Source organism: Pocillopora verrucosa, chromosome 3 (genome assembly GCF_036669915.1).
Source record: "Pocillopora verrucosa isolate sample1 chromosome 3, ASM3666991v2, whole genome shotgun sequence".
NCBI lineage: Eukaryota > Metazoa > Cnidaria > Anthozoa > Scleractinia > Pocilloporidae > Pocillopora > Pocillopora verrucosa.
This window is the reverse complement of record NC_089314.1, coordinates 9984308-10037164: the sequence shown is the minus strand read 5'-3', so window position 1 is coordinate 10037164 and position 52857 is coordinate 9984308. Positions and strand designations below refer to the sequence as shown.

Genomic DNA, 52857 nt, shown 5'->3' with positions numbered 1-52857 from the left:
GAAGAACAGTATGGGATCATTCTTAGAGCTGTTAAACAACTTTTCAGATTATGGAGGTAAATGTTATCACAGGGAAATGCAGGATTTTCAAAAAGGGTTTTGCAAAGCATCATGTAACAGGATTTTAGTCATACCTCTTCTCTAAGGGATTGAAACCGTAGAGTAAAAGTGGATTGTTTAGGAGATCTTCTCAGTGAGGGACAAGCACCATAGGGCACCTGTTTGCTCAGAAGTTTATCATTTCAACAGAGATAGAGATTGTAATCACTTCATAATAACTGATATTTCATTAGTGAACTAGCATCATGCTCTATTTACCCTCAATTGATTCTTCAAGGAAGGAATTTTTATAGTTCTTATTTCACCATATTGAATCTATTGCCATGTTTGACTTGTCATGAGTAATGGGTAAAGAAAAGATGATGAAGTAAAACATTAAGTTAAAAATTTATGATGTTAATTATAAAAATAATTATTCCAGGAGTGTGCATTGGATATGAGATGAGAGATAGCCAACATGGTCCATAGGGCTGAGTTGGGTATAATTGCCTCATATCTGACAAGTGGTGAGTGGTATAAGTATTTTAAAAAACACCCAAAAATATCGATAAATCTTCCCAACCTTATTTTGTAAACTTTTTTTGATGTGTACACTTACTAGAGCATGGTGTAATGGCTCATAACCCATGATGGCTAAGCCAATGAAAACTCTTGAATTGCATTATCCAAAGATCCAGTTCTTAATAATGATGATTACAATGATGATGATGATGATGGTGGTGATGATGATGATGATGGTGGTGGTGATGATGATGATGATGATGGTGGTGGTGATGATGATGATGATGGTTGTGATGATGATGATGATTATTATAATTATTAGGATTTAAGTTCGTTTAACCCCACCAGTTTGCCATCTATAGCCAGGTGTCATCTCTGGAGGTGTCAGGCAAAAAATTAATATTTTACTCACACTTACCCACAGCTGTAATCATTTTCATGATCATGATGATGTCATCTATTCACTCAAAACTGTTGATAACACTATAATCCCCAAAATAACTCATATCCAGGTTTTTTTCCACAGGAAACAAACACAAAACAGAGTTTGTTGTGACTGTATCCTATGTTGAGATTTACATGGAGGAGTTGAGAGATTTACTCGATATGGATACATCCAGCAAAGATATTCATGTCAGAGAGGACGAGAAGGGAAATACAGGTACTGCTATGATACAATCGGCAGAAGGCTTACTGCCGTAGTGTTGTTGAGTTTTGTTGTACCAAATTTCGTGCACGAAGCGAAAGAGTTAGCTGTTATATATCCCAAACTTAATCATCTGCTTTAACGAAGAAAGGAAACACCCGTCCGGTACCTTAAAAAGTCAGTAAGAACTTAAAGTAAAGCCGAAAAATTGCCTAAAGAGCGGGAAAACGTGAGAGACCAAATCGCGAGTGGTTTGGATAATTGCATCTGATTGGTTGAAAGAGTGACGTGAATTTTATGGACCAATCATAGACTGAGGTAGAGTCAAAACAAACCAATTTCGGATTATTTTCCTCACTCAAATGAAAATTGCTCTCTGTAAGTGATCTTGCTGCAAGTCACTGGAAAGGAGGCTGAGTATAAAAGCATTCTTATAAATTTCTGGCTGCTGTGCCAAAAAAAATCTCGTTTCTCCATCTCAAAAAATTTGAAGCTTTTTGTCTTCGATTATCGAAATAGAAAAATACCATTGGAACTCAAAGTAAAAACAGGCAATTTCCAAAAGCGCGGGAAAACGCGGGTGTCCAAATCACGGTTAGTGTTAGTTTCGCATCTTATTGGTTTAGGGAATGGCGCGAGATTTCTAGACCAATCGCAGAGCGAAATAAAGCAAAGCCAGAGCAATACCGAATTACTCTTGACTCGCAAATGAAAATGGCTCTATCAGGTACAGAATTTTTCCTCTCTTGTTTCAGTTATTGTAGGAGCCACTGAACAGCCAGTGAACACAGCAGATGAAGTTATGAGCTGCCTGGACTCAGGATCAGCTGGGCGGCAAGTGGGCACCACGAATATGAATGAACGCTCCAGCCGATCACATACGATTTTCACTCTATATGTTGGTAAAAGAAAAGTCTAAAAACGACATTGACTTTTACGTAGATGTCCAGTTCTAAGTATTAAGCAGCGAAGAGGGCGAAGTGGCAAGTTGAAAAATTGGCAATTTCAACTTAGCAATCTTATTCGTTCGGAACGAGGTTGCGTTAGCGATAGATTTTGATTGAAGGAGGAAAGCCCAAATCAGGTGTATAGCCCACTTTTCAATGGAAAGATGCATAAACAAAGACACAAGGATCTCCTCTCTAGCTTGGGTAGCTGGTCTTTTAATGAACGTTTTAGGTTGACAAGCGATGCACTTGCAAAACCGAGTAGCGGAGCCGCGAAAAGTTTTGGACGTTTGTTACTTAGGTTATTCCATATCCCTCCATTGCTTCATCATGTAATGAGCTCTTGCTTTTACACGCGAGTATTTTGACAAAAATACCTCAAATTACTACTTTTTTGAGCTTAATATGGATTTAAAGATTAGTTATTGACATTAAGAGTTAAATTTATGAGATTATGACGTTAATTTTTTCACATTCACAAATTACTTGTTATTCGTATCCTCATTCTTGCGTCCTTTGATTTCTTGAAAAAAAGAGCAAAAACCTCTGGCTGAAGATGAGCATGTGGACAGTGAGAAAAAGAGCGACATGGGTAAGAAATTTAGTATGTATGTATATATGTCTTGACAGGTGTTTCAATAAAAGCTAGTCACCAGACCTCTCACCACCGTCTGTTTAGCCTCGAGAAGCCTCATGGCCTCTTTTCGGACCCAGTCCCCTATTACAACATCGGCAACTGCTTATAGAGAAAGTTATTATAACCCATGTCTTGGTATTTTTTTGTTTCCTTGTTTGCGTGTGTGTTTTTTTTCGATCGTATTTCCGTTTTAAGCAATCTTTACTAGCTTGGTAAAATGATAAAACTGCGCTTTCTTTAGCCTATCTCCACTCTTTTGTTAATAGATAGCTGGGCACTGAAGACTAATCATTGACTTCTCTTAATTATTTGTCAGACTTCACGGATTACAAGTATGCCAAGTTCCACTTCGTTGATCTTGCTGGTTCAGAGAGAGCTCATCGAACAGGAAACGTCGGTGAAAGGTTCAAGGAGTCTGTGTACATTAACAGTGGTTTGTTAGCGCTGGGAAATGTGATTAGTGCTCTGGCGGACTCCAAAAAGAAGGTATGCGAAGAAACGTATTATGATACTAGAAAGGTGTATTCATGCAAGACATGGAGGCCTATTGACTCGGTACCAGTTCAAAATACGCATGGTTTTCTTGTTACTTAAAGCTTCTGTCTTTTTCGTTAAATCTATGTCATCTACATGACGAATACAGGTAATAAGTAATGTTTTGACCTTGTGGATGAGATAATGTCACAAATTCACGGGTTAACTGCAACTATTAAAGTAATTAATGATCATAATTTAGCCTTTCAACGTCAAGTCGTGCTTAGTGCATCGTCCAGTGAGTCTTCTTCATTGAGTCGCTCCTTTGCAAGCCGCGATGCTTGCTCTCAGTTACAATACCCTTAATTCTGGCTCCTTTAAAGTCCATCTGAGATTAACTTTTTAGATATTAGTGTTTTGTCTCAGAATCGCGGTGCCAATCCAGTACCATCCTATTCTTGCAAGGAAAACTCTTAAGTTCTATTCTTTGACCAGTTCAAAAGGCTCGTTGCTGTCAAACTGTTTTTCGTAGACAGTAAGTCTGTAAGAATTCAGAATTTGACCTGCATAACTTACATGACCGGAAGTGAACCTTCAACTTTACCTTGCTACATTTTCTGATTGCCATTTTAGGTCCTCCATGTTCCATACAGGGACAGTAAGGTAACAAGACTGCTAAAAGATTCCTTGGGAGGCAATTCCAGAACATTGATGATAACGTGTCTCAGTCCTTGTGCAACAGACTTTGCGGAAAATTTGAATTCTTTAAAGTATGCCACGAGGGTGAGTATGTTGGACCTTAGTTTAAAGCGAAAGAAAAGGAAACTAAGGCAAGACTAAGTCTAAACTAAGACTTATGGGTACGTCAGGTAAAGCGAAGATTGCCGCACACAATATTCCCTTCTTTTTAGGCTAGAAACATCCGCAACAAGCCAGTGGTTAATCGTGATCCACAGAATACAAGACTGGCAGAAATGCAAAGCGAGATACAGGTAAAGTGATCTTATATCAGTGTGTGTGTTGGTGAATTTGATTCACTTGAATTTTAAGAAAATACCCCAAAATATTCTATTGCGAACTCAAAGACCATGTTGGGTTATTTAACGTAACCTACATTAAATGAAGACACAAAAAGCGCTCGCTCTCAGACTTCACTTATTTGTAATGGCACCAAGGGAAGAAGCCTTTGTCAGCCAGATAGTGCCAGCTAAAAGTACAATTATATTTGACAAAAGTCAGTTTTCGTTTGTCGTTAGGTGTTACTGTGCCTCCTGCCCCCTGTCCGTCCCTCTATCCCAAAGTTTGAACCTTAAAATTACACCTGTGTGTTTCTCTCGCGTTAATCGTGGCACTTCACTCTTTTTGTCTTTTGATGTAGGCTCTCCGTGAAGAACTTCAACGGCGCCGTGGTTCATCTTTTGGGTCTGCCGGTACAGGAGAAGATGCCGAGCGAATCAAGTCGCTAGAAGATGAATTAGAAAGGTAAGGAACTACGAAAAATAATTTGCCAAATATTGCTGCATTTCAATTTTTTAAAATCCTATTTGTGCACTAAATTAGATTTGACATCACTTCCCCTCCTAGCATGATGTGAGGTATTTCGATATAATCGTGGAGCCAATGAAAAAGAGTTTTTTTTTTTCCTCTTTTAGATCTCGTGGAGCGTGTGACACATATAAACAGCTTCTTTCCGATGCTTTAAATCAATTAAAAGCTCTGCATAAGGCCGGCGTGATGTCAAATAATCAGTGTAGCCAGTTTGACCGGTTGCTTAAAGCTGTAGAGCAGATCAGGTCGAGACCAATCTGGACTCCAAACACCAGTCGTCAACAACAAGCCGACTTGATAGAGCAGCTTAAGAAAGAACTTAACAAGGTAATGGTGACGATTTTGAAGTTTTCAGGATAGACAAAGTTACGCAAATGAAGCAGTAAAATTAAGTTTATCGCCTCCCAATCGGCCTTGCCATTTCCCCGTCTAAACCACGAATCCCTTTCCTTCATAGTACAAGGAAGATTTGTCAAGTGATGAAGAAATATTCGCGGAGAAATCAAAGGAGATCGAATTTTTAAGGGAGCATGCGCATAAACTCGAGGAAGAGAAACTTAAACTCAACAACCAACTGCAAGAAGCGCAGAATCGCTTGAAAAAACATGAAGATCAACTATTCCAGCAACAACTCCAGCTTAATCAACTCCTTCTTAACCAAGGGGGTCATCAAGGTACGATTGAAGTAATTTTTTTTCTGCTTTTTTAGCAAAATTGTGCGACCAGATTAGATTATCCTTCTATAAAATTTAATTCTGTTTACTGGGCTTATATGTTGTTCTTTTAGAAGACAAAATGGTCTTCTCCAGTCCTCGAGGAACACGTATTCATACTGCGCCATTAGTTGAAGATGGGACGGCGTCTATGAATGATAGAGAAGTTCACAGCAGCCCGCCTGTGGTAAGCCTTAACGAGCTACACTGTGTGTTGAGATAAAAAAAAATCCCGAGGGAAGAGATCAGCAGTAGTGGGGCGCGGAGATTGTTTTTAATCCAATTTTTTTTTTCCGGAAAGAGGTCTCCAAGTATCACTCCTACTCCCCTTGCCTGTCATACTTTAAGTCTGCGTGCCGTATTGCCTTAAGAAAGAGAGCCATACACTCAAGAAAGTTAAAGGCCTTTACATTTCTTACTCTTCTTGCCTTAGGTTCTAAGAAGGAAATTTGATTGCTTCTGTTTCGTGTCTAGTTCATAGTTGACAGAGTCATACAAGATTTCAGAGCACGCAGTCAGTTGCTAGTCAGCCAACACGAGGAGGAAGACGAGGTTGTATGCACCTTGTCTGACAGCAGTGAAAGTGCAGACGAGGTGGATGAAGAACCTTCAAGGTACAAAAAATTCACCCAGAGGGAAGCGAAGGCTAAGTGTAGATTTGTGTGATTTATTTTTAGTAACGTACTAATTGACCGGGATCTTTTTGTGCTAACCAACCTCATCCTGTTTACATCAAAATTGAGAGAGACATGCTCGCCTCAGAACATGCACAAGAAAGTTCGTTCTGACTCTATTTACTTGCTTTTTCTAACATTGGTCGGCATATTTGTTTTTAAATCGTAGAATAATATTTATTTATTCTCAGGGAATTGGGCAGGACTTGGAATATGAAAAGAGAAAGCTCGAAAATACCACGGGTACCTGAGACTGTTCCTAAACAATCAAAGACTTTAAAGATCTTGGGTAACGGTAAGGTGAATGGTTTAAAAACGCTTTGTGCACTTATATTCTTTTTACAAAACATTGTCATGTAAACAAACAAAATACTTTTCCATAGATTTGCACCTCTACCTCCACACATTCTTGCTTTAGATGGTATATGCGTTTGCTGTAATAAACTTGTTCGTGAAATCGTTTGCGTTAGGTCTCTACAAAAGATTTGGCAGAATCGAAGGGTAGAGGGTCAAGACCTGACTCAGCGGAACATAATGAAGTTGAAGCATTGCGATCGAGTACTCAAGTTATCGGAAACGAAGTGAAACAATCAGAGTTAAGACTCCACTCCGCCCAGCAAAAACTGAGAGATTTAACTATTAATATAAGGTACCGTTGCTCAAAGTTGATCTTCCCCATTCCTCACATTCACGTTTTCTTCGTTTCCCTCCTTCCCCCTTCCTACTTTTCCATCAACCATCCCTTCCCCAGCTTCTCTCTCCTCCTTCTCCTTTTCTTCGTCTTCCTTGTCCTCTTCCCCATCACCCCTCCTCATCCCCCCACTTCGTTTATTTCAGCGTCTTCAACCGCCCCTCTCTTGCTGCTCTTTATCCTTCTTGTTTTCCTCTTTTTCCGTGTCATCCTCCTCCTTTACTTCATCATCCTCTCTCTCCCTCTCAATCTCCTCCCTTCCCCTCTTTCTTTTTTTTTCCCAATCTTTCTATTCCTTCCCTTTCTTTCCATCGTTGTCCTTCTCCTCGGTAGCCAGCGCACGTTTTATATCAAAACCTTTATATCCTTCTCCTTATTGAAAGAAATTAGCTGTATAGTTGCCTCTTGCCTCTTTTGTTTAATGTGTGATGTTTTGATTATAAATGTTTAGGCAAAAAGAGGAGTTGATCAAGGAACTAGCCAAGAGTGATAGGGAAGCCAAGGACACAAAGAAGCAGTACTCCGAGAAAATAAAGTCCATGAAACAGGAGTTGGAAAAAGCCAAAAAAGAGTTGGAAGAAAGTAAGAAAACTCTGGAAGAATACGAATCTAAAACTAATCACGAAGTCGCGGAGAAACAAAAAGTCGAAACCGAGTATAAGAAAAAGTTGCAGGCGGTGGAGGCCAAGCTTCAGGCTTTGAAACGAAAGCAAAAGGTAAGACTTATGTTTTGGACGTTTAAGCTGCTACAAGTATTCTATGTTATACTTGGCACTTCTTCGTTCTTTCCCACCGTAAAGACACAGAAGAGAGCTTATCTTGTTTTGCCTACTCGTAAGATGAAATGTCTGAGAATGGCTCTCGTCTCCTTCGGTAAACAGCTGGAACATTCGAGATAGCAGCACTGGAACCTGGACCGCCTTGAAGACCAAGGCAGCGCATTAGGCCGCTGCGTCCATAGCGTTCTCTCTCTTACCCATCTTTTTGTAGCTTGGTATCGGTTCTTTTCGATGTGATCATTCGTAAGGTTTTGAACAGAACTTTTTTGAACAGTTGGTCTCGCAAGTGCGTCAGTTGTATCATGCATGGGTCTGCATTTGGAAATTTCTTGTCAAAAAGATAACCTTTTTACTTTTCATTTTCTTTAAATATTCCATAGGACAATGAAAAAATAAGCGCCCTGCACGAAGAGAGGGAAAAGAAAGTTCAGGAACTCGAGGTGCACATTGACAGGATGAGAAATCAACAGGATCAGCTCCAGAAGAAGCTTAAAGAAGAGGCTGACAGGAAAATAAAAATGGAGAGAGAAATGCAGAAACAACAGCACAAGATCAAGGAACTTGAAGATAATATGAGCCAGCAGCAGAAGATACTTAAAAGGAAAACAGAAGAGGTGGCAGCCGCTAAGCGGCGACTTAGAAGTGTTGGTAAACAAGGATCTGAAGAAAAGGAGAGGTACGAATCTTCCTAGATACGGTATTGCAGAGAAAGGTTCATTGGGTTAGGAGTTCCCTTCTGAACGAGCACTGGCCAGCTTTTCTTTCACTAATTTCTATTAGGCAAAGCCCCAGACAGGCCACATTTTAATGTACTACTAAAGAACGAGCGAGATCTCAGAGCTCTTTAACCGTTGCGGTGGTTACTCTTGAATTTTACCCTAAACCGAAAAAATAATGATACCCCTAGGACGTCTACTGTTCTTTTTACAGCGATGAACAAGCAAAATTAGAGCAACGCCGTCAATGGTTGGATAATGAAGTCGAAAAAATTTTAAGGAGAAAGGAGGCCATGGAAGCTTTAGCAGAGGAGCTGAAGAAAAGAGAAGCCATCCTACTAAACAAAGAAGCCATGCTGGCCGAGAAAAGTGAACTGGAAATGAAGAAACTACGCTCTAGCCAGATACTTACCAAGGTAAGAAAAAAAACACATTTTAACTTTTATATTTTCTTTAAGGAGACACTTCCTTGTTCAAACTATTAAGTCACAGAGAAGAGAAATAGTTTAGTGAATTAAACCACTTCATTAACCCTTTACACCCTAACATCAGTATGCATATTCTCCATACTGTTTTCCATACATTTCCAAAGAGGCTGACAAGGAGAATTTGTTTAACAATCAAGAGCTGCTTTAGCTGGTGATCACCTCCTCTATTCTCATGACTTTCGTGTTTGATTCAGGGCTGATATTGTGAGGAGAAATTAGATGCTAGTCACTCTTAGGGGCTAAAGGGTTCAACTCGAATAAACGTGTGGACTCCGACACCTTCTTAATGATGAAATCATTTTCATTTGAATCCTCTAGGATATTCTTCGACTATCTACCCAACTTGGAGAAGTTGATAAACAGATCCAACAAAAAGGGAAAAATGTGGACGGTAGGATTCTTTGTTAAAATCCTGAATTACTGGTTTATACGAAATATCACCTTGAGCTACTTCACCAGAGAATCATCGAACTACTTTTATCTTAAAAGTCGATTGACGTCTCTGTCGTGACAGAAAAGACAGAAATGCCGGAAAGGTCAAGATCCTTTTTATTTAACTTGGACAATCTGTTTCATCACACAGAATACCACTTGGATTCTTTAAGTTTTCCATGCATGGCTTTATTCTAGTGTACAATTGTTGTTATTCGTTTGCTCGATTTCCTCACTATTATCACTGATTGCGGAAATAAAGCAAGAACTTGTACCGTTCAACATATGCCAAGGTTAGGATTTTAACAGCTAAGCGGACTGGGATCAGACACTTAAATTTACTAAGAGTGTGACAACCTTTTAATAATTTGAATTATCACAGAACGCCTATAATCATTTTACCATAATTTGTTTTCTAGAAACTGACGCTTCAAGTCAAAGTAAGAGCAATGAAAGTGCAAAAACTTTGGAGAGAACAAAAGATGAACTTCTAAAACAACGTGAACTTTTAGAGCAGAAACTACAGGAAGGCTCCTTGTTAGATCCTAAGGAAGAAAGGAGGTAAAATGTACATATTTTAACCCCCTAACTCTCAGAATCGTTATCGATGCACCGTAAAGCTGACAGGTGACGAGAGTTAATAATGACTGACAATAGGTTCATGTAATGAAGATCAATCGATCGTTTTAACAGCAACCAAAGTAATTTTTTATCATACCGAGGTTTTTTGGTTAAAGCAAGACCAAACACTATTGAGATATGCTTCTGTTCTGTCCAGGCTTATTGAACTAGACGAAGGTATCGACGCGCTAGAAGCTGCGATCGAGTTTAAAAACGATGGAATTGCTACCCAACAAAAAGAATTGGACAGTGGTAAACTTCTTACAGACAAAGACCGAGAAGGACTGATGAACAAGCTGAGTAACCTCTCACAAAGGGAAGCCACCGCCCTGTTGTCAAAATACTTTGAGAAAGTTGTCGAGTTGCGGGGAAGTGAGAAGAAACTGGAACTACATTGCAGCGATTTGGAGGTAAGTATAAATGAATCAGCGATGGGGTAACGTATGAAAGGCAGTCTGATGATAATTCGTCTTCCTCTTCGGAGAAAAATGAATACATAATCAGCAAAAGGATAGAACAGCGAAAACTGGCTCTCCCTCCGTGAGAATGTTTTGCTTCCATCTGAGATTAAATTTTGTAGATTACTTTGCAACATGAGTATGTTACTTACCATTTTTTTACATTGAATTTCGTCAGGTTCGTATAACCGAGCAAGAACGGATCATAGGTGAACTGGGTCGAGGATTGCAGCAGGCTGGAATAAAAGGAGACCGAAGACTTGTGGAACATCAAAAGAAATACGAACAGAGGATACAGTTCTTAATGAACAAACTTCGTGATGCTGAGTTAAATGAGACACCAGATGAGAGAATAAGGTACCTTATTGAAAAACGTAACAACAATCCGGGTCATATTTAATTTAGTTTGAAATGCAGAATTCAAGTCACCCTTTTTCGCTGGTATACCGTGTAGTTGTTTTTGTTGTAGTTTAATATTTGTGTTTGGTTTTGTCGCATTTCTTTGAAAGGAATAATGTTAGCATAGTATTGAAGTGTAATTCAGCCAAGAGTGATGTCTACCATAGCTCACGTAGAAAAATACTGTATGTAGATAAAAGGTTATGTCCTGTCTTAAGGGTGAAATGAAGATCTGCAGTCGTACGGACACAAAGAAAATGATACAATTGTAACAGCATGTAAACTAAACCAAATATTTCTCTTTTATCGCAGTGAACTTGAAAATAGAGCCCAACAGTTGGAGAAAGATCTGTATTACTACAAGAAAACAAGCCGCGACCTGAAAAAGAAACTGCGAGAGAAGATGGTGTCTGGAATGGGTACCAGTGTTGAATCGGATGTTTTTATGGCCAGTAGTGAACTGGAAGCTCAGCATAAAAGTACAGATGTCTACACCAAGCAATTAGCGACAGACGTTTCCCGTATGAAGGTAAATATTCCCCTGGTGATTTTGTAAGAATGACTGTTGGCTTCCTTTATGGCCTGCATTTTGGGTTGGGTGTCTTGTTTTCCTCTTTGGCTATGTAATTCCTTGGTTACTCTCTAACATTTTTTTAATTTTTTGCCGTTGGTTAGTTAGCTTATTGTCCACTGACTGACTGACAAATAAAATGACTGTTTTACTCACTGACTGACAGACTGACTTTGTGCCTGATTGACTGTTTGACTTACTGAGTAAATGACTGACTGATTGACTGACAGACTGGATTGTTGACTGATCGACTTGCTCGCTGACTGTCTCAATAACTGAATAATAAGGGTAAGTCTTTAAATAAACTATGGTGCTGCGTTGGTGGGGCGTATTACAATATAATTTGGTTTCATCAATTGAGTTTATAATGTGAATTGTCCACCGTAAAGAGTTTCTAAAGCTGAGGTTCCAGCTTCAACCTTTCGTCAGAGCAAATCCGCGCTCTAAAAGGGTCTAACATTCGAACATCGGCTTTAGGTTCTCTGAACGGTGGCCAATTCACATCTTCAACTCATCTGATAAAACCAAATTATCTTGTCTCAATAAGTAACTGATTGACTGTTTGAATTAATGACTGACTTATTGAATGATTGGTTGACTAAATGACTGACTGACTCACGGACCAACGTACGGACAAACTGAACTTCAAATTCATTGATTGATTGATTGATATCTTCCATTTTGTTATCTATTACCTTAAAGCATTCTCTCGCCGAAAAGGGAATGGGAGTTCCTTCTCAAGCTTCTACTCCTGTTAGGGTTTCTCGTAAAGAGCTTCGACAGCTGAGGTACTTTTAACTAAAGTAACGAGCCAAGTTTGATGGCCTAGTGTCTCTGCTTAGTACTTTGGTTGTCACATAACGCTAAAGAATAATGATAATAATAATAATAATGATTTAATAAAGACTCTCTACACGATGTGAAGAGGGCCAAGAAAGGACGATGAGGCGAACCGTTTTTTCGCTGTAAAATTAAACAATAGAGAACAACGGTAGTAATGAGTTTTTCATGTATTTACTTGTCGATAGAGAGGCTGATTTGTGTGCCTAGATTGGAATAGTTGTCCAAGTGATTCTCTGATTTTACTCTCACCTCAGTTCACAGGAAGTGTCAATGCGTAGATCTCAGTCTTCTGTGGCCAGCACGGTCCCCGAATTGCCAGGTCTCTTTGACAAACACAGCCTTGTGGAAGAATCTGCCGACGACTTAGTACAAGGTGTGTGAACGACAGTTCAATATCTCCCCCGTGGTTTTCATTTCTCGTCATATGTCATATTTTTAAAGGATATAATATGTGATGATAATTTACTGAAAGACCAATTTAAATAATATGCCATTTTTTCCCTCAGATTCAATTGAACAAAACAAGAATCCCTGGGCTTAAATCTACATTTTTACCAACGTGAGAAAGGAAGATGTAAGGAATTGAGACCATGGATGAATTTGATGTGTTAATATAGATTAGTTTTCCATGGTCTATGTGACATTGCAACCCACTATTAATTTCCGCGTGATTCTATTGGCTACTTTACATCGCGTGGTGCAAAATCACTGGACCGGGAAGAAGCCAGCTCTAGTGTTTTACTTTTTAATCTTTATTACTTTACCCGGAAGAAAACCAATTGGTTTAGTAGAGTAATCGTGGTAGTGATATTAAAAAGCAGATCTCAAATTCTGCTCCAGAAAGTACAAAATGTCAAGAAAATTTATTGTCATCGCGCGGTATGACACGTAATGGGAGGATTATAAATCAAATAAGCCACCTTCTGGCTTGCTGGTATGTCGGCTGTGATGTCCTTTGCTGAGAGACTGTCCTCAAAATTTCACATTTTCCCTCGAAGCTTCGCTTACCCGCCAGAAAATTCGTTTTTCGGACAATTACCCAGTCGTGGAAGTTAGCCATCGACACACCAGCTACCGGAAGGAGTTTATTTACTTAATTTTTGTTTCAGTAAACTCTTCCCCATGTATTTTGTTGTTTACAACAGTGGGTCGACTCTGTAAAGAATGTGTTGTGGAGCTAAAATGCCACTTTATTGTTACATACATTCGTCGTGAAAACAGACTAAGGGTGAAAGCTTGAAGTGTGTCAGTATTTATTTATTTGTTGATTACTAATGCGTTCTTGTGGGTAAGTCGTTTTAGTAACAATCGTTCCATCAGCTTTTGTGCGTTTGTTTATTTTTACAGCACAAGCTACTTTTTAGAAGCATGTTAAATAAAGAGCCTGACGGCCGTAACGGACAAACGGGACAGCATAGCTGTATTTTACTTCCTCTCCTTTTATTTCTTTGAACTGTAGAACAATTCTGTAAAAAAGACATGGGTATAATACAAAGTTGTATAAAATCATACGTTGTAATTATAAAGTTGAATGTCTACTTTTCATCTTAATCATGTTTACTTCTGAACAGTTCATATAATGAAACAGTTTTCTACCCTTGTTCAAAGCGAAGATACTATGGTACGTATTTTTAATGGAACCATTTTATTTATTGGTGTGGTAGGCGTCATGGTCTTGAAACATGTGTTGACTGGGCCAAAAATGTCAGTAAAAATGATGTTCCACATGGCGGGGGGACGTTCTTACTGAGTGTGTTGCAAGTTTTATGACAGAGTTATGTACGGTTGTAGAATCACCTATACTCCAAGTAGACCGAGAGAGTTCTCCTGGGAAAGATACAGAAAGATCTCTCATTTGCGACAATTTTATGTAATTTTGTTTTTGCTCCACAACTGAAAGTTCAATTCTTGCCGTTTATGTCAACGTAAACTTGTTTCTGATGATCATTTTCTTCTCTCTTTTCCCTTCGCATGTATTTGCTATGAGACCCGCACATAATTAGTTGAGGTACAAATATTGCACCCAATTGAAACGAAAGGTATTAGTGAAACGTATGTGCTACGTTTGGACAACATTTTACTCACTTATCCATTTGAACTCTTAACTTCACTGGGTTGGGCGTAGTCCTTATATTATCAGGATAAGAATAGCCTTAATGCTCTTTCTGCACGTCACTCATTTCCCAGGCTATATTTTGACTTGTCATAAGACTTAAATTAAAATTTTGTTTTAGTATAATCTATCAATACGGCCATAGCAGATATTGAAGTTTTAATTTTTTTCGCCTTCGTTGGTGTGCTACTAACTTCGGTACCCCTACGAGTGCTGAGTGACAAGGGATGCCTATTTGCCCAATGATTTCGCCAGTTTTGTGGTGGTATAATCTAAAGCCACATCATCTATTGATACTCAAAGCGTCGAATTCTCTGTTCTATCAGAGGTATTGTTATTTGATTCGGAATTCCCACCAGCCGAAAGGGATAGATCTTCCACTGCCAATAGCTGACTTCTACGAAGATACACCGACTGTTCATCAAAGGGTAACATCTCATTTGCATACTCAAAGCTCAGGTTACAAAAGCTCGCTCTTCGAATCGAAACATCGTGATGAGGTTCAGTGAATTGCACCTCGTTTGGGCGCATGCTCTTATGTCTCCTGTACAACTGCAACCACTTTATGTGAATGTCGTTTTCTTCTCCCTTGCGCACACTAAAGATCATGCGCGTCAAAGACTTTCCCATGGGACCCAGGTGACGTCCGAATTTAACCAGCACAAATATGATGAGCATCTCGGATATCAAAGAAATTATACTGAACCCAATTACACCGAGAAGAAGCAGAAATAACCCAATAAATTTCTCGGGACCAAGTTCTTTCACTGGTTTCGTGGTACATTCCTTCTTGTTGAACCAGTAATCTAAAATAGCTTGAATACTGCCATTCTCTTGGTTCTTTAACACTGACAAAGTTGCTTCCTCTATCCATGGTGAACCTTTTGGGAAAACAAAACCATAGCCAAAGTTGTAGAAGTTTTCCCCAGCGAGGCTGTATCTGCAGTTCGCATCATTGTTTCCAGCTTGCTTCAAAGACAAGTAGTCACCCACAAGTCCATCCAGCTCGCTGAGATAGAAAATATTGCGATCAGCAATTAGTAGAACTAAGTAAATTCTTTACTGACGATCAGCTTATTTCAAATCATAATTAGTGATGAACTACCTGCTTCTCTGCCTGTCAAACTGTCTTACTGGCTTACTGTCTGACCGACCGATCAACTGATTGGCTGACCCCTGACTGACTTACTGACTGATTGCAGAAATAATTGAATGAATTAATGATCAAGTTCTAACTGATTAGCAAACAAACTCATGGACCGCACGACAAGCTGCATTACTGATTGACTAAATGGCTGCGGATCAATTTACGGACTGACTCACTGTCTTGTTTAATTGAGTAACTGCTCATTGGCTGTGTGGCGGACTCATTGATTGTGCGTGTGTTATTTGTCAAACTACCACGATGTGAAGTTGTCTGGTTTTGAATATCCAGCCCTCGGATCTAAAAGTTCAAGAAACATGACTGCATACGAAGATTATAATTTACTTAAAACATACTCGTTTGTAAGCTGCTGTATCCCTGCCTGAAAACCATCCACCAGATGTATTTTTAAGTTAACGTGGTAAATCTTCCTGAAAAAGTCTTTGACGTGATTTTTGAAGTATGCTTCCTCGTTACTCCCGCGTGTGACTCCGAGTTTAAAACCATCCGGTGGGTAAAGAGACTTCTCGGTGAGCTATTGAAATGAGACGAGAATAACATTAGACGACAGAGGTGGACTGAAACGTCTTTGGAACTAGTGCTTTGGATTGAAATCCTTCCTTAGCCTTTTTTTTGTAGAAAATAAAAACGATGTAGAAAAAATTACGTCCGTAGCTCTTTTTTCAGAGCATCTGTAGCTCAACTGATTGGGACTCGAATTTTACATACGTCATCAAATTCCTTTTTTTCGGTTCTTTTTGGTGACAAATGCTTCGCGTCTTTCTTAAGGCTAAGATTAGTTTTTGCAATAACTCAATCGATGTTAACTGAAGGCAAATTCCATAGGATGTTTACAGACCTAAATCCCTCGCGCCCTCTCACAACAAGATCGTGGTTTAAACTCGCTCGCTTTTGGGAAAACTAATTCATCAGTTCAGTCTGTCATAAACTTGGGTAATAGCGATGGTTATTTTTAACGCAAGCTGAAATTACAGTATTCGTAATGTCAGAGTAGCTGCATTTTGCTGCACATAAAAATTGAAAAGTAGTCGAATGCTTTTCGATAGGGCGTAAGTTAGTAGAACCAATGTGATCAGGACAGTCAAGGAGCCAACGAGAGTACAATTGGAATAACGGCAACCGGCTTTAAACGGGAATCATGTCGTTTGGTGTCTAACGTCGGGAATGAATAGTAACTAAAATGCAATCTGAGTTTGATTAAGTTTTAAATACCTTTTTTCTTCTGATCGGTGGAGATAGTGAGGCAAGCTTCCTGAACCAATTAGAGGTCGTGTTCTAGCAAACACATTACAATTCTTGATGCTTTTCATACTCAATTGAACAAGGTTCGATAAACGGCACTTACCTTGGCATCTTTTACACCACTGATGGGCAGTTTGTATGGATCATCAAGTAAGAAGGCCATGAGGTTTGCACAGTAGGTATTCACCATGATCAAGGCCAGTAACGCATAAACCGCGGAAACGGTACGAGCGCTGTTGCTGCGTGGAGTCTTTTCCGCACCAATGTCCTTACTAAATGCCACGCCCCAAACATAACTCATGGCGTCTGGAAAGAAAGTCTTAGCACAGTTAATGATATCAACCCGATAGCGTTAGCATGATCGTCCGGGTGAAGGCTCATCTAAAAGAATTCGTTTACGGTGACGGTGACGGTGACTTGGGTTTCGACAAACCAATCTAAGTGGAAGTCATCATTAGGGGAAAGGTACTTTATTCTGACTTAGACACCTGACCTTGAGATGACTCCTGCTTCGGTTGTCTGAAAGTCGGTCATCACTAACAAAAACCGTCCTCTTCAGGAGTGCACTCATCCAGAGGAGAGAAAAGTCCCTTATGCTGTGTATAAAGCTTCTAGGACCTGAGTCATCATAAGTCGGGTTGGACCCGAGTCATCATTCTTTTAAGTTGAAAAATCATTTTAGAGTGTACGAATCGTCAACAAAGATGTCCCAGGCTAGGGTTACCGGGCGATAAATGCCTTATCTTTTTCTTCCCATTCCCATCCCTTGCTAAAAACCATATGGATTTGCTTTGCTTCTTACCTAAAAGTGTAAAAGCATCTTCGTCACTGTCCTTGAGGAGGACATAATATCCTTTTGGACTCTTCCTGTCAAGCCACCAAACTACAAACAGGATCACGTTACATGTCACCAGGATAGCGATCCAAAGCTCATATCGGAACGGTTCCAGCCAAGAGTACCAGATGCTTACTGATAGAGAAAAGAGTAGAAGTATTTAAATTACATTTTTTTAAAGATTTCCACAATTAAGTTTCTTTGCAAAAAAAAAAAAAAAAAAAAAGATGACAAAAAATAAAAAATAAAAAAGTACACTATCTGAAAGTATTCTCACTTACTCCTAACAATGTCATACTGGATACTGTGTTACATCAGGACCAATTGAGTCCCGACTTATATCGGCACTGATCTGATTTTAAATCGAGCCTGGACACTTTCTTGCAAGTAAGCAAACCCGGTTACATTGCAAAATAACCTTATACCTTGTTCCTTGTAGGAGCGATCTTTCCTGACCAAAATGTTCATTGCTGATGCAATGCTAGGGTATGCAAATTCCACTACCCTTGATCTTTCAAAGTTTCCGGCCACATCGAGAGCTAGATCCGCTTTGCCAGAGATAATTTCATTTATAATTCCATTCCAGGTGCTGTTCACGGGTTCGAACTTCCCGTATCGCCCATCTGGATTGAAGTAAATTTCCGTATCAAACCCGAGGTCTCTTCTTAGAAACTTCAAAAAGTCTATAGACGCTCCATAGCAGCAAAGAAGTTGCTTAGCCGTCTGCGTAGAATTTTGGACACTTAAGTACTTATAGCAAGGTAAAGTTCTTCCAACGCATGATTTGCGGCTCATCGTCAACGCTGGATCTTTTGAGACCACGAGAGGGGGCCACTCGACGACAGGCACCCGCAGGACGGGGTGCTTAGGATGTAGTAGTGGAAAGAGGGTGTTATCATTGTGGTTTGCAATGGGCTCTAATGCGAGTCCAGTTGTTGTACCAAGTCCAACATGTTGCCAATGTTTCCTGCTATCGAGATCCTCCCTTAAATTCCAGATGTCAAAGGCTGAATGGTGTCGTTCTGATAAATCGTGAGCTCTGAAAAGCTTGCTGCTACCTCTTATGTAAGTATCCTTTAAACGGCTAAAGAAGGAACAAAAAGTACAGGATGAAAGAGGGCTAATTAAAGAGAAGAACGACCGATCTATCCCCCTGACGAATGATTAACCAGGATAGATGAATAAATAAACTTTCGAACAAAAGATCAAATCAACGACTGGGTAAACTTCTGATACACTAGAGTTTGGGTTATTGTTGTACATTGTCGAGGTAAAGTGTTCAGTTTAAGATGGAAAAAAATTGAACTGCCTGGCATTGAAGTGATTCATCTAGCTTTCTGTACGTACCATACATAAATCTTTCAAACGAAAGTGACCTCTAATAATTTGACAAGACAAGTACTGCCACATCTCTGTGAGAACCGCTCACAGAGACGTGGTCCTACTCAGCTGCACTTTGGAGACAGTATTCTTTTGCAAACTCATCAATGAAGCTATCCGTCCCTTATCCCACTCATCTACTTCCCTTAGTTCAGTGCTTCCTTCCTGAGAAGCGACCCTATCTCTCTCTCAGCGCTAAACTGTATCCGCACAATGAATGAGTGAAATGAAACAACCAAAAAAAGAGAAACTTTACAAGTTCTAAGATGGATCATTGACTTACATCATAGCCGTTCTCCGCAGAAATTTGTATTTCTCTGAAGTGTTCAGGACCTGTTTTCGCTCATTGTTTATTGTCCTCACTGAAATTTTAAAAGCACTTTCGAACATGACAAAAGAATCGTACAATGCTTTTACGTACAACTCATAGTCATGTCCAACCTCAGGTAATTTGCAGCTGATCTGAATCAGTCCAGTTGGAATCGAACTTATGTTCTGTACACCGTACGTGGTAGGCCTAGTAACGAGCCATACGCTACTATTCTCAATGGCTTGCAACTTTTGAATCGTCCAAAACATATTGTCGTTGCTCTTTTCACGAACGTGCCCGATAATTACATCCGATTTGGCTGACATAACGCGCAGAAGTCCCGTTGTTATTTCTTGAAGACTTTCGTCTCCTTGAATCCATAATGAGGTTAATACACGCCATTTCTTTCCCTGAGCTAAGCGCTTGAGAGCGTCAGCAAATACATGCCCCTCATACGTGGCTGATGTCACCAAACTGAGGGTCCTCCAGCCCATTTTCTCCATAATTTTCACCATTACTTGTGCATATTCCATTATTGATGGCGCTGCAACTCTTGTGAATCCGCCAGAACTTTCCTTTTGAAAATAACAGACCAACAATCAAAGCAAAGAAACAAACGAACAAACAAACAAACGAAAGACGATTTCCATAGATGCACTTTTACATTTTTTCAAGTTTCAATCCTTGCATACCTTTTACATCCCCAGCCATTCTAATTCCCGTTGACTTTCTTTCCATAAAGTTGGTTATTTTCTTTCTTACCATACCTATATTTTCGGTGTTGTTCTCGTTTAAGGTGATTTTTACGTGGAAGACAGAGATTCAATACGTGAAAAAGCAGCTGCTAACATACACCGTGTTTTCAATTACTGAATACCTTTTAGATCATTTACTTATATTTCTTAGCGTAATATTATTATTTCAGAGTCATGTTCAAAGAAAGTTTACGAAAGCCGTTGCTCTTCAGCAGCTCTCTAAATGTAGGAATAGGATAGCATAAAGGGGGTACCTTGGGATAATACAGAACGTTTCCTCCATATTGTACAAAGGGGGAAGCGATTCCATTCTAGAGTGGAAAACGCTTTTGGTCATGTCAAAGTGATGGGGTTTAGTTTTGCTTCTGATGCGTTGAAAGTGTTGCCTTTAAATTATTACCGCAAAGGGGGACCGGAAACATTTCTCAGGCTTGTTCGCAGTGAAATCGAGGCAAACTATTTCGAACATCAAAGTTTTTCTTCAAGCTTAACAGCCACAGTCGGATAACTATTTGCTCTAAAGAACAGATATACATATAAGCATATCAGCCGGAGTGATTTACAATTAAATTGCTCTAGTGCCACAAATAAAATCTATGAAAATTGTTAATAAAATGTCTTGATTACCGATATGAATCAGTAAAATGAAGGCCTGGGGTATGTTTTCTGAAGAACCACAATGGAACACACTGCTGTCTCTACATGAATATGGCCGTTCATTAAATAACTACAAGGGAGCTACTTAGATAGCACACAACCATTTGAAACAAGCGTCTATATATGAGGAAAGTCAACGATGAGCTTCCAATATAGAAAAAAAACAACAATTATTGTTGAATAACTGTAAATTCTAAACTGCTCGTCACCAGACAGGAATGGAATGGTTTATTCATATTTTATCATTTTTGTAAAGGATTTCCTTAACTTATGCCAACCGCCTGTCGTTCGTTTACTAGCTTAATATGTCTGATCTCTGTTTGAATTGTGCTTATCTTTTATCGCCAGCTATTTCTTCATGAAAGCTTTCATTCGTGATACAATAATGACAGCTTTGTTACCTTTATGGTGCAAAACTGACTTTAGAATAGATGAATTTTTCCCAAAATTCATAATCTTAAAAAATGTTAATGAAAAGCCAAGCAATATTTTGAAACATGTAATATCTAAATTTTAGATTACTTTCCCACTGAATTATTAGGTTTCAAATGTTTAAATATATGAAAGAATATTTTCTTTAGCCTTTTGAAAATGAATATGAAAATTTAATTCAACGTATTTTTAGTCTAATTAACCCTAGATAGATGGCGAAATTACTTCGAGCCGCAGATGTTTTTTGTCGGAAATTTCCTCTTTTTTTTTTTTGTCATTCAAAAGTGACTATCCTTCGGATTTTCGCATTGAATGGTAGATTAACTAAGTTATATAACTGATAGTTTCCGTAAAACGAAAAAATGAAAGGAAAAGGAGAATTCTTTTTAGGCCTTTTCTCGAGATTTTATGAGGTAGCTTTTCAAGACGATTGCAGGGGGCACTAAGATCTTGTCGGCTTTAAAATGGGCAGGCGCTAACACACGTTGACGATATCACATTAGACATAAACATTAGTATAAATATTCATTCCTTGCCAGTATTCCTAGTGGTTCAATTCATTTATTAAGCCAAGTTGATATCTGATAACACAATATTTTTGAATTTTTTTCAATCGCATCTACCCGAACAATTTTTTTCAAGCATGTTTATTTTTTTTATTAACGATGAAATTTAAATAAAACGATTGTATTTATTTTGTAAATATCATCCAAAAGTGTGAAAGCAGCAGTATCCAAATATTGATTAAGTTCCTAGCGTTCGTTACGCGCTCTTTTGCTGATGAGCGAAAAAGAGCTTCCGCGAGGGACGAGATTCTGAGATGAATTTCTAAATTCCTTTTGACCCAAATGTGATGTTAACTTGGCTGGTTATATGGATGAAAGGTAGATAAATTAAAAAAGAAACAAACTGCTAACAGATTTTTTCCAAATTATAAAGCTTTTATATCCTATGTAATGGAAAAAATTCCAAAAATTGAAATTCGCTGACATCAGTGGAGAGATTGAAAAATCGCTTGAGATTACCACTTAACGGGCGTCAAAGGTGAGTTTAGTTGAAACAAAGAAGCTAGACAGATGAATTTTTAATTTACCTGTGTGATGGGAAATGCCCTTCTGCTCTGTAGTAGCCCAATTGATGGAAACACGGAACTCTCCAAAAGCGAGGAATAAAGTAGTCCATCTTTTGTTACATTGACGAAGATTACGCCTTGGGAGTCAGAAGTGATGTTTGAAATCTTGGGAAACAAACCACTCAAACCATATTCGAGGGGAAAGACATCGGTTAAATTAGGCCTTGAAAAATGCATCTCCAACAAGAACTCATTAGGAGTCACATTACCAGTTACAACTTTTCTTGATCGGAACATTTGTTCGGCCGACTTGAAGACATATTCCTGGAAGATGTCATCCATGTCAAAGAACACCGCAATGTTGACATCCAGCTTTTCTACAGCAGTACCGAAACGAGTGAGAAAATTCAGGGTGTTAAATAACATTAGTTGCCTCAGAAAAATCCTTCCAGCCATATTCTTGATTGAAAGGAAGACCGGTGTTATTTGGTACTAACTACGACAAACATTCGAGTCCATATTGTGCCATTGGCTTAAGCCAATTTTCAGCGGATGATGCCTATTTCCAATGCATATGTTATTTTCGTTCTTTTCACGTGAGTCGTCTTACCCCAGGTGTTTAGCAAGATCCGGCAACTCACATGCGGCCTGCGAAGCATAACAAAAAATATCACAAGAAACTTTTCCAGCATCTAATAACATCAGCATTAGGATAGTGTGTGATTGGATGACATCACACATTATTTTACATTACTAAACACACATTCGGAAAGTCAAATGACAGGTTGTAATTATGTAAAAAACAGAGGACCTGTTATAGCCATAACACCTCATCTTTATTTTCCTAAACTGCTAAGTTGAGAGACGAAATCCCTGGTTTGGAAGAACTGCAGCGGATTTTAGACAATTAAGCTTTCAGGAAAGTTTTGCCTTCTGTCATCAAACCGCATAAGTAAATCGCTGTCATTTCCGCTGAAGTGCGATATAATGTCAGCAAAATTTATTAATGTGCTGATTTGATTGGTTGATATATATGAAAAGCAATAATGCACGGAATTATCGCAAGAACAACAGCTGTACCTGTTTGAAGCGGAGTAAAACCAAATTTCAAATTTTAACGACTAGGATACAAAATCAACTTACGCCTGTGAATCTGTGATTAAACAAAAATTTCTACGAATTGCGAGAGCTTAAATCTACATTATTAATCTCCATGCTGTTCTGTAAGCAATAAAAATTCAAGATCTCCAATGAAGACAATTTTCAATATAGCCAAGTTTTTTCCGGTTGCTTTTAAAAATTCATGACATTTTAAATTTCTCATTTGTCAGACATGCGTTCTTGGCAGGTGACCATTCAAAGACAGAATTTCTTTGCAAACTCAGAAATAGCTGCCTTTCAAACAACTTTTTTTAGCATATTTGATCAGCGCTTAAACCTGATATCCTGTCTCTTTTCGACTCAGCAATTGAAGTTTTTTCAGCAGCATGTCATTAACACCTCTGTTTGCAATAAACTAACTTTAAATTCATTTCTTCCTTCGGAATCATACTGCGATCGATAACTTTGTCATTTACGGCCGAAAAAAAAGAAACTGTGAAAAAAAAAATGATGAACATCCGCTGGGTTTCACCTCAAAACTGCTCGGTAGCCGCTGCGTTTTAAACTTTAATTAGGTCATACAGGTTAGTCTTTCAAAGGATTTTTAACTGCAAATTTTCCAATTGCGCATGGGCCTTTTCGAGTGAGGCAACTTATTTTGTTGTGCGAGTCTTAAAATAGGATCAGTTGGGATTGCGCTGAATCAAACTATGATTCAGTATTTTAGGTACATCTGAACCATGACTGGTTCAAATTTTCACTTGCGAACTAAGATTATTCCAGACTCATTCCTTGGAAAATGACATGCAGCTTTAGTTCATGGTTATATTTTAAGAGGGCTTCTTTCGCTTTCTTTGACAAACATCTTAACCAAACTTACAATGTCAGGAATTGAGAAATTAAGGAAACTGAGATAGATGACTTTTAAGTAAAAGGGAGTGAGACAGTATACAGACGTTCCGTGAATATATGGTCTTGTCTGGCAGACTTTTCACCTTTTTCAAGGAAGATCGCCAAACTACGGCTGATCTTCTTCTGAAGAGTTCTGACCGAATTGAAACGCAAATTAACGGCTGAATTGTATCCAATTCCTTTGACACGGGAACTGAAATCCGGTAGAGGGCTCCATTGCCTCTAAATTGTATGCAAGAAGCATACATTTATATCACCCACTCTCGCTGATCATCGCAGTTATGATTGTGTGCATTTTATCTCCAATTTCATTAGCCAGAAGCCCACCGCCTGCAAATAAAAACGCAGCAGTCTAGCGTCGGGCACGCGCAAGGGGAACAGTTTTGGCCGGCCGCACGCCATTTTCCCGCCCAAGAGAAAACTTAAGAAAATAAAGAGGCTAATAGAAATCAGCAACTGAAGAGGAAATTAAAATTGGGAAAATGTAATGTACCAATCTGTTTTGATCTTTATAATAGCGGAAGACGGTTTTAAATCAACGTGATTTACTGGTTTATGTGGTTGTTTATATCTCCCGTAGGACACCGATCTTTGTTTTGACAACCTTCACAACGCTTTGACCTGCGCAGACCTTCGACCCAGCGCTGTATTGCAGGTATACCTTTGCTCATGCGTAGTCCCGATGTTTTTCTTTACCTCGGCCGTTTTGGTGATATTGCTATTGCAAAATTGAATTGTGAACCGTAAACGCGCTGAAAGAAGCAACCTCCAGTACGTGGGATTCTTCAAAACGTTAATTTCATTCTTACGAGTGATATTTAAGGTAACTTCTCCTTGAAATTTCAGTTCAATATCGAGCACGTAGCTTTTGAGAATATAGAAAACTGAAGACAATGGAAGCATCATCGTCAGTTCATTGAAGTAGGTCAGAATCTTTGGAAAAAGGGTTAACCGTACGCCAAAGGCAGTTGCCATCCTTTCCCTCACTGTAATTCAGTTTGGTTATTTTTACCATAAGCCAACCAACCCCTTCTTTCACCAATAAAAAAGCTTCCCGGTGTCAAACCAAGGTGAGTGGCAGTAACTTTGCAGCAATTTACAAAATCATTGGACATTAAATGGAGCTGTTTGTATTTGATTTCATTGTTTTAACAGCTTTGTATGTATCAATTGCTGTTCAATAGTTTCTGTTTCTTATGATTACTATAGAGTTGTCTGCTAGTCCCTGTCAGTTTCTCACCTTTTCAAAGCAATCGACCGATAGGTCTATTGCAGAGAGCAACTAAAAGGAACAAAAAAAACTCTGGTGGTGAGCAACCTGGGTACGATACATCCAAGAATCAGTTAAAGCATTATCCAATGCAAGACGCTTATTTTCTGTTCAGCGAGGTGTCTCTAAGCAACTGTTACCACTGGATAGATAGAAGGCCCGCTCACCCACTACTCAGAGCCATCTATCTTCATGTTTAAGCACAGAACATTTTCCTTTGGTAAGCAGCCAGTACGGACTGAGAGGCACTATGGCAATGGATATTATTCCGTCACACTAGAGTAAGAGCAATTTATGCCATGCCATATTAATACACGGTTTGCGTTTTTTTTATTGAGCTTAAAATTTTGGATACCTTTTAAGTACAATGAAGCCTCAAATCCCAAACATCCATTCATGGCACACGTGCCTTCAGAGAAACGGAACAGCTAAAAGGAAATATAGCCTGTTTTAACGATTTACAAATACCTGGATACACTTGGACTAATATAAACTCTTTTCGGTCTTTGTTTGTTCTTCAGACGCAAAGCTAATGTTACAATTCCTAAGATGCTTATTGTCATAGGAAAAATTACATCACGCCAATTAACTGTCGGATACTTACGAAAAAAACCGTTTACTGACAAACTCTCTACTATTCTTCGGGACGGTGGCCGAGTGGTATGAGCGTTGAATTTGCTACCTGATGGTCTCGGGATCAAGTCATCCATCCCGCTACGGACTGGATTCGTTCCCGGATGGGCCCTCTTCAACTGTTTGTGCTCCTCATGTTAAACTCCTTGTAAGAACGACTGAGCAGCTCTCAGTAAGTGGAGATCTTTGACAACTTTTTGTCCACTTAGAATGTTCGTTTGATTCCCTTTTTTCATTCATTGGCTCTGAATAAAGAAGCCCTGGAAGGTCGGGCCTCTATTTAGACAAGTCTCTGTATAATCCTGGAACGAACGGGCCCATTTGCTCTTCTGCGTCCTGCGTGCCGTCTTCTTCTGCCTTTGCAGGTCTTCCAAGTCTGATCAATTTTCCAAATGTTCCTTGGCCCCCTGGTGTTGTTCCATCGCAACCAAGTACCCGCTTTCGTGCACTTGTCCTTAGATTGTATGGAGACAAATGCCCCGATTGCGGGGTGTCTTCAACGGGCGACTGTGGATCAGAACTTTGCTGATTCAACGCTACGAAGTCAGTCCCCTCTGGCAATTGATCAGCGTCTTCGTGGGCTGGGTTGAGATACTGCAAAATAAGGAAAACATTAATGAGATTTTAAATAAAGTACCTCCAAAGCAGTTTTCCATCCGAAAAATCAGCCAAAGAGTTTCAAATTTGCCCCATTTTAGTAATTAGTTTTCGTCTCGTCCATCCTAAACAATATTCGTTCTTTTATGGTTCAATCTTCTCATTTTCGTTTTTTTACTATCTTCCTTAGCTAAAAATTTCAGTGTTTGTGATTTTTCCTCACTTTGAAGGCAAGTTTACATGTCACCAAACAACCAATCACAATTTCTTTAGGTTGCGCCTTTAGGTTCACCTCTGTGAGGTGACGAGCTCATCGCGAGTGTCTCTTGTTTCACAAGTTGTCACCCTCGTACAACTGAGGTGAAACTAATCAACGCCTAACATAGAGGACGGCTTCTCTTATTAATCGTGCTGCTAGTGATTGTCAAACCTTCCGCTTGCCGTAAAAAGAAGAAAACAAAAAAAAAATATATATATATATATATATACAAATCGTGTTAGGGATGGTCCAGTAGCGGTAGTTTATAAGAAGAGAGATAACAATTCACTGATTAAAAGTACTCGTCATTAATTTACATACGAAAAAATTGCGGGATAAGAAATTTGGACTTCTTAAATATGTCAACGAGACACCACTCACCCACCCCTCTTGTTGCAACATTTGCTACAAAGCACCGCAAGCTTACTTTTTTAATAGCACTTCTGAAGCTGACCGAAAAGGATTATTATGGAAGGGAAGGAACATGGCTGGCAAATGACCGCTTACCTCTTGAAGTATCCTGCTTGTTTCTTCTGTTAGAGCATCATGGGAAAATCTGCAGCGGCTGCCTTCCCGGCAGGATTTTATTGTGTGAAAAAACTTACATGGAAATGAACGTAAGGCAGGTTAAGGAATCCACACGAAGAAAAATTAAAAAAACACAAAAGGCTAAAACGATATAAAACAACATCAACAAGTTTGACGAAACTGCTTCTCCTCAGCATAAATTTTAAGTTTTCTCACTTTTCCTACGTCTAAAGAGTACAAAATGAAGCACTGTTTTTTACAGTTTTAACCTTTTAACACCAGAAAATTGAGAAAATTTCAATGCTCTATTGCCAGAACTGAACACAGTCACCTTTCGTTTCTTAAATTCGCGTTCGTCTCTTTCTTCCTTCCTTTTTTCAGTGCCCGTTTCGCGTTAGATATAAATTCTAATTATAACATTCTCTTGAATTTCAAAGGAAGGAGGTAGTAACTTTTGAAAAGGATATTGTGCATAAAAGCACAGTCATCTCCCAACTGGCAATTGTCAGCGGAAAGCACGTAGAACCTACAGATCGCCTTCTTCTTCACCAGAGCTGATCTGTCATGACGGAAAGAGCACTCACTGCCCTTTAGGGTAAAAAAAATAAAACAAAACGGAACATGAGATTGTCTTATTGTTCAACGCCTATGCATTATGCAAATCGCATTGTACGACAATGCGCTTTGTGGATATCAGACTGCTAAGCCTCCTGCTAATCGGGATTTTTAAACACTTTTTTCATTCGCTTTGGCCCTGAAAAGCCCCATTGGGGGAATAGTCTATTAAGTATGCATAAATAGACACACAGTACATATAAAGTATCGTCATTCTTTCGAATTATTGTTCTCAAACGAGGGCAGTGTTCACGCTCTTTCGAAGTCAGAAAATTCTACGACTTTTCAGTTTTCACGGGGCTGTAATAGCCCTGGATCAACAGCAACCTGACTAAACAATTTTTTCGCAACGCAAGGTAGAAAAAACGATCAACCCATTTGGTCAATGCAACCTTTTAAGATAGGAATGTATCGTAACAATTTTAATCCGTTATGATTTGAGCGTTTTTTTCCCCCAAATTTTATTTTGTGGACAAAGTAATCAGTATTTCATCGAATTTCTCAAAAGCGGGGCAATGAACGTTTACAATCTTAATAAGATACATGAAAAAATTACTCAGTTCTGATTGGTTAAGATAAATGCAGTTTTCAGGTAATTCAATGCAGAAGAGAGTTAATTCAGTGCAAAGAAGTAACAAACCAGACTGAACAATTCCTTGAACTGTTTAGCCGGACTTTGAACTTTTTTGCGCCCTAAAGATGTGAAAATACCATTGTATATTATTGTTTTGACCGTACGCAGTTGTTTTGACCGAACACACAATGTCACTTGCAGGGTTTGAATAAATTATTTTTGCACTTAATGCGTGCGCTTTGCTACTGCATAGTTATGATAAGCTATCTCGTATTTTTTCATGTAGATTATTAATAAATTATTATTAGTCTAAAAATTTTATTTAACGGTCAATTCCTTAATTCTCATTCAGAGGTTAACCCTGTGACCGCTGATAGTGACTGGCATCTAATTTCTCATCAAAATATCACTCCTGAATCAAACATCAAGGTTAGGAGAATGAAGGAAATGATCAGCAACTAAAGAACCTATTGCTTGTTAAAAACATTCTCCTTGTCAGCACCTTGGGACATGTATACGGAACAGTATGGAGAATTTGCATACTGATGTTAGGATTTAAAGGGTTAAGTATGAGAATTACTAACACCAGCTATTGTTGTGCACCTCTCACTGTACCTTCCTGCATTTTCCTTGAATGTAAAATGAGCAGATTGGTCTGAGGAGCTCTTTATAAACTGGTTTTGTTCGAGGTGGCGGTTCTCCACTCCGTTTTCTCTCCAAAGCTTCCGCTGTTCTTTTTGCTTTCTTTAACTTCTTTGCGTGTTGTCCACCTCGAGTCTTACGTTTCAACAGCTGTCAAATAGTTGGATCGATATATCCATTAGCAATCAGTACAGTCAATAAATAACTTAATCACTGTGTAGATGAATAGGTAAATTTATAAGTGAAAGAGTAAATCAATTATAAACAACCACAAAAGCCAGTAAGTCACGTTATTTCAAAAGCGTATATTTTTACATAAAACCTACAGCAAATTGGAAAATTAACAGTATACCATGATAAAATAAACTTTGCATTCGACAAGTCTCAAGTTTTCTCTTTTTGGTACGTTACCTTATTTTACAAAACTATATGAAAGTTTCGGTTTTTTTTTTATTATTTTCATATTTCTTAAGTTTTTTTTGGGCGAGAAATTGGCGCGCGGCCAGCCGAGATTCATCTTCCCGCGCATACTCGATGTTTGACTACCGTATTGTGCTGACCAGCTTTAGGGGATCTTTAATCTTTAATCTTTAATCTTTAATCACAGTTCGTAATTATACATCGAACAAATGTACAAACATGGTTGACAGGACGGTAGTAGGGGGAAACTAAATTCCCATGCTAAGACAAGGATAAGGATACAAACCTTTTCACTGGCTGCCACTGTAAGATCCACAGAATAAGAAGACACCATCGATAACAGTGATCCAGGTTCCGCTGATTTTTCCCGGGGTGGATTGTTCACTGGTAATGTCTTGATCTCAGAATGTTTCTCTGGAGTATCCGTCGATTTATGTCCTGAGACTGGCCCACATTTCTTTTTCTCTAAAAGTCTCTATAAAAGTAAACACATTCAACAAAATTCACGCAGAGACTTGACCAGGGAAAATAAGAGGGGATCCTGGGAACAAGCTTTGAGACAAAAGATTTATGTGCTTCAAGGTTTCTTTGCTATTGGTAAGTAATAAGAGACATTTCATCTTTTCTGCCACAGTGGTTGCTTTTTCTGACCGCTACTGAATAATTCTAACAGTGCTCTATTCCAAACAAAAAGAGTGTTTTCTTTTGATACAAACCTGGTTTTGTCTCTTAGCCCTCTTCTTTTTGCGAAACTTCTTTTTTCGATTCCTCGCTGTTCGTTTATTATCCTTCTGCCTGCCCCTTGAGTATTTCACCCTTTGTCCAATCGTAGTATCTTGATGAAATGATATTCCGCCAGTATCTCCTTCATTGTCAGAGTCAAGATCCATATCCTCAGCTTCATAATCACTTTTCACCTTACTCTCTTCTCCATCGGAATCATTCTCATCAATAAGAAAGTTATCATATTCTTCTTCATCCTCGTCTGATGTTGACTCCACCATCACAAGCTCAGCGTACTCGTCCCCGCCGTCATCTGCTACACTGTCTCCTTTATCAACAGACTTAGTATTATCATTGCCGTCGTCATCATCATCTTTATCGTAGTCGTCATCGCCGTTTTCTTGGTCGTCGTTATCATTAGCATTATGATCACTATTGATACTGTCAATAGAGCCAGTGCAATCTTTCTTAACATCAGCACTCTCGTTGAAAACACCAGTGTCATGGTTACCTGCATCAGAATTCTCTATACAACACTCCTCAGCGTTTCTATCTATACCCTTAGCACAGCTCTCCCTAGTTCTTCCCGTAACCTCCTTGTCCCCATGAATGATTTCTGTAAGTTGGCTTTTCTCGTCACTGGAAAGTTGATTTTGATGGGAATTTTCATTCTGTTTGATCTTCTCACTGTGCTCTTCATCTGACATATTAAGCTTTTCAGAGCTTTGTTTTGCCATGGAACTTCCTGTAGCTTTTGGCAGATCACTTGACAGCTCCTCTTGTTTTTTAGTGCTAGAGCTTTGAGGACTTTTAAGCTGAGCTAGAATAGAACCAGGCCTTAACGGCTCAAGAACTCTCGTTGTACTCCCATCAGTGTTTTTGCTGATGTGCTTCTCTTTCAGGTCTCTAACTAAGTCTTTGTCCAATGTCTGATAATCACTGAAATACTCACCCTGATTTTCACTCAAATTGGTGTCTTCAGAGCTGAGTGCTTCGGATTCCTCTAATGGAATATTCCCTTTAAATTCATCGTTCGACTTTGCCTTGATCGACTCCTGCATGGGTCCAGTGGGTGTTTCCTCAGACCTCTTATCCACAATCTCCTTAGGATTTGTGCTGTCTTTTTCCAGTAAGGCCATAGTGTTAAAGGATCTATTTCCACCAAAATCAGAGTTTTCATCCGTGTTATTCTTATCGTCTTGCGGTACATTATTGTCAATGAAACTTACAAGAACCTGTGTTTCTTGACATTTTTTGGGTACAATTTCAGAGCCTGACACTTCTCTTTGATGAGAGGAAACTTCCCCAGGTATGTCCTTCGATCCATGTGTAGGTGTCACCAAGTCATGCTTGCCTGTGGCCAGCTGATTGTTACTTGGATCATCTTTACAGGACTGATCAATCTTATTCTGGGTTCTCTCTAGCAGACACGCTTCAACGACAGATTTTCCATCCTTGCTCTGTTCTGAAAGTACTCCCGATTCAACGTTGTTTTCATCATTCGCAGTAAACCCTTGGGGAGGTCTCTTTCTGATCTGAGGGGCTGGTATTGTAACTAGAGTTCCTCCCTTCATCACTTTTTTGACCCTAGGTTTTGGTTTAAGTAGAGGAGGCACCACAATGTCCCGAACACTTGCCTGATTTTGTGCAGCAGTAGTATCAATACTCACATCTATACTTTTTGCTCCACTGGCTCCACGTTTAACACTTGAGTCACATCCTTTAATTTCTTTGATTCCATCTTCTTTCTTCTCTGTGTTTTCGCTGTTGATGTCCCGTGTTAGCGAATCAAAAGAAATGATTTTCCTTCGATGAGCAGTTCCTTGGAGAGAGGTACTTTCTTCGAATACCACACTTTGACCAACGCCTCCCTTGTTTGCTGCTATCTTTGCTCGATTCACTTGCTGCACGAATTCAGGAATCATCAAATAATTTGTTCGCAGAAACTCGTCTACAGTTGGTCTGGCGGTGGCTGAATACAAGGGTGACATGCAGTGACAATTACTCGGAGAATTTGAACTAGAAGGAACAGGTTGGGGCCATGGCTCTTCACTCAGAGGAGGTGGCGATGGAGCTTTGGAGAAAAGATCTTTTAGCGACATTTTACGGATTGAAAATCTCTAATATCGTGGAATATTTAGGTGCAAAATAACGTACGATTATCGTTCACTTCGTCCACCATCTTTGATTTTAACGCTGACCAGTAACGAACGAGTACTCGCACACGTGCTTGATTGTTAGTTTCTTGACCAGTTCCTATTCTAAAGTGGATCAATAACAAACTTTACTGGTTTTTCTTCAAACTTAAACTATAGATTAAAATGAGTGGCGGAGTTTACGGAGGAGGTAATGTTTGTAATATTTTGGACTAATTCTTGCATATTTCAATTTTGCTGGTCTGAGAAAAACTTTCGTTTTCAGACGAAGTTGGCGCGATCGTGTTCGACATTGGCGCCCATTCAGTTCGGGCCGGTTATGCTGGTGAAGATTGTCCCAAGGTAACATAATTTTTGAGTTATAGTCAGAATTCTAGCGACTATTTTCCCTGGTTTGCCGAGAATATGCAGCAATTAATTTCATATTATAAGCTATCCATGGAGTAACTTAGCTTTGTAGATGTGTGATCGCAAGTTTGTACTTGATAAATGTTCATTAATAAGGTTACAATTCCAGATATGATCGTCATGTTTCTTCTCTTTACAACGATCACATATATAAAGGAGTAATCAGGTGATGAGAATAACCAAACCTATCAACCAGAGTGTTATCTTGATGCAACATCAAATTCTCTCAACCGACACACAAAGGAAAGTGTTAATTATATAAGAGAGAATTGGCAATTAGATCTTGGGATTTGAATCATAGATTGTGTTGTATCTACCGTTTGATTTGATACTTTACTTAATTGGTTCTTTGTCTTCTCAACAGTTTGATTACTGTACTTCCTGGAATAAGTGCTCTCCCTTTCATAAGTGCTCTCCCCCATATAAGTGCCCATCCCTCAGGTCACAACATCAAACACGCACCTCCTCAAATAAGTGCTCTTCCTCCCTCACCTCACCTAGTAGGGATACAAGGAAATTCTCTTTCTTTGAGACCCAGGGGCCATCAGGCAATTTCTAGTCATCAACTGACAGCCCTGAGTCTCTGAGAATGGGAAACCCATTTCTATTGCCACTTTATTTATAACTTTTTAAGCCTCAACTGGAGCAGAATCAGTTCAAGGTAGTAATTTCTTAGCAAGTGTCCCTCCTTCCCACTAATTAAGTGCCCTCTTTCCGGTAAATGCCCCCTCCTTTCAGCCAAAATTTTAAATAAGTGCCTAGGTGCTTGTTCAAGGAAACACTGTATTAAAGAAATAAAAAATGTGCTCAATGCATTGTTGAGTTACTTAAGCATGTGGGATTTTTTAAGAACAAAAGAGAAGTGTGGAGAAGCATGAGCCTAAGGTGAGTGCTTCTTGCACTTCTCGAGTTTTCTTAAAAATTACCAGGTGCTTATATAACTCAACAGTGCTCAAGGAACAAGTTTTTTATTTCTTGTAAAAAATGTATCACAAATTGCGCATGCTCATAACGATGTTTTAACTATTTTAGTTAGCAACATGTATGTGTACATAACACACTAAGAAAGAGTGTCATTTTGATTTTCCAATGTCTTCTTTTCTTTTTGTTAAAGTATGACATCCCAACACATGTAGGAACCTTAGAAGAGGAAGTCAAAGATGAAATTATGGAAACTGATGCTCCTCCTGAAGGTATTTATTAACCCTTTAACTTCCAGAAGTGATTAACATGTAACTTCTCCCTATAATATCCATACATTATCCAGCAAACAGGTAGCGAGAATACTCAAACTCATCAGTTACAAGATATTACCTGGATCAAACACCAAAATCTTGTAACCAATTTACAAGGAAATGTGTAGCAGCCATAGGGGAGAAAAAACAATCAGATCTTGAGAGTTAAAGGGTTAATAATTATTATTATCACTTAGTTGGGTATTGTGGCACATTTTGTGTGCTTAATGAAAATTTTGGTTGTTCACACGCTGGCATGATAGTTCAGACTGTTTTTGTCTCTATATTTTTTCCAGTTTCTCAATGCCCTCCAAAGTGATAATAATATTATTACAGTCTTTGTTCTTGGGTATAAAATGTTCAAGGCCCTTCTCAGAGTCATTTTAATCCTCACCTAGCAGCTCAGGCTGAAATTACTCAGAGTCAGGCCCAAAACATGTTTATGCCCGTTAATGTACTGTAAACTCTATGGTTTTATCAACTTAAGTTAAAAAACAACATTGTGCTGTAAATAAACCTAATGTCAATTAAAACTGGTCTGCATTATTTATAACATTGTGACTATTATGAAAACAAATGTATCTGCAAATAATTTTACTCAAAAAAATTTATGTTATGTTGGGGCACAGGCTAGTCTGAGGTGGGGGAAAAAGTGTGCTCTCTGTCCAGAGATACATATCTTGGACAGACGCATACTTTGGGCTGTTCCAAGACCTCAGTCAATTTTTCCCAATACAAACCAACCAGCCAGAAACTCTCTTTCCAAAATTTTCTCCTCTTCAATTGTGGTTGTATCTTTTGTTAAAGTTTACTTTAATTTGTTTTATTTCTGTTACTCTCCTTGCAGAGAAGCCAAAACTTCCAGAGAAAAAATACTACATCGACACCAATTACATTCATCTTCCTAAAGAGAACATGGAAATTATTAATCCAGTTAAGGATGGAATGAGTAAGTATAAAGAAGAGACGGTAGTTTTACACAATAGTCCATCTTACAGTTGGATGCTTAGTTGCCAAGCCTTTGAACAGAAGTGAGACTAAGGGTGACCTTGTAACAATATATGATACAAATATTGCTGCTTTTAAAATAAGTTACTTTGTTATCATGCTTACTGGATACTGGTCTCTAACACAACAAGGTCACCTTCAGCCTCACTCCAAATTAAAGGCTTGGCAACTAAGTACACAACTGTAAAATGGCCTCTTGAGAAAATCACCAATGTGGGTAATTTTTGGCCCTGTTGTTGATATCTGTCTGATATGAGCTAGCTTGAAGGTGGGATTTTAAGAGCTTCTGTTTGGGTCACCTCATGAATGTTTTCTGTTTATTTATTTATGTATTTTTTTGTTTTTAATTGATTATTTTGTCAACTGCAGTTGAAGATTGGGATACATTTGAGAAACTGCTGGACTATATGTATGCAAAAGACATCAAGTCTGAATCAGCTCTTCACCCTGTGGTTATGTCAGAAGCTTCTGTAAGTCAGATTGCTGTGTACATTTTGGTATTGGTGATATATGTATGTACCAAATGGTTTTGGTTGTAAAAACTGAAGTCACTTTGTACATGAAGTTAAGGGATTCATTGACAAAGTACTGTTTTAATTAAGACCTTAAGGGTTGGGGGGTGGCTTCTAAATTTTTAGGGCTTTTAGAGAGTGGAGGCTTATCTATGATGGAGTGGTGGGGGTAGACTCATCGGTGTAATAAGCAAGCTGGAAGATTCCCATTGAGGAGTTCTAATAAAGATATTGTGTTATTGAGGGCTCAATTTGCAACTTGTTTTATATGATGTGAATTGTCTCTCAGATTAAATGACGTCCATAGAAGGAGTGCATTTCTTTTTATTGAAACCTCTCATTTTAAATGGAACCTACACTTATTATCCAACTACATGTAAACTAAGTAGCGTACAAACAACCTGTGAGTTTAGTACAAATATCATGCGATATTTGGACTGTTGGTTATTTTTTAGAGTGAAATATCCTGAGTATTTAACCGTCAGCTGCGTATGGAACGCTTCTCTATCTTCTTTGCTTTTCCTGCCTTTTAAGAAATGGGCATTATATCAAGCAGTTGAATTATAAATAACATATCAGATGTTTTGGGGGGTGAGGGTGTGGTTAGGTTTGTAAGAGAGGGAGTGGCTGAACAGGGCACTGACAGTATATCATACCCTTGGATTATTCCACCAATTTGTTCAGAGTTACTATAAAAGCAGTCATTTATTGTTTGCATTTCAGTTGTTAACTCTACATAAGAAAAAGTTACCAAATTGTAATGTTTAACTTCAGTACTATACCAACATTATTTCTTCCTGGCTTCATTTTTTTTTTTCTCAGTGGAATGTACGTGCAAAGAGAGAGAAACTTACAGAACTGATGTTTGAAAAATATAATATCCCAGCATTCTTTCTGTGCAAAAGTGCAGTGCTCACAGCATTTGCAAATGGTAGATCCACTGGACTAGTTATAGATTCTGGAGCAACACAGACCAGTGCTGTGCCTGTTCATGATGGATATGTCCTTCAACAAGCAATTGTCAAGTCTCCCTTAGCTGGGGACTTCATCACTGCTCAGTGTCGACAAATGTTTGAAGAACAGAATATTGAAATTGTCCCGCCTTACCTCATTGCTAGTAAGGTAAAGGAGTAACTTAGTTAATTATGGAGCTTTACGTGACTAGAAGGCTTTTTATTTTGAGGGCAAAAGTCAGGTGTTATAATAAAAGCCAGTGGTTACAGGCAGTCTACACCCACTCATGAGATTTCTCACTGGAGTTTGTTTAGCCTGCAAGCAAGCTCTGGTGTTTGTGTTTCACCTTACAACACAGACACCTTTTACACCATTTGAAGGCACTTATGGAAAAACCCCTTAAAGGTTTTGGAGGTCATTCAAAATTTTTTTCCTCTTTGGTAATGAGAACAACTTCCAAATGCTGCAAATTTCAATAAAATAGAATTTTGTTTGAGGTATTTGTTAGTACAGTTGAATAAAAACTCCTTTTATTCTAGCAACCAAGTATGTTTAATTATTTTATGGGATATGCTCTTTCTGATGTTTATTTAGGAAGCCTCCAAAGAAGGTGGGCCTGCTATTTTCACCAAGAAGAACAATATTCCACCACTTACGAAATCATTTCACAGACACATGGTTACTGTAAGTGGTAGATATTATTTAAGTATATGAAAATTTATACTAATGTGATGACAGTAACCCATTATATTAACAATGATAAGACAGAAATTCTCAGTTAGTGCGTTTTCTGGCCTCAACGCTCTTTACATTGATATGATTTATGGAATTATTAAGGTAATCTTTAGTCCCAGCTGACATTTTAAAAACAGCATTGTTCACTCTAAATACTTCGAAAATGTAAAGAAAAAGGACATATGGAAGTATTTTTTGAGTAAAAATTTTAAAAGTTTGTTTAGATTTAGCATTTAGCTCTATGCGGTTGAAAGGAGTGGTTGCTGTAATCCATGCGTATAAATTCATTTTTAATTTTCTTCCCAGGAAACCTTACAAGATTTCCAGGCGAGTGTGCTCCAAGTATCCGATGGTCCCTATGATGAAAGGTGAACCTTCTATGTCACTAAACAATTATGAGTTCCTTCGTTGTTTCGTTCCCACGTTGCTTCATTCTTTTCGTTGCTTCGTTGCTTCGTTGCTTCGTTGCTTCGTTGCTTCGTTGCTTCGTTGCTTCGTTGCTTCGTTGCTTCGTTGCTTCGTTGCTTCGTTGCTTCGTTGTTTCGTTGCTTCGTTGCTTCGTTGCTTCGTGGCTTCGTGGCCTCCTTGCTACGTTGCTTCGTTCCTCCGTTCCTCCGTTCCTCCGTTCCTCCGTTCCTCCGTTCCTCCGTTCCTCCGTTCCTCCGTTCCTCCGTTCCTCCGTTCCTCCGTTCCTCCGTTCCTCCGTTCCTCCGTTCCTCCGTTCCTCCGTTCCTCCGTTCCTCCGTTCCTCCGTTCCTCCGTTCCTCCGTTCCTCCGTTCCTCCGTTCCTCCGTTCCTCCGTTCCTCCGTTCCTCCGTTCCTCCGTTCCTCCGTTCCTCCGTTCCTCCGTTCCACCGTTCCACCGTTCCACCGTTCCACCGTTCCACCGTTCCACCGTTCCTCCGTTCCTCCGTTCCTCCGTTCCTCCGTTCCTCCGTTCCTCCGTTCCTCCGTTCCTCCGTTCCTCCGTTCCTCCGTTCCTCCGTTCCTCCGTTTCTTTGTTCCTGCCTTCCTGCCTTCCGTTGTCCATTCGTTCCAGTTCGTTCGATTGTAAGTTCGCTCGTCCGTTTGTTCGTTCGTCCGTCTGGTCGTCTATCGTTCGTGGTTCGTCCTTCGTTCGTTCAATTGTCTGTTCGGCCGTTGGTCCGTTTCCTTCATCCATTTGTTTCTTTCGTCCATTTGGTCCCTTGTTTCTTCTACCCTCCGATTCATCCGTTTGTTTCTTTGTTCTCTCTCTCTTTTTCATCTTCTCGTCCCTTTGTTCCAACTTTTTCCCACTCTCTTTAGTTCTATAGTTCACTCTTTCCTCGAATCCTCCGTGCAAAAGTATAAATGAAATTTTTTTTGTTGTCTCTAAATTCGTTTTAGAGTATATCACATTTTATTTGATATTTTTATTTTCTTAAAATCTAAATCAATTAATTTGTTTGTTTGTTTATTTACCACTTAAAAGCATTCTTGGCAATATTCCTGGAGTGGTTTACGAATTTCCAAATGGTTATAACAACACATTTGGTGTGGAGAGATTTAAGATTTGTGAAGGACTCTTTGATCCCTCAAATGTCAAGGTTAGTTCTTCTGCTGTTCCTTAACGATAAGCCAGATGAACAAAACTTACTACTGTAGAAACCTCTGAAGTATAAATCGGGTGAGCGTCGATTTCCGTACACAAAATCTGCGCAACTTCCCACATTTAGTCAGTGCTTCAGTTTAATTGGGGGTACTGTCGTCACTATGGTGAATCGAGAAAATGTTTGGCTACTAAAGCTGCCGCGACAGTCGCCTATTTGTCCATCTGACTCTGGAGAATATTAAGAATTTTAAGCCCCGGAGTTTCCATGGGAACTTCCAAGAATAATTGCCTCCACTTTTTTGTATTTGAAAAAGAGGTGGAGACAATTATGAGAATCGTCGATTCAGTTAAAAATGGGTGAGAGGTGTTCGTATCGTTAGATTCAATTGTATTGCCTCACTATCTCAAGAGACGTGAAAGACAGTCATAGGAGAGCTTTCTTTGAACCTGCCAGCAAGTATGTATAGACGCAGTTAATGAAATTGTAATTTTATCATTATGCTTCTTCAGGGTATTGAGGGAAGCACAGCTATTGGTGTCACACAAGTGGTCACCACAAGTGTAGGAATGACAGACATAGATATAAGAGCTGTAAGTGTTTCGAACGGTTTGATTATTTATAAGTCGTTATTCTAACAGAGTGAAAGGCGTGGAAATGCAAGTTAAACTGTACCTGTAGGTTAGTCATAGATAAAGTGTATAAGCACGTAAACAAGCGCACTAGAGATAGGGACGCACAGTCAATCGACAGTTCACTTCATTGCAAAAGCTTGCAATGTAGCATTTGAATCGTGGGGATGTTAGTTCCCTTTGTAGTATGCACTTCTCTTGATTTCAGTTTCCCCTCAATAACACGAAGAATTATGACTGATTTGTGTAGAGATATATCCACCCACAACAGGGAGAACACGCGTTTTAAAAGCTACAGGTTGATTTGTAATTTATCAAGCTTCTTTGTTTTACATGAAATTGAACGTAATGTACCTTTTGTTTTGACCAGGGTTTGTTTGGATCTGTTATCGTCACGGGCGGAAATACTCTGTTACAAGGTTTTAATGAAAGACTGAATCGAGAGCTTCTTTCTAAAACACCACCAGTGAGTATCAAACAGTCAGTCATGAGTTCTGTAATTAAGTAGCTCTACTTTTGCTGAACGGATTTGTTCAACATCCTGATGTAACTTTACTTGCACCTGATGTTTTCTACCGTCAACTCGCTCTCAGGGCATCACCCAATTTGCAGGGAAAAGGAGTCACTCAAAGAGGTGGTCAGTTTAAAGAATTCGTCAGAAAGACGAAAACCGCATGGAACTATGAGTCTATTGCTCGTGAAAAATTAGAAATTGTAATAAAAGTAATAATGATGATAGTGATTATAATGATGATGGTCATCATCTTCATTATCATTGAAATGATAATCAAATTGCTAATAATAATTGAATAGCATAAGGTTTGAGAATAGTGAGAAACGATAATAAAAATACAAATGATAGAATTGATAATCATTATCCTAATAATCATATTGTTAATTATAATGGAATGGCATAAGTCAAACTTAAACACTTTTCCCTTCCTAAGCCTGCACATGTAATCAGTTCATTCAAACAAAGCCTCAAAGTTGTCGTAAAAGCCAAGATGTTAGATCGTTCTGTTACATGTTTTGAATTGTTTTAGTCTTCAAGAACATCAATGTTTTTTAAAGAGAAAGGAATCCACGAGTTTCTGGCCACAAAATGACGGCATTCCACCGCGAAAAATCGTTTAAAAGATAGCTTGTCGTTTTTAAAGGAGTGATCATCAAGAGAGAGCCCGTTACACTTCCATCTTGACATATGTATGTTAGTTGTTCGATTGATTGTCCTTGGTAACGAGGAAGGAGAAAATTTAATCTTTCCTCACGACTTTACTTCGATGTATGCCATTTATAAAACCTTTTGATTATTGTTTTGTCTTCTCTAGAGCATGAGATTAAAGCTGATATCTAGTGCGCCCACGGAAAGACGATTTAACCCATGGATAGGCGGTTCTATTCTCGCATCACTGGTAAATAATGATAAAGCAAACTTTGAGCTTATGTGTTCGTTATTGAGGATACAAATACTCTTTTCGCTCTAGATACTAATCTGAATGACATATATATTGGAAGAAACTTCTTTTACCAAATTTCCTCCTTTTTATTTCTTTTTTTTCCAGGGCTCATTTCAGCAAATGTGGATATCAAAACAAGAGTACGAAGACCAAGGAAAGGGATGTGTCGAAAGAAAATGTCCTTGACGACTTCGTCTTTGGCAGCAACTGTAGTGTATATTTAATGTATCATAATAGATTTCGCCAGATCACCGTAAAGCTCTTTTTGTAACGTTTTTATATTTCAGAATAGCGTATGAACAATACTTGAGGTTGTTTTTCGAACCAGGGGTAAACTGAGCAACTAAACAGATTGACTAACTGTGACGTTTTCCGAGCACAGTTAACAGCAATAGACATGAAATCTCAACACGATTGACGACGAATGCTGTCACGTTTTCTTAACCAAAGAAAAAACCCACAACTCAAGGTTGTAAAATGTCTCTCAAGTAAATCAACAAAATATGAGTTATTAGCGTGCGTGTTTTCCATCGGACTCAGTACTGCTGTATAATGTAGGAATTTCATTCGCTTGACGCTGAAGTTTTGAAATAATCGTTACCGGCTGCTTTACAGACCATACGTTCATTTAATGAGTGAGTGCCATAGGTTTATACATGACGCAATCATGCACGTACGCGTGAAAGGGCAGAATGAACCTTATTTGATAAAACGATATTCGTCCGCATAATATCGTCATCTCTTTTCAGTATTGCAAATGATAATCACTGTTGTGATTTACATGGTAAGCAAAATTATACAGGCATTTTGATTGGTTCTACTCATGATCTATTGGAACATAGATGACGTCACCATTAACGCCATTTGGCTTTTTTCATCATAAAAGAACGAATTGATTCCATGTTTCCGTGGGTCCTTACGATAATAGATCACAGAAGGTGTCAAAATGTGTCAAGAACAAAAGTAACACGCTTAGGTGACATTTAATATCATCTGTGATCAATAAGTAGACAGGCGCATTGCAAAATGGAATTTATTAGATAAATTGATAGGGATTTTCAAAGTATGGAGCATTGTTACCCTGGATGCGTTTGCTCGGCCTCTCTTTACTGAAGAAAAAGATACAGTAGGTCGGCAGCTCGTCTCGTCGCTTCGATATCTATCTTCCTGTGGTTCTTTCCTTGTTTGGCGTTCAATTGACTGGTACCAATTCCTTTCTTACTCCTCTATACTTTTATGTTACAAGTGCCGTTCTGTTCTAGGGCTGTGTCGTGCCGATTGAAAATTTGGTCCCGCGCTCCGTGAACAGTCAACTGTGAATCTGCACCTAAAACTCAATTTGTGACAAACCTGTCTCTACAAAGTGTACGTTCTCAACGTCATGAAAAAAATGTTCTGTGTAACGCTTATTCAGCGTATCTGTTTATAAATATCACATAAACTATTCCGTTAGAGTCCATAATCAGGCTAAGCCGCGGGCGTAGTCTAAACAGAGAAAGTAAATCCATTTCACCTTTTACATCAGTTTGCATATTCTCCATACTATTCTCTATACATATCCTAAGGTGCTGACGAGGAGAATTTGCTCAACAATCAATTTTTCAAGGAGAAATTAGACGCTAATCACCCTGAGGGGTCAAAGGGTAAGGTACGAGTTAGTGCATAAATGGTGAATTCCTATTGGCCTTTTGAGTTCAACGTGCGGTTTAACGGTATCAACAGATTTACAAGAGAGTTGTGATATGTTTGATGGGCACCGCCACTCATTATTCATCGCCCACGGGAGCATGGTGGTGGGGGAAAGGGACATTTTGTCGGAGGATTTTGAGGGGGGGATCACACGGTTTTAGGGGAAATGAAGGGGGGAAGAGCATAGAGAGGGGACTGTTGACGGCCAATTCAGATCCTAGGCAAGGAATCGAGGAAAATTGTAATACGACACAACCAAAACGATTCTCCGATTTCCTCCTCCCCACCCCCAGGCGGTAAGTAATGACCATTACCTCGCAATGATTCTTCTGTTCTGGTGACAAAGGCCTTGCCACCTTGAACTTCAGTACAGGTTCAAAATGTGAAAGCAGCATGTGACCTGCCCTGAAGGAGCACCTGGTGCTCAGATGGTGGAGCATTTGACCGCGAAACTGAAATGAAGTCGGGGACTTTTAACGACGAAATTATGGCATCGAGCCACGGTACCTGTAAACGTAATTGTGTTCAGTCTTCTTTCTCCATTAGCAAACCGTTAAAAAAAATCACGACGATTTCGGTTCCTTTACCATCGGGCTTTTGTAAGAAACTTCTCCTGAACTTACTAAAGTATCACCCCGTTTCCACTGATATCAAATTGACTAATTATGATGAGAGCTCTACCTGAAAAATTGAATATAATTTTCCAGAATTCATGTATTATAGATATGAATACTAGTTATCAATGTGTCTGTCACAGGTGTTGTCATTAGAAGAGACACACAGTAAGCAAGAACCAAACAAAAAGAGGAAAGTTGGGTCGGTTCGGTTAATCCCGTTTTAACTCAGTTTTAAACCCGACCTTTCTACATTTGCATTTTTTTCACTGTACGCTTTGGTAACTAGCTGTACATGTTGAACAGACTAGTCTTAATCTAGTTTAAACCCAAGCGCTCATCATATTGTTTTATGGCAAAAAAGGTGTTTGTATTAATGCATAATGCCTAGATCGGATGTAAATACATTTACTACCGAAACTTCAAGACCAATCACTGCCCGCAACTCCTCACTTCCAACTGAGTTTGCTCGGCAGAGTTTCGCGAGTCAGAGGTTTGTTGCAGACTCTATCACTAATAAAAAGGACATTATCTATGGATAGAGATATAAATTTTTATTTCAGTGATTTCGAGAACACATTTAGCAACTACAAGCCAGGTTATTTCAGTGATTTCGAGAACACGTTTAGCAACTACAAGCCAGGGAAACATTTAATAAACCATCCGCAGGAACTTTGATGAAAGTTGATTACCATCGATGTACCGCCACCTGTAGGATCTCTTACCGCCGGCTCTGTGCATGTTTTAAGTTTCTCCTTGAGACACAGCTGCCTGTTGCATCATTAGCAACTGCCTACGGAAAAGTGATTGAAACCGGCCTCGAGATAAAGGTCTTAATTTGCCCATGAAATGGCTGTTTTTTCCGTTTTTTGTTGACAGATGGTGTCTTCTTCTTCCTCTAGATATTGTAGGGAAACTCCTGAGTTTTTTGTCTTTCTTGGGTACCTCCCTCCAGAGGCATTCCCTTGAATTGCTTTTATGTACAAATAAAATTGTATTAGTCGCTTAAAAGTGCACGATGGACGTGGCGAAACTGCAGTGTTTTAGCTCCTTAGTTTTCACATAGTATAATGCATAAAAGGTAACTTCCGACGTACAACAAATGCAACAAACAAATATTAAACAAGCTGCAGGAAAAAAAGAAGCCATGATCACTAAACGCTTAATAGAATTGGGTCCATGATTTCGAGGGACATTTCAAGTGTCACATACATGCAGTTGAACCTAAATTAAGCGGCACCATATTAAGCGGTCAGTTGTCAAAGTTTCAAATTTACTCTCCCTCTATTACTATATTTTCACCTTTATTAAGCGGTCACGGTCACCCTAAACTGAATCCAAAAAGCCTATTTTTATTATTTCCACCTATATCGAACGGAACCACTCCGATATAACTAAGAATAATATTTTAAGTAATTTTTTATCTTAGTTTATCTCCCAAAATCAGATTAAATAATATTTTTGAGCAACATTCTGTACATTTAGTGGTCAGTCATGGCATAAAGCGGCGCGCAGTGTATCTGAGGAACTTGTATTAAGTGGTCACTACGCCATACCTGTGGGTAATTACTCAATTCAAGTTCGACTGTGGTGTAAGAATAAATAAAAGTTATGATGCTTGATGGGGTTTGTCAGTAAGCTCATTAGGGTCGAGATCGCATGAACAAACACAGCTGCCGACTAACAAACAAAATAACGAGGAACAAGCCGCAAAAGAGTAAAATTGTATGTGACAAACCTTAATGAAAACTGCCGCGATAAAGAGGCAAATTATACATTTGTGTAACATATTCTGAAACTCCTCGAATAGTAGTGCGCTTTTGAGGCTAAGGAAAGAGAGACATCATATCTTCCTTATAAAACAATAACATTTTAAAAACCGTGCCAGTTGATTCTTCATGAGAATCTGAAAGATTAGGTGTTGTGAGCGATACGGAAAACTTAAACAAAGCCCACTGGATGACAAATTTATGATTGGAATAATGCTTTCATGCCTTCAATGTAGTAAATCCATTACGTTATTTTACCCCGAAGACTGCATTACTTGCTCTAAGCAAGAATACTGGCAAGATTATTTTTGACTCCAAGCAATACTTTCACAAAGAGTTTCTTATGCTCTATATATTTCATAATATAGTCATAAAGTATAACAGCACCTTTTTGCTCACTGCAAGGGAGTACGAGGAATGTGGTGATACCATTAAAGGACCCTGTATTCAAAATGATCTGCTCCGGAGCCACCGCGAATTTATATGGTTCCAGCTGAATTTCAGTAGTGAGGGAAATCTAAAACCTTTTCTTTCCCTCAAATCCCTGTGGCAGTTCTCTGGTACACGTTAGGTTCCTAAGAGACCTGAGGTATCTTGATAGCACAGTGTCTTAACAGGTTTATCAACGGCCACAACTTGCTAGTCATGTTTGAATTTCTTCGCTCGCCGAGTAGTATCTGTCTCGCGCGACCGGCTATTTCGTTTTCCAACTACTGCCTAATTAACAAAAAGGACCAATGGTATTTAAGCGCAAATCCAGTATTGCAAGCCTCTTGGGTATTACTCTGGCCACAAAAGTCTGGGGTAAAATTTCACCTGCGCGTCGGTAGCCTATTAGCACTGTGGACTATGCCGATGGGTTCAAAAATAAGCTCTGTTTAGAGACATCTTTTTTGCATTCTTAAGCAAGACACTAAACTTTCACAGTGGCTCTCTACCTACCTCGGAGCCAGGGGTTATTACCTATAAATTCCTGCGAAATGTTAAAAAATCTTGACAGAAATTCTGCTAGGTTCCCGACATGGAACAATGCCATGGACAAGTTCACCTCAGGCAGAGCAAAACAAAGCGAGAAAGTAACAAACCTAACGGAAAATAACTCTTTTAGAACCCTACCCTTTGAAGTCAATACCATGAAAAAACGTTATGGGGACCACCCCTCTAAGAAAGTCATACTTTATAAACAAGCCTACCCTTTGAAGTCAAAAGGTAACAAGAGCCGAGAACCCTGCCCGTTGAACTTAAAACCATGAAAAGAAGATGTGGTGAACCTCAACTAATAACCACCCTTCTAAAAATATCATACTTTAAATGCGAGCCCAAAGTTATTTACGAACGCTACACCATTTTTTTTTCTGCCAAATGCTCTCGAATACTATGCAGGCACATGTTCTAGTCACAGCATTGTCCTTTCAAGTCGTATTTGTTTTTTTAATCTTCCGACATTACCAGTAATTAATGATGATTCACCAGAGGCTTAGTGAATATTCTTGAAATTGAACCAATCACTTAAGTCTTTTAATGAAGGCTACAAAGGTGACTTGAGATATGTATAACTTTTTGGAAATATATGGTTAAAGTATTTTCTTGGTATCACCGAGTATTTGCACAAGTTTTCTATTCGATCTCTTTTTGTTTTGTCTTTGTTTGAATACTAAATATGGTCCCCGGCGGACTTAATTGTAAATTTTACTCCCGAATTAAACGAGAAATTAAATAAGAAATTAAACATCTGCCCTAGGCCTTCTGTGGATGGTGAATGTCGTATTTGAATAATGTTCTAAGAACAATTTCAGAAAGAAACGAGGTTTGAACCATGGCCTCAGAGTTTTCCATTAACTACGCGTTAGGACGAGCTAGGAAAAGAACAAAGCTAGGCTTTTTATAGAGAAGGAGCAAGAAGAAGAAACGATTTAAGACACGTTTCCTTGGTAGCTTTTCCCTTTTCAATTTATTTTCCAAGATCATTTGCATTTTTTAATACTTTCTGACGTCATCACTGGTGACAAATTATCGCTAAAGGTGACCAATCAATATTTTCGAGTAAATACATCTATAACCAAGTTGAGCTGATTCGGTTCGAGAACATTAACTGCCGGATGACAATTGCTTTGGGAAAGAGAGTATTATTTTGCCTATAGATGATGGGTGTCGTCAACTTCCTCTGGGTCTACCTTTGACGACAGCACCTCTCTGCAACGGATATGGCAGCTGAGCCAGTGAAGTCTTCAACTCCCACGATCTAAATACCGTAAGTTTCTTACACTTTTAGCTTTGAAAATATCATGTCAAATTAAAAAAGATCCCTAATTTGACATCTTTCTTTTACTTCTTATCACCTTTGCTTTTGAAATTGTGTCCTTTTTGGTTACCTCTGAGAATGAAAGTGCCAAAAAGCGGCGTATTCCCCATCCAGTGACTGAGAAATTTCGCGCGGGGGCATAATTGTTTTCGTTCATGTTATCCAACATTAACGCGTTTCTCATTTGATTCATATATGCATTTTCTTTTTCTTTTTTTTTTTTTTTGGGAGAAGATTATTAAAATCTTTGATTTTAAACGATCGTCTCCATCAGCAAAACTTGAAACATATCCTTTTTACTACTCATTGTCTTAATTCTTAATTGCTATTCGAGAAAAGAACTCGGAAATTTGATTGGGCCAATGAGAAGTTGCATTGCTTGCACTCAATTGAGTTACTTATTCTACCCGCTGTATTAAAAATATATCCATTAAGCTTTGTTTTTTTACGACGCAACTTTTGTTTCGAGTGAGGTGCCCAATTTTTTCAATATTCTCAATCTTGTTTCGTGAAAATCGAATAGATGCGAAGTCGTGCTGCCGAAAAAACAACCTTAGCACTTCTTGTATATTAATTTGCTGAGATATGATAATGTTCCACAAAATGTGATTCGACAAAGATGAAATAATTCAATAAGAATTTGAAAATTTGATTTCGTTATGATCGTCGAAGGTAAACTGAAGGCCAAGGCCGCACGTACAATGATAAAAAAATGTGGCGTCTGGTTTTTTTCGGTTTTCCGGTTATCGTTATTTATTTACGTCGGTTCAGCGGATTATCGACGCAATCAAAATTTTTGGTATACGACTTTATATCCTTTTTGCTGTGCTATCATGATGAACATTATCATTTCAGCTTGATTTAAATAACTGTATTTGGTGGTTTCTCTTCTGAGAAAATGTTCTCTGTTTATGGAAATTCTGGCTGGGTCTTCGGTACTCTGATAGGCTCGATGCCTATCATATTTACTACACGGAAATAAAAAAAGCAGTGATTTAGAAGTGTAAAAATTAATTTTGCCAGCGGAAAATTTTTTCATTGGTAAATACCTGTAAGTAGCACGGCTTTGATCGATCGTTTGGAATTCAGCAATAATGACAGTTATTGCTATGAAGATAAATGCACTTCAGTAGTGGCTTAGTGCCCAGAGAAAGTTCCTTTTTTTTTTTTATTTGGCTATTTAATTTTTCAAACTTAATTTATATCTTTCATCTTGACGATTGAGCAGAAGTATCTTTTTAGGGTACATATTTCAGGATGCACGAATTGTAGTTATCTGTAAGTCGCTTCGATTCCTGTCTTACTGCGTGCTAATTTTCTTAGAAGCGGTTCATCCCTTTAAAAATGGTTAGCTCGGTAACTTAGTATTTAACTTGAAATCAATGTAATTCAACGAATTTGATTTTAAAGAGTCAAAAAAAAAAAGAAAAAAATCTTTATTTTGACTGGTAAACATTAGGTATTTCAAAGTGATATTTCCTCTTAGTGACAAAAATTAAAAAAGCACGATTATAAAAGCCGAAAGCAAGGAGTTGTAGGCGGAGTGTAAGCATTATGCCCTTTCTAGTTTTTTCTCGGCAGTGAGTACATCCGTGAACTGTCGTGAAATCTCGACAAATCTTTCTTAATATCTCAATCAGCTACATGCAGTGTTAAAAGGTTAATTTCTCGCCTAGAAAAATCCATGTATTATAAATGCCTTAGGCAATTTTTTCAACAAACAAATTGTTTTTACTAATCCTTTTGAATGACGTTAGCTTGAACTGAAATAACGACAGGCCTTTTACAAAGAGAGGAGGCAGCGTTATCTTAGTTTTATGCAAAAAGTTTGCCTAGTTCTCTTTGAATTCTATCGATAGGTTTTCGGAGTACACAAGTACCAACAGAAAGTGGAAAATTGTCGGAATGACGATTAAATCAGTTCCGTGTTCAGGTACTTCATCTTATCACAATGAATGTTGTCCCACTCTTCTGTCGAGTACAAACAATTTTTGGCCACTTACGAACGAGTAGTAATTACACTCGAGAGAAAATTAGTTATTCGACCCAAATGTTCATTAATCCGCCTAATCTATGTTACAAAAGATCTGGAATGGACCAGAGTAATCACAATTAGCATGTAATCACGGAGTAAACCGCTCTCAAGAAAGCAATATACATTTCTTACCATAGGAAGTGGTTATATGAACAATTATTTCGAATATTCATGAATGATTTTGAATATACTTTACATCCACGAAATATTATAGCCATTGAATCCTTCGGAAACCTTCCGTGATGGTGAAATCTTAAAGTAAATTTTTAGCGCGAAATAAGCTATTTCCGTGGTAATCGTCACGAATATTGTGGGCTCTCGAATTTGACAGCAGAAATATATTGAGTGTACGTGCGTGGCAATTAACCTAATAGAAATGCTTGTCCCTCTTTTTCAAGTTCACTGAAAATCTTGAGACGACACACGTACTTTTCATTTACTTTTTAAAAATTAAGTTTCTCTGTTAAGTGATCATTTATCTTCTCAGACATTGGTTTTAACCAAAATGGCACAAAACAGCTTTTTGTTATGAATATTTTATATTTCGTAACCTGTGGATCTGACAGGAAATTGGGATTATTCATGTAAAAATTCCTCTCGCAGAGTTCATGACTATTTACATTCAAGTCTATTGAGCCGGGATCCGTTGTTGCAGCTCTTTGGTTTATTTCAACGGCAAAGCTTTTCTTTTCGTTAGTTTTTCCAACTGTTCACTGAGTCCAATTTCAGTTTCTTTATGAGGCGAGTGCGATCTTGGCAGTTTTAGTCCACCATCCACATCTTGATCCGCTCCGTCTGAGTCTAATCCTCGATTTACGAAGCCCTAATTAAATTTTGATTATTTGCATTCGAAATCGCCTTAAATGTTGGGCAATTCGCCCAGTGTTCAGAAATCGTCACAACAGTCAGATAAGTCACTACTACCAATTCAGCAAGCCTCCCCTTTTAAGACCACTGAAAGATTAAGAAAAAAATTCAATAACAACACCGCCCAGGAAACTGAATTCAAAAAGGTATTTCATTTTCAGCGATTTGAGTTGGTGACTTTGATATGTGACAAAGGAATTTTCATCTGACGAAATATTTTTTTTGTGTATACGATTTGTTACCTTTTAGTTTTTAGCCTACACAACAGGACTAGCAGCCATTTTCGACGTTTAAGATATTTTCCTAAAATGTTTTTAAGTGTTTACCGAACTGACAGAATTCATTAAAATTAGGAAGGAATAACGGAATATAACATAGGGCAAAAAAGAGGGAATTCATATATCGGTAGACGAAAGCGACTGGACACCGCGGCGAGTAATGTATTTAATAATTTAGAATATTTTTTGGCTAAATTGGTTTTAAAATGTCATTTTTACAAAATCGTTCACCGTAAAAATTTACACCGAGCTTTCTAACACTAACCGAAAGATAACGCTTCGTATTATATGAGACAGAGTTATCGAGGTGTTAGATTTACACCATGCTTACATCATGCATATGGATAATTATGGATAACCTGAATCTAATAATGGAGCAAAAAGAGATAAAGAAATCGATCTGAACTGTTGAAGAAAAGACTTAGCTCTCTGCACAGAGTTTATTCAAATCTTAACTTTTCCGGAAACCTTGAAATATCGCACTTAGATCTCAAGTCGTTAACATAACACTGTTTTCCGTTTCATTACTTTATATCAGATATTTTGTCTTGCATTTGGCACCTTTGTTTGCCTTCATATTGATAGTTCAAGGAGATCAGATAAAACATCATGGTATTAAGTTTAGAGTGCATACATGGCAACACATCCTTAAACAAGAAGCGCGCAAACCACACAAAAATAAATATCGTAATTTGTATCCCACGCTAATTATTACAATGTCCTCCTTCGAAGAAATAAACAATACAAATTAAAAAAGATAGATATCTGAAATAATCCATCGGGAATCATACTTCTGATGCTTTTTTTAACCTTGAAGATAATTTTGAAAGCTAAACATCGTAATTTTCAATTGCGTTTTCCATAATTTCTTTTCTGCTTCACAAAGTTCTTGGGTCCGTTAAAAAAACAATGTAACCACATTATATTAGCTTAATGGCCACATGCAGATCGCTGTTGTTCTGAAAATGCTACAAAAAGCCGTTTGTTATGGGAGAATTTCATGGTCTTCTTTTTCTTTTTTGTCATGAAAGGACATGTTTAGGTTTACCAAACGGGAACATCTCTGAGTTTTCTTCAATCATGCGCATATATTACAGAACGAGACAGTTCACATCCTGCAAATAATTGTATTCTTTTACCCAGAACACACCTATTAAATGAAGCTTTTGTTAAACGAAGACAGCGTGACGCCAAATTGAGCGTTTTGACCCTCAGGTTTCGCTTCACGCGCACAAGTTGCCCAAATTAAGGTTTGATTTACTAATATACACTGACGTCATACAATTATAGACTAAACGAAAAGAAAACTATTTTTTTCCGTGCATTATCTTGGAAGATCATTCCGGTAAACCTCAAGCTTGAACCGTGTTTTTGCCCAAAGCCTTTATTTGTTATGAACTTAAAGATTATGTTCCCATTATCTTGCCATAGAAGCAATGAGGTTTTATTGGATTTTCGGGCTTTGACGAAATCTACGGTGTACACCACGAAAGTCCATTTCCAAGACAATTCAAATATATTTCCTGCTGTCTATTTAGTGTTATTGGCTGAGAGTAATATCGAAGTAATTCATGGCAATAACCTCGAAAGGCCTCACTCCGGACAGAGGTGACTAATTAAAAACATCTATTTGTTTTTCTTTCTTCTTCTTCTCCTTCTTTCTCGCATAAAAAAGTTAATTTTTTTAGATTTTGAGACATCTTTGACCCGAGCTTCAATAGGGAAAAAAGAATTATTCATCTTTAGCCTAACCTGGAGACAGTTTCCTCTTTTAAAGCAATTCAAATTGCTCAGTTGGAAGCGGAAAGCGGTTTCATGTTTATTTTTCATCTCACGTGTGTTTCTTCACGATATTTTATCTTTCTGTTATTTCCATGTCTATAGTTATGGATATTTCGTCTGAACATTGAGAGAAGAGATCATCATTGCCAACAATTTTTGGCTAAGTATGCACTTTTAGGTGATTTAAGAGTTTGAATTGCTATTTGAATATTTTGAGATTACGTTTGTTTCCTAATTGTGATCGGGAGCCTTTTCAATTGGAAAAGAGTGGCAAACGAAGCAATAAATGATCAAGAGCGTTGATCAAGCAAATAGACCATAGGATGTAACACAAACAACGAAAAGCGGCAACTTATATCAAAATTTAGCAGCCGTGAAATCAATTGGTTCTTATGATGAGGAAAGAGATCTGGGATTACA

At 38.5% G+C, this 52857-nt stretch overlaps 5 protein-coding genes across 6 annotated transcripts in view; 3 read left to right on the top strand and 2 right to left on the bottom strand.

Annotated features, from left to right (window-relative positions):
• Nucleotides 1–1097: 1097 nt before the first annotated feature.
• On the top strand, nucleotides 1098–13667 carry LOC131776988 (kinesin-like protein KIF27). 2 transcript variants are annotated; one of them, XM_066163005.1, is made up of 25 exons: nucleotides 1098–1222; nucleotides 1963–2109; nucleotides 2690–2746; nucleotides 3108–3277; nucleotides 3899–4048; nucleotides 4177–4257; nucleotides 4644–4747; nucleotides 4918–5140; nucleotides 5271–5487; nucleotides 5601–5713; nucleotides 6001–6140; nucleotides 6392–6500; nucleotides 6671–6849; nucleotides 7343–7607; nucleotides 8051–8346; nucleotides 8601–8802; nucleotides 9193–9265; nucleotides 9726–9867; nucleotides 10085–10337; nucleotides 10564–10742; nucleotides 11097–11313; nucleotides 12058–12143; nucleotides 12453–12571; nucleotides 12705–12772; nucleotides 13546–13667. In XM_066163005.1, exons 1-24 carry the CDS (start codon nucleotides 1141–1143, stop codon nucleotides 12737–12739), a joined length of 3639 nt encoding a protein of 1212 aa, XP_066019102.1. In that variant the 5' UTR covers nucleotides 1098–1140; the 3' UTR covers nucleotides 12740–12772; nucleotides 13546–13667. The 2 variants fall into 2 exon arrangements, with proteins under 2 accessions (XP_066019102.1, XP_066019101.1); XM_066163004.1 differs by lacking the exon at nucleotides 13546–13667 and having other exon boundaries at nucleotides 12705–13500.
• A 721-nt stretch (nucleotides 13668–14388) lies between these two features.
• On the bottom strand, nucleotides 14389–23098 carry LOC131776987 (glutamate receptor ionotropic, NMDA 1). The gene is made up of 8 exons (XM_059093201.2): nucleotides 22971–23098; nucleotides 22181–22807; nucleotides 19217–19818; nucleotides 17979–18637; nucleotides 17521–17688; nucleotides 16822–17024; nucleotides 15812–15990; nucleotides 14389–15320 (listed from the first exon to the last, which is right to left on the bottom strand). The coding sequence occupies exons 2-8, from the start codon at nucleotides 22613–22615 to the stop codon at nucleotides 14609–14611; spliced, it is 2958 nt and encodes a 985-aa protein (XP_058949184.2). The 5' UTR covers nucleotides 22616–22807; nucleotides 22971–23098; the 3' UTR covers nucleotides 14389–14608.
• Nucleotides 23099–25755: 2657 nt separating this feature from the next.
• LOC131776980 (calponin homology domain-containing protein DDB_G0272472) lies at nucleotides 25756–32614 on the bottom strand. Its single transcript, XM_059093194.2, has 6 exons — nucleotides 30427–32614; nucleotides 29997–30185; nucleotides 29264–29440; nucleotides 27927–28047; nucleotides 27439–27548; nucleotides 25756–26669 (listed from the first exon to the last, which is right to left on the bottom strand). The coding sequence occupies exons 1-6, from the start codon at nucleotides 32533–32535 to the stop codon at nucleotides 26352–26354; spliced, it is 3024 nt and encodes a 1007-aa protein (XP_058949177.2). The 5' UTR covers nucleotides 32536–32614; the 3' UTR covers nucleotides 25756–26351.
• Nucleotides 32615–32672: 58 nt separating this feature from the next.
• On the top strand, nucleotides 32673–41998 carry LOC131776981 (actin-like protein 6A). The gene is made up of 13 exons (XM_059093195.2): nucleotides 32673–32779; nucleotides 32855–32931; nucleotides 34112–34190; nucleotides 35080–35181; nucleotides 35610–35710; nucleotides 36575–36874; nucleotides 37301–37390; nucleotides 37748–37809; nucleotides 38895–39009; nucleotides 39525–39605; nucleotides 40015–40110; nucleotides 40973–41056; nucleotides 41207–41998. Exons 1-13 carry the CDS (start codon nucleotides 32755–32757, stop codon nucleotides 41285–41287), a joined length of 1293 nt encoding a protein of 430 aa, XP_058949178.1. The 5' UTR covers nucleotides 32673–32754; the 3' UTR covers nucleotides 41288–41998.
• Nucleotides 41999–50419: 8421 nt separating this feature from the next.
• LOC131777008 (adenosine receptor A1) overlaps nucleotides 50420–52857 on the top strand; it is a 5108-nt gene continuing 2670 nt past the window's right edge. Inside the window, exon 1 of the mRNA XM_059093229.2 lies at nucleotides 50420–50523. The gene's annotated coding sequence lies outside the window, so the exon portion shown is untranslated. The remainder of the gene's footprint in view (nucleotides 50524–52857) is intronic.

What these genes read in the sequence shown, in the direction of transcription:
- LOC131776987 (XM_059093201.2), bottom strand. Translation starts at nt 22,615, where the DNA reads ATGGCTGGAAGGATTTTTCTGAGGCAACTAATGTTATTTAACACCCTG. An exon ending in TCGCTCCTACAAGGAACAAG is followed by an intron (nt 17,689 to 17,978) that starts GTATAAGGTTAT and finishes TTTCTCTATCAG; the next exon opens with TAAGCATCTGGTACTCTTGG. An exon ending in ATACAGCAGCTTACAAACGA is followed by an intron (nt 15,321 to 15,811) that starts GTATGTTTTAAG and finishes TTTCTATCTCAG; the next exon opens with CGAGCTGGATGGACTTGTGG.
- LOC131776981 (XM_059093195.2), top strand. Translation starts at nt 32,755, where the DNA reads ATGAGTGGCGGAGTTTACGGAGGAG. An exon ending in TTCACAGACACATGGTTACT is followed by an intron (nt 37,391 to 37,747) that starts GTAAGTGGTAGA and finishes TTTTCTTCCCAG; the next exon opens with GAAACCTTACAAGATTTCCA. An exon ending in TTGATCCCTCAAATGTCAAG is followed by an intron (nt 39,010 to 39,524) that starts GTTAGTTCTTCT and finishes ATGCTTCTTCAG; the next exon opens with GGTATTGAGGGAAGCACAGC.
- LOC131776988 (XM_066163005.1), top strand. Translation starts at nt 1,141, where the DNA reads ATGGAGGAGTTGAGAGATTTACTCGATATGGATACATCCAGCAAAGAT. An exon ending in GATTTTCACTCTATATGTTG is followed by an intron (nt 2,110 to 2,689) that starts GTAAAAGAAAAG and finishes CTTGAAAAAAAG; the next exon opens with AGCAAAAACCTCTGGCTGAA. An exon ending in TACATTGCAGCGATTTGGAG is followed by an intron (nt 10,338 to 10,563) that starts GTAAGTATAAAT and finishes GAATTTCGTCAG; the next exon opens with GTTCGTATAACCGAGCAAGA.
- LOC131776980 (XM_059093194.2), bottom strand. Translation starts at nt 32,535, where the DNA reads ATGTCGCTAAAAGATCTTTTCTCCAAAGCTCCATCGCCACCTCCTCTG. An exon ending in TTCAAGGAAAATGCAGGAAG is followed by an intron (nt 28,048 to 29,263) that starts GTACAGTGAGAG and finishes TTTACCCTAAAG; the next exon opens with GGCAGTGAGTGCTCTTTCCG. An exon ending in TGACTGTGCTTTTATGCACA is followed by an intron (nt 27,549 to 27,926) that starts ATATCCTTTTCA and finishes AACCTGCCTTAC; the next exon opens with GTTCATTTCCATGTAAGTTT.